This window comes from Podarcis vaucheri (genome assembly GCF_965113315.1).
Source record: "Podarcis vaucheri genome assembly, chromosome: 3".
NCBI lineage: Eukaryota > Metazoa > Chordata > Lepidosauria > Squamata > Lacertidae > Podarcis > Podarcis vaucheri.
This window is the reverse complement of record NC_138761.1, coordinates 110,867,701-110,939,789: the sequence shown is the minus strand read 5'-3', so window position 1 is coordinate 110,939,789 and position 72,089 is coordinate 110,867,701. Positions and strand designations below refer to the sequence as shown.

The 72,089-nt window shown below is 43.1% G+C and overlaps 1 long non-coding RNA gene across 1 annotated transcript; it reads left to right on the top strand.

The window, feature by feature from the left end:
* Nucleotides 1-43,743: 43,743 nt before the first annotated feature.
* LOC309528337 lies at nucleotides 43,744-55,609 on the top strand. The gene is made up of 3 exons (XR_014217678.1): nucleotides 43,744-43,884; nucleotides 44,964-45,042; nucleotides 55,462-55,609. It is a non-coding gene; the product is annotated as an uncharacterized lncRNA (long non-coding RNA).
* Nucleotides 55,610-72,089: the final 16,480 nt, after the last annotated feature.

The following is a 72,089-nucleotide window of genomic DNA, read 5'->3' as shown; positions in this document are numbered from 1 at the left end:
GGAAAATGGGGAGCAATAAGGGAGTGATCCAGGTAGAAAGGGCTGTGTGTGATTAGGTGAGCTGAAACAGCCTTGTGGGCGGATCTTGGAAGATCTGGAGAACCTAATTAGACCCACAAGTTGGAAGATCCCCACCAAAGCATTAAAGGTCCTTTCGGCTATATGTTTATTTTTATTTGACAATTTATATACTGCTTAATTACAGTGGTCTCTAAGCAGTATATACTGTAGGAGACTCGGTGCAATAGAACTAAGATGCCAAGAGTCCTATTTGCAAGCGCAGGGGCTGTTATTCTTTCCACTTGCAGAGTTCTCTAAAGGATGGATTGACTGTCTATTTAACTAACCAATCTTGTAGGTGGAGTGGTGGTTAAAAACATTGGGTTGTTAGTTTTGTTGCTCGTGATAAAATGAAAAAGAAAAAAGAAATGTGCTCATGGCCTTTCTGTGGCTCCAATTTAGAGGCAGAGCAGATGTTGGCCTCTTAAAAAAAACCAAACCAAAATGCCCATTAAAATCTCTGTGATTCATTATAACAAGATTATTTTCACTGCAGAGTGTTTGCTTCAGGAATGCATTAAATGGAGTAAGGGCTTTATAACAAGCACGATACATCAAGGGATTCACACTGACTTCTGTCAAAACAGGCAGAAGCCATTTTCCAAGAGGTGCACCAGGAATCGCTCTGCTTTACTTTTCCAGTTGGTTGGCGTGAGCCAATTCTCAGAGCTCTGCTTTCTGAAGACTTATCTAAGATACCCTATGCCATAGTGGTAGGCAATTCATATATAATAATACATGTATGGGCTATACCTCATGCTGATAGCAGTATTACTGGTGGGAAACTGAGGCACTGAGAAACTGTGTTCCATAGAAAGTCAATGGCAAATCAACAACTTACTTCACAATCATACACTTGTCTACTCTGAAGGCTCAGGCAGCAAATGTACAGAGAGGAGCATTCTTGAGTGTTGCCCATCAATTACCGAAATTTCCTTTACTGCACATACTCTCTTCCCAAGTCCAAGTATGGCAACTGTTAGAATGGTAAGTTTTGCCTGTTTGGGTTGGCCTTTGAAGCTTGGGTCAACAGAGAAATTTCAGTGAGGTTTATCTTTTTGTTGAAAAGGTCTGCTGGGAAACTTCTTTTTGCTTCTGTTACTCATCCTGAGCTTACAAATTGGTCCAGCTACAAAACCTGGACAAATGAATGTGTGTTATACAATCTGGGTCACAATCCATATAGCCTTTTACTTCCGTCTACCTCCCTATTTCCTTCCTTTGTGTCTCCTTTCTTGGTCACACAACTGACTCACCTATGATGAGCAGCACATTTTGAGCTTGAATTGAAAGCAAGTGGGTGGGCCTTGGGTACGCAGGTCGAGTGAATTGACCCTGAGTACAGTGACCGTACAGGGACACAGGTGGCGCTGTGAGTTAAACCACAGAGCCTAGGACGTGCCGATCAGAAGGTAGGCGGTTCGAATCGCCGTGACGGGGTGAGCTCCCGTTGCTCGGTCCCTGCTCCTGCCAACCTAGCAGTTCAAAAGCACGTAAAAGTGCAAGTAGATGAATAGGGTCCACTCCAGCGGGAAGGTAAACAGAGTTTCTGTGCGCTGCTCTGGTTCGCCAGAAGCAGCTTAGTCATGCTGGCCACATGACCTGGAAGCTGTACGCCGGCTGCCTCAGCCAATAAAGTGAGATGAGCGCCGCAACCCCAGAGTCGGCCACGACTGGACCTACTGGTCAGGGGTCTCTTTACCTTTTTACAATGATCGGCATGTGGTTGAAAGCAAGTTCTGAAGTGATAATGAAGTTTTGGATGCCAGCTTCCAGACACCAGGATTTGTTGCAAATTATGCCCTCTGTGGCTGCAATCCTAAATGCTTGCTCACCTGGGGGAAGTCCCATTGAACTCAGCAGGGTGTACTTCTCAGTAAAGGTGGTGCTGTGGTCTAAACCACTGAGCCTCTTGGGCTTGCCGATCAGAAGGTTGGCGGTTCGAATCCCCGCGATGGGGTGAGCTCCCGTTGTTCTGTCCCTGCTCCTGCCAACCTAGCAGTTTGAAAGCACACCAGTGCAAGTAGATAAATAGGTATCACTGTGGTGGGAAGGTAAACGCCATTTCCATCCACTCTGTTTTCCGCCACGGTGTCCCGCTGCGCTGGCCACAGGACCCGAAAAGCTATCTGTGGACAAACACCAGCTTCCTTGGCCTGAAAGCAAGATGAGCGCCACAACCCCACAGTTGCATTTGACTGGACTTAACTGTCCAGGGGTCCTTTACCTTTTTTTACTTCTCAGTACCTTGTATTGGGTTGCACTGTTAGACTGTGTGTCTGAGGAATAGCAAAGAAGGCACAAAATGCGAAACTTTAGTCTCTAAAGGAGAGACTGTTTGCAAGTAGTCAGTTCTTTCCAGAGTCCAGTTTGCTGCAGGGCAGTCAAGGAGCTGATCTAGAAATTGAAAATAATAGGGAGGGGAGGCAAGTGTTGATGAGGAGACCCCGCTTGGTTCTTTTTCTGAGAACTACAGGTAACCTTGCCGTGGCTTTCATCTTGCATGAGTCACTCTGTATGTAACAGGTTTTAAAAGCTGCAGAAATGCCGGGGAGAAGAAAAAAGATCCGAGAAAGGTTCGCTTTGCCACTCAGCAGGGGTGACCCATGTGGCAAATTGTTTGTTAAATTGAATCCTATATCCTCTTCTCTGGCAGAAGCAAAACAAGGAGAGCCACAATTACAACTTCATTCCCTGATTACATGGCTCAGCAGGATAAGTGCTCCACAATTTGCTGCTCTACGGCCAGTTCATCTTTAAACTGAAACTGTGTCTTAATTATATCCATTAATAGCCCGTTTTCAATCAAAACTCACTGCCTGTCGCTCAAGCGCCACTCGCCACGGGTTCCTGCCATGCTCTGCTGCTTAAATCCTTCCAACGAGATCCTTGTGTTTGTATTTATTAATGCACCAACTCAGCAAGTCCCCCCCACCCCCGCCTTTCCCCCAAAGGCCTCCATTTTAAGCCCAGAGGGCTGCACGTATCACTTAGCCGTTGTGCCAAGGTACTACAGCCAGCTGGGATTTATAGCTGCAGGTTATGCAGGCAAAATCCCTTTTATGGGTTCTGCACATTTTTAGCTATAGATAGATTTGTCTGTGGCAAAACAGGCCAAGGTTGATTTCTTCTTCTTTCCCCCTCCCCTTTTTAATTCCCTGCCAGTAAATGATGACACCAGCCATAAATTTCAGAAGTAACCTTGTGGGGGGGGGGGTTGTGGCACACCTCCGCTACTTCAGCTTAAAAGTAAAGCTGACACTAACTAACTAATGGAACAGAAGGAGCAGTCAGGTTTTAAGTCTTGCAAGATGAGGAGTCAAAAGCATGCAGGATTTCTAGAGTAGTTGTCACACTGGTCAGATACGCCCCCCAAGGGCTGTTAGGATCGTGGTTTTATCATTATCATGTCATGATGGGGTAGCTGTTTTTTTGCAAGTCGCAAAGGCCTTCTCAGTGCCTTCTCAGTAGCTATACCACTGTCATGGAACAGTCTCCCCAAGGAAGCTTGCTTGAGCTTCATCACTTCTTGCCTTATAGTTGGCGGATTTAATTATCTCCTCCCTGGCATGCCCTCCTCCCATACAATTTTACCTATAGAAACGATTTCCTTTCTTGCAAAGCGGAGGATGCTGAGCTCAGGTAGCAAATGAGAGAACTGGGCACAAAAAGTCTGTTGTGCTTGCATTGGGTCACAATTGCAGCAGCTGCAACTGGCATCCCCTTAAAGGACCGTTTTGTGACATCCCATGAGGTTATATTTTACAGGAAAAATAAAGTAGATCTGTACTTGCGTCCAGTAACGGTAAGTGCAGATTTTGAAGGATGGCTGTGTTTCAGGTGTCATCTCATTTCAGAAATTGCAAATTTGCCAGATTCAGCTGTAATTGTGAACTGAATGGAGTTTCCCCCTCATCCCTATCAGCTGCCTCCCAGCAGTGCCACTCACTATTCTCTGAATGCAGGTGAAGCCACCACCTTGCTGAAGCTAAGCAGGTCTGGACAGTGCCTGGCGCTGGGGAATAGCCCGGGAACTACATGTAATCCTGCCTTGGGCTCCCTGATGGAAGGCAGGCAAGCAGGCAGGATATGAATGCAATTAAAAATAAATAAAATAAGAAGTTGTCCAAACCAGGCTCTCTGAAATCATTGTCCAGGCCCATAAAACTATTATTTAAACTTTTACTTGCAGAACTCTTCAAGAACAGGACATAAGTATCAAAGATACAACCAACATATCCATACAATGTCTTGTCACAGGCTCAGCATCTTAGAAAATATGAAACAATCCAAAACAGACCTAGAAGCAGAGGTCTTTCTCTCTTTCTTTAACAGCATCCATTTCCCTGGAGCTGGTTCCCTTGAGAGCTTCATTTACATCTTCTGTTCCCTGAAATAAAAAAATTCCTTCCTGTAGCACCTTAAAGACCAACTAAGTTAGTTCTTGGTATAAGCTTTCGTGTGCATGCACACTTCTTCAGATACCTGAAAGACTATCAGCCACCACCCTTTCAAGATGGTGAATTTGCAACTCAATGCCATTGTCACCTGATTTAAGGTTACAACAGTTTAGAGTAACAGAAAACAGGTAATCATCAACCCATTTAGGAGCTTAAAGTCCCTTAGAAAAACTACTGTGGAAAAATCCCAATGTTAGCAATACACATTTAGCTATTTTCCATTTTAAGCCTTCATTAACACACATACATTTTCCATTTCTGTGTCAATTAAACCAAAATTATACTTAACAGGTTTAGCTCTAGATTGTTCTTTCACTGAAGCTATAATCTTTTGCATACCTTGTTCCTGATCCAGGATTCATAACAAAATGAAACAGTTGAGATGAACAGCTGCAGAGAGAGGGGAGGGGGGCAGATTGCTTAACATTTATGTGTATAATATGATATTTCTAGCTTCCCTTCAGTAGAAGTTAGGATGTAAGTTACAGTAAGTCACAGCATGTGTGCCAACTCTCAAAAGAACTGTGAGGGAACCTGTTTTTTAAAAATTACAAAGGACTGCTTTAACCTTGCCTTTCCACGCTCCCCCACCCAACAAGTACATTCAAAGGCTTTCCTAACCTAGCGAGAGGAACAAAAGACTCTGTTTGTAGCTGCTTTCCACGCCATTAAATTATGCTGTGGATCAATAACAGACAAATGACTTTGGTGGCCAGTGGTTAGTTGATGAGATTCTTCTTTTATTACCGTTCCAATTCATGTGCCTCAGCGCAAGGAGAAGTGAGAATGATTTAATTTCGTTCCTGGACAATCATTACTTAAATGTGTAAACCCCATTCGCCAAGTGTACTTTAGACAATGCACCACCAAGTTGGAACAGAGGAGAACTTCCGCATTCCTTTTCCAGTGACACAGAGCAATTTATAGCCTCTGTTCTAAACCCATAACAGTAAGCACTGCTCAAAGGTTTCGGAATTACAATAGCAGTTAAGAACCTAAGGCGGTAGCTAAGGATGGGGTTCACTGTAACAGATGGACTGACAGCCATTCTTCTTAAAACTATACATCATTGTAAATGATGCAGGAAAACAGCAAACGTTGCATTAAGTAATGGCAAGAGCAGTCCAAAGACTGTCCTGACCTCCTGCATGCTGACATTGTAACTTTGCTGGCTTCAGAAAAATTGTTCCTGAAGAACACAAGCAAACCCAAAGCCAACTTTCACACACAGTTCTGTTTTTTGTTTTTTTAAGAATTGCTGGTTGCACATTAATGATAACTTTGAACGGTTTTTTAGGGGGGAGGAACAAAGCAGAGTTAGTTCCTGAGGAGGTAGAGATATTTATATATTTATACCCTCCTTTTCCTCCTTAGGAAGGCTAAACATTGGGTACCCAAGTCATCTCCCATCCGGACACCAGCCGAATGCAAACCTGCTACACTTCAGCATAGTGATGGCATTGTTTGTCTTCAAACCATTTACACAGCATCTCTCCAGTGTTCAGAGTGTTTCACACACATTATCCCAGTCATCCTTGTTTGCCTAGAGGTGTGGGTAGGGGTTGTGTAGAAACTACTCTATTGTACAAAGGTAAAATTTACGTTCATTTACTCTGACCACTTTTGCCTCTGGCATGTGGCCCCTGACAGGTTACAAAGAAAGGAATATGGACCTTGAGCTTAAAAAATATGTCCTCCACTTCTGTTCTAAGGTTTAGCAGGCTGAAATGCCTTTCTGGGTCACCGTTGGACATAAGTGGCTTGGATGGGTGAGTGTTTCTCAGACTTGAGTCTCCTGCTGTTGTCGGACTACAGCTCCCATCATCCCTGACCACAGGTCTTCCTAGCCAGGGATGTTGGGAACAACAGCTGGAGACCCAAGTTTGAGAGACACTGTAGGCTAGTGGGCTCCTTCAAGCAAGCATGTCTTTTCAGTATCATGCATACCTCAACACACACCAAATGGGGACCCATATGGTGAAAACTGCACTACGGGCCTTCCTAAAACATAAGCAAGTTATGGATGGTAGTGGCTGCTACTCCCCATTGGTTGGGCCTCAACTAGTAATGTGGGAGTGAACATATTTCTATAAAAGCACAGGGTTGTCTTTCTAGTAAACACAGTCCAGCCACAGAAAAGTTGCCCCGATAGCTCTGTCACTTGATGCAGGAGGAAGGACTTGCTAATTTTGGCCCAGTCACAAACTAAAAGGCCCTATTCTTAAAGACACAACTCTTCTCACACACACACACCCTGAAAATCTGGATGGAGTATGCTCATGAGAATACTGAGATTTTTACAGACACACGCTAAGGATGACTGAGATAATGTATGTGAAACACTATACAATCTTCTAGAAAACACAAACCCACCTTCTCTCTCTCACTGCTGCATCCAGGGGGGTGGATTTGATACCGCTATAATTTCTGTTCACTGACATCTGCTTCTCTCTCTCTCTCCCTCCACCCCAGTAAGTAATTTTTTTTGTACAAGTTCCAAGCTGTATTTTGTTGACCAAATCACTTTGTCACCAGAAATACATGCACTCCTTTGATGAAATGCATTTAATTGACAGGATGTTTTAAAAGCACATGAATTCCAGTGGAGTAAATGATATTAGGTGGATTAGGCTGAGAATTTCATCAGAATTTGCTGCTGTAAGAAATGAGCTTCATTGATCATTTTTGTCAAAGCCAGGGGAAGCCATTTTATCAAGCAGACACATTTATTTAATAAACAAGACTTCAGAGTGCTGCAGCCCTTCCTAGCCAGCCCCTTCTGGACCACAGAGAAACCTGTTAAAATGCTATGTCGGACCACCCATAAGAGCTTTGCATTGCAGAGATGGAAACAGCAGCCTTGAATACATGATGGCTAGTAGTCTGCTAGAAATGGAATCCTAAGACACCCCCCAAAAAAAACAACAACCACAAAGATAGTCAACTGGAGTCTGCCTAACAGATGGTGCTCATGCCACTATTTAACCATAGAATGAAGGATGCTACAACTCTTTTAGAGAGAATTTAAATCAGGGATGAGCAACTTCTGGCCCTTTAGGTATGGTTGGGCTACAACCTTCACCACCTGTGATCACTGACTGTGATGTCTGGGGATGGTTGGAGTCAGGGTCTGACTGTCAGGAGCTCATCCTAAACTCGAGTGGGACCCTGGTAGAGACACATGCCTGACTGGCATGTTCTCTCCCTCCTGGTTGATCATTTAGGAGCTTCAAAAGCTTTCTTCAGCCCAAACATCACAGCGACCGATGCCAACAGACACCAGCACACTTAGGGATCCGCAGAGTGTTTGCACTTTGTGTAACAGACCTCAGCAACTCAGCATTTTGGCTAATCTACTTTATTTACATATAAACACACGGAGCACTGCAACATGGCTCCCTATCTCTCTAGCATCAGACAGCAAAGAGAAAGAACAAAGGACAATAGTCCGACTTCACGGAACACAGTAACACAAACATCCTGTCTCCATCACTTCCCACTTTGTGGAGTCAAAACATACACCGTGATGTGAAAGACAACAATCCCATGACTGCAATCACGGAGCAGGAATTCTAACACTGACAACATCTAGAGATCCACAGGTTCTCCTTTCCCCAGACTGCTGCCCAGTGTCCTACCACCAGGATCTAAGTCTTCTGTACCCTCCCTCTTCTGTACCCTCCCTGGGAGGCTCTTGGGTGGGCGGTTCCTATCACTCTTCCTCATCCACCCAGTCCCTGACATCTCCCAGCTGCCCATTGCTGATGATAGTGTCATTTCTGCTCACCACAACTCCTGCTGCCTGGTGGTAGAGCCAGCGTGGTGTAGTGGTTAAGAGCGGTGGACTTGTAATCTGGTGAACTGGGTTCGCGTCCCCGCTCCTCCACATGCAGCTGCTGGGTGACCTTGGGCTAGTCACACTTCTCTGAAGTCTCTCAGCCCCACTCACCTCACAGACTGTTTGTTGTGGGGGAGGAAGGGAAAAGGAGATTGTTAGCCACTTTGAGACTCCTTAGGGTAATGATAAAGCGGGATATCAAATCCAAACTACTCCTCCTCCTCCTCTTCTTCTTCTTCTTCTGCCTCCTGTTGATGGTAAGGCCCTGTGAAAGCCCATTAAGCATCTGGGGGGGGGGGGCAGACAGCAGATAGAACTTTGCCAGGGGAGGGCTTGGAACCAACCCTGCAAAAGGATATTATTACACCTAAAACTATATTCTTCTAATTGCTTCCCACCTCCTTGCTTTGCAATAGGCAACTTTCAAAGCTTTGAGGGAGCAACTCTAAGGTGGTGGAGGAACAAATTGCAGGTAGGAAATTTGATAGTGGTGTTTAATTTAGTCTTCTGCAAAGTCTATGGGCCCAAGGCCAGCTGATCCACTCTCTGGCATGGGCCAGTTGAGTCTGCAAATGGGACCACATCAATTTGCTTCTTTAGCAACATCAGCACAACCTCCTTTTATGTCATTGTAACTAAAGAAGCCCATTAGGGCTAAACTGCCCATATGAAACAAAAGTATTGATGAAAATGTACACTTCTGGAACAGCTAAAATATGCACTTAACCAACAAATAATATTTACACATTTAGATAGTGAATAAGAGGAACTATAAAAGTCCGCTATAAACAATCAATAAACCGGAGGCAATTACCAAGAACATAGCCAATTAGAAAACTGAGTGCTCCCAGAGTAGGTAAATCAATTGAACAGGAAGAAAAGCAGAGTGTGACTTGAACAGCAGAGTCTGTTCACAAGAAAGAAAAAGGCAGTGGTGGCAACCTCTGGGGCATTTTTGCCACAAGCCAAATCCCAAACATAAGAAATTGGCTCTCTAATGAGTCTAGGACACAAGTACTTGTCACCCCATCCCTTGTGGTGGTTTTGTCTCTAGTTTCCGGAGCCACTCAGAAGTCAGAAAACAGTGGGTCCTTGGACAGTCAAGTTACAGTGCAGTCGCCCCCCCCCCCCAACTAGAATTTAATCCAGTTTTCAATGCAGATACATTCCCCAAGTGACCATAGCCAAACACATAGACTCTTGCTTCTGTACAGGGAGGAGAGGGTACAACAGATTTTGCTGCTTGTGCCACTGACCAGCCAATTACAAAGCAGATCAAAGTGAAGAAATACATTGCAACCTATCATAATATCCCCACTCATATTTTTTATTTTTAGGATTAGGCATTTAGTTACTTAGTTATAACGTTTCATGCCTGCCTTTCACCTTAAGGTCCCAGGGCAGTGATACAATTTAAAAACCAAATAAAACTCCAGTTCCAAAAGTTCATTAATTAACAATCTCCAGCTAGGTCATAAAAACACTCGTGTGTGTGTGTGTGTGTGTGTGTGTGTGTGTGTTCAGCATAGGCTGAAAACTATAGGGCGAAGCGCTAACTAAACATACCTCTATAAGGATGGAATTCTATGGATTATAGAGCTACCAGAGAGAACAGTCTTTCCCAAGTTGCCATCCATTGAACCTCCAAGGACAGCAGAACTACAAAGAGAGTCTCTTCTGCCGATGTTTACGTGTTGGATCTTCGATTCTTCATGCAGACTTGGCTAGGTACAATTGGTCCACAAGCCTGCCGTCCCTAACAAAAATCCTGGTTACGCCCACGTTCCTGTGTAATCTAACCTCTTTCAACCTTAAAACACACACACACACACACAAACACATCCATAGGACTCAAGAGTATTTTCCTGAATAAAAACTGCAGTGCATCGCTAAAACACTCTACCAAGGGAAGTTTTCCAGCTCAGTTGTGGATTCACAGTTGTGGGTTTGCTGTGTAGTAGAACAGGTGTATCAAAATTAAATTGTGCTGTAGTAACGTTTGATTCAAAGAAGAAATATTTTAAAGTTTATTGGAGTATAAGAAATGTGAAATCTATTGAATATAACCCAGCAGTTTGAACTACAGAGATGTATAATAAGATTTAATTAATTTGATATCATGTATTTAAGTTATGGTTATATTTATGTCCTAATAGAATTTAAAGTGTCTGTTTTATGTGTGGTTGAGTCTCTGGGGCTTTGTACGATAGGGTTAGGTATTATTTATGTTCTAATTAGGTTTAATAGCCCTAACAATATAATATTTGTAAGGTTGATGAGATTTTTGTGATATATATATGGTGTTGGGGGTATGTATTATTAATAATTTGCGTAATATTTTATATAGAGAGAAGGAGACTTCATTTTTTAAGATCCATTCCTATCTGGGTTCAGGCCTGGCCATGGGACAGAGTTGGTCTTGGTTGCTTTGATGGATGACCTTTGCAGAGAGTGAGACAAGGGCAATGTGACTTTGCTCCTGCCTTTTGATCTCATCGGCATTTGATACTATTGACTATTGTATCCTCCTGGACTGTCTCTGGGAAATGGGAACTGAGGGCACTGTGTTACAGTTGTTCCAATCTAACCTTCATGACCAAGTCTAGAGAGTAGCATTGGGAGATTGCCTTTCAGACTCCTGGTGGCGATGTAGTCTAAACCACTGAGCCTCTTGGACTTGCCAATCAGAAGGTTGGCGGTTAAAATCCCCATGACGGAGTGAGCTCCCGTTGCTCTGTCCCAGCTCCTGCCAACCTAGCAGCTCAAAACCATACCAGTGCAAGTAGATAAATAGGTACCGCTGCTGCAGGAAGGTAAACAGCATTTCTGTGCACTCTGGCTTCCGTCATGGTGTCCCGTTGTGCCAGAAGTAGTTTAGTCATGCTGACCACATGTCTTGGAAAGATGTCTGTGGACAAACACCGTCTCCCTCGGCCTGAAAGCGAGATGAGGGCTGCAACCCCATAGCCGCCTTTGACTGGACTTAACCTTCCAGGGGTCCTTTACATTTACTTTTTACCATCGCACAGAGAATCCACAAACAGTGTGAATCCATCTTTGAGCTAGAAAACTTCCAAGATAATGAGTCACCAGCCCTTTACACTGTGTTGCAACAAGGTAGCAGTCTATTATTTAGTTTCTTTATTTCTTAAGATTTCTACACTGCTTCTCCTGCCAACCTAGCACTTCGAAAGCATGTCAAAGTGCAAGTAGATAAATAGGCACCACTCTGGTGGGAAGGTAAATGGCGTTTCCGTGCGCTGCTCTGGTTCACCAGAAGTGGCTTAGTCATGCTGGCCACATGACCCGGAAGCTGTACGCCGGCTCTCTTGGCCAATAAAGCGAGATGAGTGCCGCAACCCCAGAGTCGGTCACGACTGGACTTAATGGTCAGGGATCCCTTTACCTTTACCTATACACTGCTTGATTCCATTGGTTAGAGTGTGTTACTGATTACGCCAAGGTTGCAGGTTTGATTCCCCATATGGGACAGCTGTGTATTCCTGCATTACAGAGGGTTGAACTAGATGACTCTCAGGGTCCTTTCCAGCTGTATACCGGTAATTCTATTATTTTAAGACACCCCCCCCCCAAAAAAAAAGTGGTTTACAAAGAAATAAAACCGAGAAAAACTCACAACCGTACTTTAAAAACATATAAAGTTAAAATACTAAAACAGATTAACATCACCTCAGCTTTCTGAGCATAGGATAGGCTTGTCTAAACAAGAATGTTCTTAGCAGGTGCCAAAAGGAAGGTGAAAAATTATTATTATTATTATTATTTATTAAAGACAAGGAGTTCCAAAGTGCAGGAGCTGCCCCACTAAATGATTGAGTTTTTATAAATGTGGCATGGGCATTAGGTGGCATTTGTAGTAGCATCAATTTTGCTGATCAAAGCAGTCACGTGGGTAAGACAATCTCATAGATAAACTGTTCCCAAGTTAAGGGCTTTATATGCTAATAGGAATATGCTGAACTTGGCCTGGTAGCAAATCGGCAATCAGTGCAGATATCTCAGCACAGGTGTTAGATGCCGACAAAGCCTCACACCCGTCAGCAATTGTGCTGCTACATTCTGCACAAACTGCAGCTTCTGGACCAAGCCCAAGAGACGACACAAACACTGTAGAGTCTACTGCAGTAATCCAGTCTTGAAATAACCAACACGGGAACTGCTGTGGCAAGGCTTTCCTGCTCCAGGAATGTCCGTAGCTGTCAAACTAGCTGCAGTTGATAAAACGCTCTACTAGCCACTGAGGCTACCTGAACCTTCAGTGACAGAACTGGATCCAGAAGAACCCCCAAACTGTGAATGTGCTTCTTCAGGGGGAGCACAACCCTATCCAGAGGTCAAGTGACCAATTTTTCAGACACAAGAGCTATTCCCCCACAATGACTCTGTCTTGCATAGATTCAAGTTCAGCTTGTTTTTCCTTATCCATTTCACCACTGGGTCCAAGCAATGGCCCATCCAGATGTTATGGAGAAACAGAGGTGAGTGTCATCAGCATACTGACAGCACCTTGCCCCGAAACTCCTAATAACCACTCCCAACGGCTTCATGAAGATATTAAATAACAACCGAGATTAGATAGTCCCCTGTGGCACCCCACAGAATAAGGTTAAACGTAAAGGACTCCTGGATGGTTAAGTCCAGTCAAAGGTGACTATGGGGTTGTGGCGCTCATCTCGCTTTCAGCCCAAGGGAGCTGGCATTTGTCCTCTTACAGCTTTCCGGGTCATGTGGCCAGCATGACTAAACTGCTTCTGGTGCAACAGAACACTGTGACGGACGTCAGAGCGCATGGAAACACCATTTCCTATCTGTATGATAGGATAGGTCTATCAGTACAACCATCTCCAGGGCATTTGTGATCTCTGCTAGCTCACTGCCCCCAACCCCAGTCATTGATTTCCATGAATTGGAGGGTGCGTGTCAGGAAAATTAGGGTTCTAAAATGTGGCAGGAGCCTTCAAAATATAGGAATCTATTGGCTGCATAAACTCACCCTTCTCCTCCTGGGGAGCAGCAAGAATGATGGGGGCAGGCAGAGCTAACACACCTGTCTCCATGCCGCCTCCCACTTGTCTGTTGAGATGACATTGATTGTGAACACCTGAAGCAGACTTGAAATCAATGCCTGTTCAAAACCTAGGATTTGACAAAAGAATGTTAATTTTTCTTAATAGCCCAAAATTGCCAGCCGATGTCTCTTCATGGAAGCTGATTGTTTGGGAGGGAGGTGGTTCAGCTTTTGGAACGGGAAAGCCAGCAGTGCTTGAGGAAGGTGATGCATCCCATCTCCTCTAGTTAAAAGGGGGAGCAGGTGTATATGAAAGGGAAAAATAAGAAGTTTTGGGAGGGAGGTAGAGAAAGAGAGCTGTGATTTGAAGGCTGGAAGTGCCTTGTGGCGCAAGAGCACCTCTCTCTGGAGACGTGGTGTGAGGATCCAGATCCACTGACTTGTAGGATAGTGCCCATTGCTTGCCTCCACTCACTGCTCCATTTTTGTACTTGTAAATAAAATAAATATTACAAAAAGAGGAGCTGAATAAGTCTCTAGTTCAATCTCCTCCAAAGGAAACATAAACCTGGGTAGAATTTCTCACTATTCAGGGAAGTGATGGACGCATACACAGTGCTTTTTCAGCTGAGTGGTTGCTACTAAATATCTGAATCAAATTCAGTGGCCCTTTATGTTCTGGCTACAAACAACAACAACAACAACAACAACAACAACAACAACAACAACAACAGGAAAACGAGTTAGATAAAATCACCATAAGTTATTTTGGTCATTCGGAAACTTAATTTGAAATTAAGTCAGATTTAAGCTTGTTGATTTGTCTTTTTCTTACTGCATGGATGTTGGCTTAAAATATGGATATATCATCTGTATTTTATTTATATTATTCCTGTGACTTTGTCATGGCCTCTGGCTTGAACAAAAAGCTGATTGATTGATTGATTGATTGATCAATCAGAATCAAATTTGTTGTTGTTTTATTTTAAGTAACCATTCAGCCAGGTCCCCAGGAGGATGTTCAGGAGTTACAAGAGCATATGTCAAAATACCAACACTACAACCATAAAATCATCAAAAGAGAATAACCTTCCACAAATTGCAGCAATGCACAATTCCACAGGTAACAGAACAGCCAACTCTCATCGATTCCCAAGGACCAAAATGGAACAGATATATCTGCAGCTGACATTGAAAAGACATCGGTGATAGGACAAACACACCTCCAATGAAAGGGAGTTCTACAATGGAAGTGCCATAACTTTCACGTTTGAGTTGGTACTGGGGTAGTTATATGAGCTATTTTCCATAGCCTCACCCAGGGAAACTGCAATATTGTGACACGTTTGCCTAGTATGGCTAAACTTAACCTCTGTGAAATGACATCTTTGTGGCAACCATACCTATGAGACAACATATGAACAAAGCCCAATTCAACATACCAAGGTAAGTCCTTTCCTACTTAAAAAAACCAACCAATTAATCCATGAAGCAGAGCTGAAGGATAAGGAAATATTCATAAATCCAGAAGGGACTGTGGGAAATGAGTTTAGCAAAACAGAGGTGCCTCAAGAACTTAAGATGAGTCCTAGTGGATCAGGCCAATGGCCAAACTTGCCCAATATCCTGTTCTCACAGTGGCCAACCAGGCCAGGTGCCTGGAAGGAAGAAAGGTCCATCATACATTAAAGGGTAAGGCATGAAAGAGTCCAGAATCACTAGCCCATCTGATCTAGACTCTATCCCATTGATTTTCTTAATTACACTGGAACATACTTAAAAAATATGTGTGTTGGTCACATGTGATGACTACAATGTGGCTGATAGAGGATTGTGAATGGGAGAATCTCTGGCTGCCCCTGACCAAGAGCAGCTCAGATCTTAGTGAGGGATGGAGGAGTCAGAAAATCCTGGATCAGGGGAAGGAGAAGGTCGCAGGCTGTTTTGGGAGGAGACTTAAAGGAATCAGAGAAAAATAAGGGGCCAGGATGAGGAACATGAGAGAGGGGAAAGAACCGGGGCAGGAGAGAGGAACTGATAGAGAAGCAAAGGGAAATGTGCCAAAGTTACAGAGATCAGAAGGTCATACGTGCTGATTTAAAATAACTAGCCAAATCTTTGACTGCAGACCTCCAGTCAGATCTAATAGCGTAGAACAAGTGTGCCGAGCCAACTGAGTGTAATTTGAAATTCATCATATTCATGAAAATGATATGTAAATTATGTTAATTACATTCAGCTAAATTCCCTCAGTAGGTCACCCCTGAGACGTCAAGTATAGACTAAACATGTAATGGATTTTAACATATAATGATGTTGCCCATAATGTAGCAACACATAACAATTACGTGTAATGTTCATTGCGTATAAACTACAGTCATAATGTGCCAAGCTGATTGAGATTTCATCATCAAAACTCATCATGAAGGATAAACTTTCATAAGGTGTAATGAAGCCAATTAATTTTCATCTGCTGTGCAGTCTTTTGTAGAATGTACCCACTGTACAGTCCCCAAACTATTCATTTGTGTGCTTGTTTTCAAAAGCCTAGAAGAAATGTCCTACTATTCCAATGAAAAGCAAGACATTAATTTGCATGCTGCGTCTATAAATTGTTCAAAATGTTGATATTTAATGTAATGTTACAGCTTAAATAAATTGTGAATCCTTGGGTATTTGTTGTGTTGTGTTGTGTTGTGTTGAGAAAAAAAATGTCAGTCCTATTGGCCATGTGGATTCCATGCTATTTCAAAGCATTATTTGCAGTGATGCTCAACATGAAAGCCTCATTGACCCTGCAAAAAGCAGGTTAGTTGTTTTGTTTAGTCCCCGGGTAATTGCAAGTAATGAACTGGAGGGATTACACCGAAGGCTCACAGACCTTCCAGACAGAATATCCCACTCGCTTCCCCAATTTACTTGTATCTGCCAAGCACACCGTTAGGATGCTCTCTAGAGCCTGAAATGAAAACACTTAATCATCTGCAATATGGAGGCAGACAGAACATGGTGACATGTGCATAATGCAGAAGATGCATCTGAGCATCATTATTTTTCCTTTAAGAGGGACGGTTGGAGCACTTTAGAATTCATATTAACTTTGGGATTACTCTGTCCACTGCGTTGGGAGTCGGCGCAGGGAAACGAGGAACTGATTAATTGACACGCAGCTGTACCAGGGATATTTGTGGTGACAACTGATGACAAATGAAAGCCACAGTGATGAACAACAGATGTAGCCTGGAAGGGCAACATGATAAATGAGTGTCTTGATTTTTGATATCTCTTAAGAAAACATTGCATGGTGGTGGTGGGGAGAACGGCAACATTTTTTGAGTAGATGAGAAAGCTGATTAATTTAATTAGCTTTCATCCATGTCTTTGGAGATTATTTAGTAACGAGGAACAGAAAATCTTCCCAAGTCTTTGAGTGTTAATTACCTGTTGATTTGCTTTCAAAGACAAATATTTTACCCTTTGTGCAAGCTCGCACTCCATAAGAACTTTTTTTAAATTAAAAAAAAGACTTTCACAGCTACAGTACCTTCACAAACTGTCATTTAAAGATTTGTCTCATTAATTAATTAATTAAAAGCTCATTAATTAAACTTGGTTATTTTATAATGTAGATTAAAGAAAAAAAATCCTGCCACATTATCAGGTTAACTCTTAGCTCCCTGTTAATCCCTGAATCCTCACACGCCTGCTTAGAGGAATGGGTAGGCAAAAAATTAGTTCAGCTCACATTTTAATACAAAGCCTATGACATCTGCACTTCTTAAACCAACATAAGATCCAAAACACAGCTCACTTTTCAAATTCACACTTCTCTAATTTTTGTGATGCGGTTCCCCAACCAAAGAATGCAAGCATAGTCAAAAGACTTCAGGATTGCCTGCCCTCCTCTCCCAATTAACCTCCGTCTCTAGATGGGAGGTGGTGGGAGGGAGTGCAGAGGAAGAACTGGGGTGGGCTCAGGAGGAGGAAGGACTTAAGCAAGCAGAGCATGTGAAGAGCAGAAGGAGGAGCGGAGCCCTGCTGCCTCCACCACCTATAGCAACTCCTGGATGGTCTTTTGTTCTTCTCAAGAGAGCCACAGGAGATGAGGAACAAAAAGGGGGAGAAAAGGAAGTAGCAGCCTTTCACACAAGCAACTCCAAAACCATGTCTGACTTGGAGTGGCAAACACAGATTTTAGATTTATTGTTACCTGCTCTTTTGTGCAAACCTTGCTACACTGGAAAGGTTATACTTCTAAACAAATAAAAATCAAACAGGCGCAGGGTAAATGTGTGCCGTGTGATGCCCACAATCCAGATTTACGGATTCAGAGCACACTTTTGTGCAAGTATGGAATATTGGGAAACTTGCATTTCAAAAATAATTAAAAAAAGAATGGTGCAACTTATAAAAAATAATCCTGCACCCACAACGCACAGCAACACACAGTGTGAATACATTAAGTACTGCCCACTAGTGAGGACAGGAAACATCGAGAGAGATTTCAGAGGCAGAAAACTGATAGCACTTATGTGTGGACAAAGGTGCCCAAGCACACCTGCAGTGGAGACAGGTCTATCAGGGTAAATGGGGCACTACACTCCCAACCTCATTCTGTCCTCAGCCTGCGCCTATCTGCCTATCTTCTTCCTTACATCTAGTCCAAGGGGTGGCCCTGAGTGGCAGCTTCCTCCTCCCCAGTCTCAGTGTTGCCCTCAGCTGGAAGGATGGGGGCAAAGCTCAAATTTAATTGGCTCTGTCTGGCATTGGCTCTGGCACCACCTACTGTTGGCCTCCTTGCCTTCCACCCCACCAGCGTCCATAGGCACCAAACACCACTGCGCACAGGGAAAAAGCAACCCATGGACACATGAATAAAGGTAAAGGAACCCCTGACCATTAGGTCCAGTCGCAAATGACTCTGGGGTTGCGGCGCTCATCTCGCTTTACTGGCATTCTGTGACCAGCATGACCAAGCTGCTTCTGGTGAACCAGAGCAGTGCACAGAAACACCGTTTACCTTCCCGCCTGAGCGGTACCTATTTATCTACGTGCACTTCGTGCTTTCTAGCTGCTAGGTTGGCAGGGAGTACACATGAACACCCTGACGTGAAAATAGCCTTCCCAAGCTCCCATGCACTTTTGAAACACACAAACAGAAAGAGGAAAGCAAAGCACAGTCCCTTTGATTTTAATATGTGAGTGGTCACTGCTGAATATTTGTGGGAAAGGCAGCGCTCTGACATCACAAAAAAGTTCATTGAAGCCAGAAGACTTTGGGTTCTTTTGGGTTTCAGACTTGCAGCAGAGTTTATGACAGCACCCTTGAAAAGAGAGAGGAAGGCCCTTTAAGCACTAATACTGTTTTACGGTAGAGATACAAAAAGCAGGAATGGTTTTTCCATTAGGACGACATTTCTCAACTGCGACTGAGAGAGCAGCCTGCTGCCACCAACTATTTTGGGAGATCATGCAAATGCTCTAGGGACCTCCGTTCTCTCTAATCTCAGCCTCTCAAACATAAGCAATCTCCATGTTTTCTAGTGTCACATTTTCCAGCCATAAATTGTTCCCATGGAGAGGCCACATTATGATGACTACTTCTTTCAACAGGTGGACATGGTAAAATAATAATACTCCTGATCTCCCTCTCCACTTTTTCATAAACCTCTATATGATGCCACCAGACAAGATTGTACAGAACTGTGGAGGAGGAAGGGAGTAGAATCTGCCATTGCCGATTGCCAGATAACAACAAAACCAGCAATGGAAGAGGCAGAGCCTCATGGCGAGGCAGGGTTGCGATGAGGGGTCTTCCCCTTCATCTTGTGTGTGTCAAAATGTCAGAGGACCCTCCTTTGTGGGAGGAAGGAGTACCAGGGAGGGGGTGTGCAGATCCACCCATCCTTGGGGGAGAATCTTGGGATGGAGGGGGAAGATAACAATGTGGATGACACCAGATCACTTCCAGCAGCAGTACATCTGAGTGATAGATGGGTGGAAATTTGCTCCGATATTTTATGTGTCTCTGTTGGCGAGTGGTTTTGTTGCATCCTGGTGTTGCTGAAGTACATTTTTAGCAGAGTGGGAGGAGTGATTGATGATAGTAGTTTGGGGATGAAGAGGGAGATACTGGTTGGGTGGTGTGTTTGCGCTTATCAGTGGGTGTGGGAGTAGAATTGGATGAGTGATATTGGGTGAGCCGCAGATACTGTACAAATTGTTTAGATGTAAGACAGGATTTGGGTGTGACGTGCATGTGTTTGTTGGGCGAGTGTTGTTATTGAGCCAGGATATCCCTTGGAGAGAAGGAGGCTGGAAGGGAAGGGACCCTTTTTGTTTTTTCAAAATGTGCTGATATGTTTTTGCTTTCATATTGTTTCATATTGCATTGTAGTTTTGTATTATATTTAGTTTCTTTCAGTTTCTCGGATATGTCTCAGCAGGAGTTATTTTGTGAACCACTGCTATCACATCTGTGCCACACATTTAAAGCACCCTTATATCACTTTAATCTGACACTGTTTCCCCCCTCCCCAAGAATCCTGGGAACTGTAGTTTGCTCAGGATTGCTTAGCGTCATCAGGAGTACCTTAAGCTATAGTTCCCAGATTGTATGAGGGAAGCCATGACTACTAAAGAGGTGTAAAGGTAAAGGGACCCCTGACCATTAGGTCCAGTCGTGGTCGACTCTGGGGTTAAGGCACTCATCTCGCTTTACTGGCCGTGGGAGCCGGCGTACAGCTTCCAGGTCATGTGGCCAGCATGACTAAGCTGCTTCAGGCGAACCACGGAAACGCCGTTTACCTTCCCGCCAGAGCAGTACCTATTAATCTACTTGCACTTTGAGGTGCTTTCGAACTGCTGGGTTGGCAGGAGCAGGGACCGTGCAACAGGAGCTCACCCCGTCATGGGGATTCGAACCGCCGATCTTCTGATCAGCAAGCCCAAGAGGCTCAGTGTTTAGACCACCGCACCACCTTTACTGAGAAGTACACCCTGCTGAGTTCAATGGGACTTGCCCCCAGGGGAGCAAGCATTTAGGATTGGAGCCACAGAGGGCATGATTTGCAGTGAATCCTGGTGTCTGGAAGCTGGCATCCAAAACTTCACTACCACTTCAGAAGTTGCTTTCAGCCACATGATAGTCACTGTACTCAGGGTCAATTCACTCGACCTGCGTACCCAAGGCCCACCCACTTGCTTTCAATTCAAGCTCAAAATGTGCTTCTCATCATAGGTGAGTCAGTTGTGTGACCAAGAAAGGAGACACAAAGGAAGGAAATAGAGAGGTAGACGGAAGTAAAAGGCTATATGGATTGTGACCCAGATTGCATAACACACATTCATTTGTCCAGGTTTTGTAGCTGGACCAATTTGTAAGCTCAGGATGAGTTCGGAAGTGTTTGAATTTTTCTCCTTGCTGAACTGGGCGTGTCCCTACCCCCTTCTCTTCAGATAAAGGGAGACAGGGAACTGAGGGCACAACCATTGCTTTTGCGCTAATAGCCCAGAGCCAAGGAAAAGGCTTCCCAATTAGAAGACAAGACAGAAGTCGCTTAAGCAAAATCATCTCAGGGCTAGCCATCCCAGAAAGGGGGCATTTGAAGACATGCCCTTTGCACAGCCACGTGGAGATCTCAGCATGCAAAAAAGGAGTCACATTTATTCTTCCTTTTGCATTCTGGGCACACGGCATCTCGTGGCATTTGCAGTAATTAGCGTGTTGTTACCTTGTCAGCACTCAGGCTCTGCTTGCCAAATTGTCTTTCCTGAACTTACCCTAACCCTGCACGACGCTCAGCAATGCATAGGAAAGCAGCGTTTCAAGTGTGGTAGGTGAACTCTCCTGCCCTTGCACTCCCTCGGCGACATGCCTACAGTTATGTTAACTCTGGTGTCAGTGGTTTATTAAGGTTTTCTTTTAACTGTAACTGCAGCAATAAATAATTGAAATAAGGGAGAGACGACTTAATTGTGGTATTATTGTAACCATATATTTTGCGAACCTGCTTTGAGTGCAGTAATAGCAGGAAAAGACTACATAAATAAACCGAACCTGACTAATTCAAGCAGTCCAGAAAAGAATCCCACACACCAATAAATCTGTGCACAGTATTGCTTCATATATTAACTATAGAATGCAATAACATATATCCTTTACAGCTCCCCGCCCTTGAGCAGTTGCCCCATGTATGTTTACTTGGTCTTAGAACGAAGCTCCACTGTGTTCAGTGGGCTTACTCCATACAGTAAGGGTGTTTAGGATCACAGCTCAAGTGTGTCCAACTCAAAAGGCATAACAGTCCTATTGGACAAACATACAGATTGCACTTTGATGACAATCAAAGAGCAGCTAGGCAAACTGGCTTTTCTGTTTCAAATAAGTTTTTTTCTTATAAGGGTAGCTGTTTTGGGGGCATAAAATCAAGACACATGTTTTTCCTCCAGGGCTACAGAAATGGATGGTGTGATATCAAAGTCGCAGCAGAATTCTGACTTTGCATTTTACAAATTGTTGGGTTCTATTCTGGGAAACTTCAGGTTGGAGGGTGGGCCATGAATTAAATTAATAATAATAATAACAGCAGCCCATGTAACATCTAGGAGTTTGTGTTACAGAGCTCAGAATGTGGATTCAATTCAACCTTGAGAGGTCGGTCGGTGCAAAGCTTCTGTAGATGATCTTCGGACTCAGGTGGGACCATGGAGAAACATGGTCCCTGAGAGAAGGATAGACAGCCTGTGGTCCTTCAGATGTTGGTCTTCAATTCCCATCATCCCTAACCATTGGCCAATGCTGGCTAGAGCCGACATCCATTGAACAACATCTGGAGGGTCACATGTTCCCCACAGCTGCCTTAAGGAATCTGGGCTTCAAACTGTGTCGGCAAGGCTTTAGCCTTCAAAATCTGCACTTTAATATTACAGAGATTCAGTAACATTATTTCAGTGTTCCGTCATCCTCTAAACCAGACCCTGCGATGTTGCCCCCGAAACTTCTCACTACTCTGGGAAGTGGAGAGTGCGTATAACAATATTTTTGCCATTGGAGACACTGCCCATATGTTTTCAGACTTTCCTTGGCAACAATGACGGCTCTGTGGCAGCAGCTAGCAGTTTCTCTGTTAGGTTACATTCGCACCCTCTCTTTTCTCCATTGCACCCTTTCATGTTTCGCTCTCAAGAGCTTTGCTTTTTGTCCCCACTCCCAGCAAAGCATGCTTTATGGTTTTGTGCGTTTCAGCTCAGTGACACTTTGTAAGATTTCAGCCATCTCCTGTTAATGCTGGAAAACTGAGGGGAAGGATTTAGCTGAAGAAGCAGCAGCTGATTTAGAATCATAGAATCATAGAATCATAGAATCATAGAGTTGGAAGAGACCACAAGGGCCATCGAGTCCAACCCCCTGCCAAGCAGGAAACACCATCAGAGCACTCCTGACATATGGTTGTCAAGCCTCTGCTTAAAGACCTCCAAAGTAGGAGACTCCACCACACTCCTGGGCAGCAAATTCCACTGTCGAACAGCTCTTACTGTCAGGAAGTTCTTCCTAATGTTTAGGTGGAATCTTCTTTCTTGTAGTTTGGATCCATTGCTCCGTGTCCACTTCTCCGGAGCAGCAGAAAACAACCTTTCTCCCTCCTCTATGTGACATCCTTTTATATATTTGAACATGGCTATCATATCACCCCTTAACCTCCTCTTCTCCAGGCTAAACATGCCCAGCTCCCTTAGCCGTTCCTCATAAGGCATCGTTTCCAGGCCTTTGACCATTTTGGTTGCCCTCCTCTGGACACGTTCCAGTTTGTCAGTGTCCTTCTTGAACTGTGGTGCCCAGAACTGGACACAGTACTCCAGGTGTGGTCTGACCAGAGCAGAATACAGTGGCACTATTACTTCCCTTGATCTAGATGCTATACTCCTATTGATGCAGCCCAGAATTGCATTGGCTTTTTTAGCTGCCGCGTCACACTGTTGGCTCATGTCAAGTTTGTGGTCAACCAAGACTCCTAGATCCTTTTCACATTTGTGAATAGGCATCTGTGTGCTCCTTTGAGGCTGCAAGTCCCACTGAAATCATTGGGTTACCATACCCTCCAACGTTTCCCCCATGAAAATAGAGACATCCTGTTTAAGAAGAAGAAGAAGAATACCCCACCCATCTGACTGGGTTGCCTCAGCCACTCTGGGTGCATTGCAACATATATAAAAACAAAATAAAACATTAAACTTTTTTTAAAAAAAACTTCGCTATACATAGCTGCCCAGATATCTTCTAAAGGTTGCATAGCTACTTATCTGAAAGGCCTTCTTTTTCTTGTCAATCATTTGTTCAATCTCACTGTCATTCTCATGAAAGCAGTCCTGGTTCTTCAACAAAAGAGGTTGAAAGAGGCAAATCTTTAAAAATGTAGTATAAACACTGACAGCTGGGAAACACTGGCCTGCGAGTGCTCCAGGAGAATAGCCTTTACCAAAGGTGTCATGGGCTTTGAAGACACTCGAACTCAGGACGCAAGGGAGAAATGTGTTAAGTGGAAGGCACGCTTGGCAAATGCACACCGTGATCAATTCCCACCTGGAAACTTATGCCCTGACCGTGGAAGGGCATGTGAATCCAGAATTGGCCTCCACAGTCACTTATGGACTCATTGTTGAAACCATGTTTATGGAAGACAATCTTACTCGGCTACCAGTGATCGCCAAAGAAGAAGAAGATAGTTACTTATTTCCTTCGTTTGGGGGTCACATAACTTCATACCCTCCAACATTTCTCCAATGAAATGGTGATGTCTTAAGGAATGGGTGGACATTCTGAGATCAAATCAGAAACCAGAACGGCTTTTGTAAATCCAGGACTGTCTCTGGAAAATAGGGACACTTGGAGGGTCTGCGATTTACTTCTGAGTAGACATGTGTCAGAGGAGCCACTGGCAAACATCTCTGTGAGGTCGGAAAAGAGCAAGAAGTTTGCAGAGTCAGGCAGCAACTCCCATCCCCATTCAATTTCAATCTGATAGTAAAAACTAGTCAATAGATGAATAGCAAATGCAAAATCATTTTAAAAGGCAAAAACACAACCAGTGATAGGGCTGGAACATTGCAAACTAGAGATCACACCTTTATCTTTAAAAGTATATAATAGAAGAAAATATTGCTGCTGCTACAGTTTCTGTTCCATCCTCCATAGGTCAGTACATTTCCAGGCACAATTCAAAGTGTTTGTGCTGACCTTTAAAGCCCTAAACGGCCTTGGCCCAGTATACCTGAAGGAGTGTCTCCACCCCCATCGCTCAGCCCAGACACTGAGGTCCAGCTCCGAGGGCCTTCTGGCAGTTCCCTCACGGCAAGAAGTGAGGTTACAGGGCCTTCTCAGTGGTGGCACCCGCCCTGTGGAACGCCCGCCCATCAGATGTCAAGGAAATAAACAACTATCTGACTTTTAGAAGACATCTGAAGGCAGCGCTGTTTAGGAAAGTTTTTAATGTTTGATGTTTTAGCGTGTTTTTAATACCCTGTTGGAAGCCGCCCAGAGTGGCTGGGGAGGCCCAGCCAGATGGGCAGGGTACAAGTAATAAGTTGTTGTTGTTGTTGTTGTTGTTGTTGTTGTTGTCGTCGTCGTCGTCATCATCATCATCATCATCATTATCTCACTCAACCTTTTCTCCAGTTAATTGAAGCTAGGGGTAGGTAAATTTGCCAATTTCAAATTTTTCGAGGTTCTCATTTTTCTCCTATTCAGTTCGGTTCCACATCATTACTCTGTGATTATGGGTTTTTTTTAAAAAAAATCCTAATTTAAAAACCACATTCATATGATTGTTTCCTAATATGCACATATATGTATGCATTTTCATTAATATATTCTATTTTTGTATGTTGTTTTCTGGTTGATGTGAAAGAACAGAGTTTCCCCTCAGTGTCTAGATCTGAAGCCTTGTAGGGATTTAACACTTTGAATTTGTGGTTGTAAATGGAGCTGAAGGCTGTGCAGCTCTTTAATCAGCAGCAAAATGTGTCCCCATTCCTGGTTCCAACAGCTTTGTGATAGTCCCATCTCATATACCTCAAAGTCATGTCTTTTAGTTGCAAATTTGGACAATAAAGCCATGAGTTGCAAGCAAAGCTGCTTTTGATATTGATAAACTTCCATTAAAACTTTTTATTTAAGAATCCGTGGCTAGACAGTGTGTTGAGGCTCTGTGCCCCATTTTCAATTCTTAATTAAAATTAGAGGACAAATACTCAGCAAACCAGCAGGTTTTTTAAAAAAATTAAGAGTTAGAGCTTTGTGGCGATAGAAGATTGATCTCATAATTGTGCCTCATTCTGGAATATTCCAGCCTTGAAAACAGAACGTTTTTCTCTTTTCCAAGTTTTGATGGACTTTTTAATTTGCATCACATTTTGCATATTAAATATATACAACTGCAGAAATTTAAAGTAGCTATTAGTTATCTTGCATTATTTTTATTTATTTAAATTGTGTGGAGTTGCAGGAAATTGCTGGAGTGTCTGAAAACAATTGTTTAATGGGAAGAGAAATGCAAATACAACATCTTAACACTAGATTTTTTAAGTTATTATAGACTGCTAAAGTACATATTATCAACACCACATGTCAAAATATAACAAGTCAACTATCTATAAATCACCACTTTTATATTGGCTTCTCACAATGCACTTTTTTTTTAAGTTCGGGGAAACATGTAATTTATCACTTCTTACTTTGCCGTCTGTGAATTTTGATTATTAGCATTGGAAATTACATCTCATTAGAGTGCAATGTGTTTAGTGATATCAGCCCTGATCTATTCTTACCCATAACATTAAAACCTGCAAAGTCTAAATATGAATTAGAGTTATGGGGGGAGATGACTGAGGAATCGCTTTTTTTATGCACACACAGTTCCCTTCTAGTGCAAGAGTGGATATGTCACAATGGGGAAATGCCCGAAAGAAATCTCATATCTCCCTCCCTCTGGATGCGAACTTTTGCAAATTTCCAACCAGAGCCCTGGAATGGAGAGTGAGGGTTGGATGAGGAAATAGAAAAAGCATTAGTCTCCTGTTTGGGCAATGACCAGCATGCTCTGTTCACATCCACATCATGCCTTTAAAGCATGTTACTTCACTCAAATAATCCTGTGAAGTGTGTTCTCCCTCATGGAGAGCACGGGTTGCGGGCAGGGCTGACAAGACACCTCACTGTTGCTAGGCAAATGGTTTGGCCGTCCTTTAAGCAGGGACGGGCTGTTACTGGGGAAATCTAGATGTTGCCATTTGTTGATTTACAGCCCTATTTGTTAAATACAATGCTCGCAGCGAGGAACTTCCTCTTTTTGCTGCTTACTTCGGATCACCCGCCCTCCCTTCCCTAGTTTTAGGCTGTTTGCTTGACCTTGCTATGCCTGTCATGGGGTCGTCTGCTTTGGGGCAGGGGCCTGGTAGGAATTTTGTCCATTTGGCTGATTGGCTGTTGCCATTTGGTTTTTGCCTACTGCGTAGCAAATCATCACAACTTGTAAGGTTTGCGGTTAGGCATTGGTCTTGGAATTGGTTGGTGGAGGGGTATGGGTTCGGCTGTGCCTGCCCCTCCAAAATGCTGCTGCTGGTGCTTCAAGGGTTTTCCATTAAAGGAACCCAGGGGCTCCCCATGCTTTTGTCCGAAACCCCCTGGCAAGGGGCTAGGGCTACGCAAGCCCCTGGGGGCATTCTGGGGAGAGGTGAGGCATGGTTCCCAGTCCCGTCTCTCTCCCCAGGTGACTTACCCTTGCTGACTTCGCGGGGGGTGCGAATGTCAGAGCTGTCCCCGTGCGGGGTCAGTTAGTGCTACCAATGCCTAAGCAACCACTCACATTGCTGTATTTGAATAAAGTTGTGGCCAAAATTATGCCAAAAACCTTAAACAAAAATTAAGTGTCAATTGTGTTTTTCTTTGGGGGGGGGGGTGTCTTGGGGACCTCGACGCGCAACTGTTGCTTGGGAAGGGTGCTGGGAATAGTAGCTCTGTGCTGGGTAAACTACAATTCCCAGAATTCTTTGTGGGAAGCCATGTGCTTTAAATTTAAGGTGTCAGAAGAAATCTCAGTTCATGCCCCAAGGAACCCCTCATCGTGCACAATGCAGCACCTACACCCCAAAAAGCAACATATTAAACAACTATAATTGTTTTACAGTTTTCCAAAATGTCTACAGCTCCTGCTGTAAAAAGGATGTGCAGTTCATCCCCCTCGCAGCTACTTACTCACATTATTTCCAGATCCTGTTCAATCTCCTTTAGAAACTACTCAAATATGAAAACCAACAGATCGCGAAGAGCGCTTTGCTTAGGCAATGTGATTAAAACTTAAGCAAATGCTTTAAGAGCGGTGTTGAAAAACACCCATACAATCAGCTTTTCACCAGACTCAAAACGAATACCATCTGTTCAATTCCAGTTGAGTTTTATTCTCATGATTTGGTGTACATTTCAAGGTCCATGTCTGTTTTTCTGCAACTGACTCTCCTCCCATATATAAAAATACCCTCTTTACATTGCAAGGCCGCAACCATTTTTTAAATAGGAGCCAATATCAATTTTGGGAGATTCTAAGCAGGGAAACCTTAGCCCTCCACCAGCCTCACCATTGGTGCTGCTCTCTACTAGTGAAGAGAACATAGGCAGCGTGGCGATGGTACAATTGTGTTCTAAATCTTGTTTCACTGATGGAAGCTATGGATGCTTAGAATGTGGGCATTAAAGTGCTGTAGAGCTGATTAATAATAGCCATATCCTTTTCCATCTTTCTTTTTGAACCGTACCAACAAAATCACACCGTCCTCAAAGAAGAGCTCTTCATTTGTCACAGAGTGTCTAATTGCTGCACTCAAGCAATACATAATTCATTCAAATTCATTAAGGGCCCCAAGTTCCCAAGGAGAGGAAATGTTGTTGTATTAAGTGTTGCTCCTTCTGACTGATCGTCAGTGGTACTCAGAGAAACGTGCTGCGCTGCCGGGGTCAGAAGCATAGCTGTCAACTTTTCCCTTTTCTTGCGAGGAATCCTATTCGGAATAAGGGAATTTCCCTTTAAAAAAGGAAAACGTTGACAGCTATGGTCAGAAGAAGGAGAAGAGTTTGGATTTGATTTCCCGCTTTATCACTACCCTAAGGAGTCTCAAAGCGGGTAACATTCTCCTTTCCCTTCCCCCCCCCCACAACAAACACTCTGTGAGGTGAGTGGGGCTGAGAGACTTCAGAGAAGTGTGACTAACCCAAGGTCACCCAGCAGCTGCATGTAGAGGAGTGGGGAATCGAACCCAGTTCACCAGATTACGAGTCCACCACTCTTAACCACTACACCACACTGGCTCAGGGGATGCTGAGGCCATCTGCCAAAGTTACGGCTTTACAAAGGGGAATTATTATTATTATTATTATTATTATTATTATTATTATTATTATTATTATTATACCTTCCAGCTAGGAAGGAAACTGTATCCCTAGCCAGTCATCCTTGAAAAGGGGAAGGTGGGATGAAAGTGAAGGATGAAAACCTGTCACCAAATTAGTGCTTCATTGGAGCTCTAGGGATATTAGTGGCACTGGTGTAACTGTGACTGGGCACTATGGCAGGCATTCAACACGAACAAAATTTGTCATACTTCATTTACCACTCTTGGACAGATTTGCCCTGTCCTTGAGTGATGGGAACTGGTTCTAGATGTGATATTAAAACACATAATAAACCTGGAAAGGGGGTGCAGTGTGATAGTGGCAGCTTGAATTTTGCAAGGCTTGCCAGACAAAGTATTCATATTTATACAGTGGTACCTTGGGTTACATACGCTTCAGGTTACATACGCTTCAGGTTACATACGCTTCAGGTTACAGATTCCGCTAACCCAGAAATACTGCTTCAGGTTAAGAACTTTGCTTCAGGATAAGAACAGAAATCGTGCTCCGGTGGCGCGGCAGCAGCAGGAGGCCCCATTAGCTAAAGTGGTGCTTCAGGTTAAGAACAGTTTCAGGTTAAGTATGGACCTCCAGAACGAATTAAGTACTTAACCCGAGGTACCACTGTACATATCTGGAGCCAGTACATATGTTTAAAGGTCTGTAAGCCCTTTAAAGTGCTTTTTTTCTTAATTGAAATGTGAAGGTATAAATTAGTGAAACAGAAACCTGCATGGCAAAAGTCATGCAGAAAATTGAAAAAGAAATGCCTTTTAAAAGTATGCCTCAGATCCTCATGGCACACCTGATGATTATGTCACATGATAACATATTTCGGATGCTGCTGTTTTGCAAAGTCGAGTCAATTACAGGTTCCTTAAGGGATCTTTGACAGACAATAAAACACATATTGAGGGGAAAGACTTTGAAGGAACAAAATAAACGTCTAATGTAAAACCTCCCCAAACAATTGATGAAACACCCTCCTACACAAAGAAACAATCCCAAAGAAACAATCCCACAAGACCTTCACCCAGACAACCCACATACAGTATCATGTCCCTTGTTCCAGCCATAGGGAGGAACAGCAGCATCTGGTCCATGATGAAGCAATGTCAGCTACATCACCCTGCATCCAGGCTCTCTGCATCATTTAGACCTGCTAAACTAGGCTGGGCTGGATGCCTCCATTGCCGCTACCTGTGATAATTAGGGTTCCTCCTGGTCCCATAATCTGGGCAATTGAGCCCCAGCTGGGCCTCCCTCAAGGACAGGAGTGCTCCTGCGAGAACCTATGGCCTTAAAGGAAGGGTTGATTGTGCAAGGCCAATCCTATACCTCCTTGATCCGCTTTTCCACTACAGCTGATACCACAGAATACAGTAGGAAGTAATTGCAGTACAGAGGCTCGGATTGTTGAATTCTGCATATGCCAAATCTCTATCACACTCTTGAATCATAGAATCATAGAATCGTAGAGTTGGAAGAGACCACAAGGGCCATCGAGTCCAACCCCCTGCCAAGCAGGAAACACCATCAGAGCACTCCTGACATATGGTTGTCAAGCCTCTGCTTAAAGACCTCCAAAGTAGGAGACTCCACCACACTCCTTGGCAGCAAATTCCACTGTCGAACAGCTCTTACTGTCAGGAAGTTCTTCCTAATGTTTAGGTGGAATCTTCTTTCTTGTAGTTTGGATCCATTGCTCCGTGTCCGCTTCTCTGGAGCAGCAGAAAACAACCTTTCTCCCTCCTCTATATGACATCCTTTTATATATTTGAACATGGCTATCATATCACCCCTTAACCTCCTCTTCTCCAGGCTAAACATGCCCAGCTCCCTTAGCCGTTCCTCATAAGGCATCGTTTCCAGGCCTTTGACCATTTTGGTTGCCCTCCTCTGGACACGTTCCAGTTTGTCAGTGTCCTTCTTGAACTGCGGTGCCCAGAACTGGACACAGTACTCCAGGTGAGGTCTGACCAGAGCAGAATACAGTGGCACTATTACTTCCCTTGATCTAGATGCTATACTCCTATTGAAGATAATTCTAGAAATATTTCACACATTTGCATGTAAAAGGATAAAAGGGGAAATATTGGCACGGATCCAAAGCTCCCATTGTGCAAATGAGAAATAGTTCCTTTTGGGAACAGGGGCAAACAACCTACACAAACCTGGCCCTAAAGAGTGACAGAGACGGCTTTACAGGTAATGCAGGGAGGCAGAAAATCAGGTGAGGGGTGGTTGTTTTTTCCTGGATCCCACAAACTTTGCCTTTAAGGTCAATGTCACAATTAAGAGTGCTGAAACAATACTAAAGCATACAGATAATATTGGAAATGGCAGCGCTAGGTGTTAAATATCCTAGGAATATGCTGAGTGAGTCAATCCTTTGGAAGTTTTCAGTTTACATGAGTAGGAAATCTATCAAAACTTCTTGCTGACAGCAATGAAATTTCAACAGCAGCTAGTTTTTCGGCTGCAGTAACCTGAAGGATGGTGGGGCAGGCAGGGGGAGGGAGTCTCCCTACATAAACTTCGAGGAGCACTGTAAAAATTGTATTGAGAGAGAAACGATTGTGATCTAACACTCCACATCCAGATCACATTGTAATTAAAACCTGTGAGGGTCATTTCATCAGCAGTAAAGGCCATCTCTAGCTCGAAGCGTTTTTGATCTCTTTAATGGCAAGCTAGAAGATTATCAAGTTTAATTTATTTCAGGAGTGTGAATGGGAGTGATTTCATGTGTAGAGAGAATAAGAGGGAAATGAGCAAAATGTCAGATGTATGCCACCTCCTCAAATGTACTTCTTTTTTTGAAATGGCAACCATTTCCCATAACACTTAACTCTTCCAAAGATTGAGAGAGAGAAAAGTAACCTTGAAATTTACAGATTGTTCTCTTTTGAAAGAAAATTATATGAAAATGATGTATAGATGGTATATTACACCAGTACAGATAGCAAAAATGTACAAAACCAGGTCAAACACATGTTGGAAATGTAAAGAAAAAGATGGGACCTTTTATCATATGTGGTGGGAATGTAGAGAAATGAAAATTTTTTGGGGAATGATATACAATGAACTGAAAAAAATGTTTAAAATGGCATTTATTTTTAAAAAAACCAAAAGGGAGTGTAGGACAAGACCTGCCAAAGAAAATAAAGAACTTATTTATGTATGCTACAACAGCGGCAAGAGTCTTGATAGCACAAGGATGGAAGAATGAAGAAATCCCGATGAAAGAACAGTGGCAAGAGAAACTGATGAACTATGCAGAACCGGCTAAATTAACATACAAATTGCGAGACAAGGACAATTTTGACTTCAAGTAAGAATAGGGCCTTTTTACAAATTACTTAAAAAGAAAACAAAAAGAATTGGACTCTTTGGCAGGTTTTGAATAAACATTTACAAATTTATTAATTGAATATATGATAGATAAAACAAAGATATGTACAATTTTATAATGTACAAAGATATGCAGAGAATAACATGTGTTGAGAAATCAGAGAAAGGGGGTGAGGGAAGTCTTTTGGGGGGGAGGGTGGGCTGAGTAGGGGGGAAGGGGAAAAACAATGTATGCAATAATATGATTGATAATTGATTATGTTGAAATTGCTTAATAAAAATTTATTTAAGAGAGAGAGAGAGAGAGAGAGAGAGAGAGAGAGAGAGAGAGAGAGTTTGTTCCCAGAAAACTGAAGTCATGGGTAACAGAAGTGGAGGAACAATTTAAAGGTCATCTCTTAGACATATCAAGCATTAAATTGCAAAATGCAGAGTGTTTCATGAACATTTCCTTGCTTTTTTAAAATATCTCATAATAACAACAGGAACATCAGCACAGATGCAATGTTGAATAATTGTTTTGATTGGAAATGATTATTTTAATGACAAGAAGTATTCAGGTCCGATAGTTCTGGGTGATTATGTCAAAAAGGGATCAGTTTGAAGTCATAAAACCTCGAAATCTTCCATAAATTGGTGCGGCAAAGCATAAAGTTGCTTACCATGCTTATTTTGGTATTAAACTTGGTGACCAGGATAAAGCTTGTGTGCCACACATGGTGTGCAAGGCATGTACCGAGACTCTACGTGGGTGGACCAATGGCAAGAGGAGTCTGAACTTTGGAATTCCCATGGTTTGGAGGGAGCCGACAAACCATGTCACTGACTGCTACTTCTGCGCTGTTGATGTGACAGGGATCAACAGAAAGAACCGGAGCAGCCTCAAGTATCCTGATCTTCAATCAGCATGTGATGAAATTCCAGTGCCTATCTTCGGAGAACTTCCTGACATTAGTGACGAAGATGCCTCCAGTGTTGAAGGACATGAAGAAGAAGTGGTTCTTGAAGATGATGCTCCACATCCATTTTCCCAAAAGGAGTTGAATGATCTAGTTCGCGACCTCAGCTTGTCAAAGGACTCTGCCGAACTGTTGGCATCCAGATTGAAGGAAAAAAACCTCCTCTCTGACAGTGCTCGCATCAGCTTCTTCCACAACAGGCATCAAGAGTACCTCCGTTTTTTCTCGGAAGAGAAGGACTTGGTGTACTGTGCAGATATTGCGCAGCTTCTGCTCAAGCTTGGAGTGCCACAGTACGAACCCAAAGATTGGAGACTGTTCATTGACAGCAGCAAGCGATCACTGAAATGTGTTTTGCTACACAACGGCAACCAGTTTGCCTCTATACCCCTGGCTCACTCGAGTACACTGAAGGAGAACTATGAAGCGGTGAAGTATGTGCTGGAGAAAATTGGTTATGATCAGCATAAGTGGTTTATTTGTGCTGACCTGAAGATGGTGAACTTTTTGTTGGGACAACAGTCTGGCTTCACCAAGTACCCATGTTTTCTGTGCATGTGGGATAGTAGGGACCGTGCTCAGCATCACACGAAGAAGGACTGGCCTGTGTGGGAGGAACTGGTGCCTTGCAAAGAAAGGAACGTCATCAACGACCCTCTGGTGGACAGAGACAGAATACTCTTCCCACCACTGCACATCAAGCTCGGCTTAATCAAGCAGTTCACCAAGGCTCTGGACAAGGATGGTGACTGCTTCACTTACTTGTGCCAGGCTTTTCCAGGATTGACCATGGAGAAGTTGAAAGCTGGCATCTTTGATGGTCCTCAGATCCGTCAGCTCATCAGAGATCCAGAGTTCGGAAACTCAATGAACGAAGTGGAACTGGAAGCGTGGAAGGCATTTGTTCTGGTAGTGAAGAACTTTCTGGGCAACAATAAGGCCAGAAACTACGCAGAACTTGTCAACAACATGCTGACTGCTTTCAGAAACCTGGGCTGCAACATGAGCGTCAAGATGCACTACCTATTTTCACATATGGACCGGTTTCCTGAGAACCTGGGTTCAATGAGTGACGAGCAGGGGGAGAGATTCCATCAGAACATGAAAGAGATGGAGACCAGGTATCAGGGTCACTGGGACGCAATCATGATGGCTGACTACTGTTGGACTCTGAAGAGAGACCTCCCTGCCGCTGAGCATTCCAGGAGTTCCAAGAAACGGAAGTTCAAGCCCTGAAGTTTGAAAAATGGTGAAGCAACATGCAATTTATGTGTACTTACCTTTATCAATGCCCACCATTCAGTTTACAGTAATCGATGTTTCTATCAGGTAATCAATATATGTTGTTGGAAAAACATTTTTTTCTCTTAAAAACATATTTAGGATGATATGTGTTGACAAAAATCAGCTGATAATGCCACAAAAATGTAATCGATTTTGTCACAAGATCTGATTCTTTTTTCAAATCGACATAGCACAAAAACCTGACCTGATGGAGAGAAACAGATGCCATTTCCTGATTCAGCAGTGCAAAAATACCCTAAATCAATTGTAGAAATCTAGACAACATTCAAAAAGTAAAAAATTGTTGCCCAGTGTAGGATATTGTCCCCATATGCCTTCATCTGCACATTTAACCATCCAACAATGCTGTATGTGGAATCTACATTGGGAACTGGTCCTGTGTGAGCACCAGGGCTGTCTCCAATAGTCTTCCACAGATTAGTTAGTTCTTCAATGTTTGCTTGTTTTCTTAAAGTAGCATTCTGCTTTCCCTTTGTCTCTTAATTGCTATTCTTAATAAAATCTTTCTTTCATATGCCACTGAGGTTTGGAATGCGTTTGTGAAAAGTTCAAGGGATTGTTGTCATGGGAACATAGGAGTGAGGCTCAGTCTAGCTCGTTTTTTGCATCCTCATGTTAATGCTTCAGGTTTTCCACCTAGGAGAGCCATATCTTAAAATAAAATAAAAAACTAGTACCTGAGTAGAACTAGGTGACTGAGCCTCGCAAAGTTAAGCAGTGGAGCCCAGCAGGGTCCAGGGGCAGGGCCCAGCAGTAAAGAGGTAAAGTCCATACTCTCCAATTTCTCTCTGATGAAAAAAGGGGTAATGATAATAATAATAATAATAATAATAATAATAATAATAATAATAATAATAATAATAATATCCTGCCCATCTGACTGGGTTGCCTCAGCCACTGGGCATCTTCCAACCTGTATAGAAACATAATAAAACATTTTTTAAAACTTCTCTATACAGGGCTGCCTTCAGGTGTCTTCTAAAGGTTGTATAGTTACTTATCTCCTTGGCTAGGGGGTTGCATAACTCCATACCCTCCAACATTTATCCAGTGAAAATAGGGAGGTCCTAAGGGAAAGTGGTATATTCCGATATCAAATCAAAAGCTGGGGCTGTTTCTGTAAATCCGGGACTGGAAAAATAGGGACACTTGGAGGTCTGACAGTTCAGCAGACAAGAGGAGAGCCTAATCAGAAAGGACAAAGCCCCCGTAATAAAAGGGGAAATCAGTCTTTCCTATCCAGCAGAGAATGCCCAGGATCTCCACAAAAATTAATTATCAATATTTATATACCGCTTGGTTTTAATCAAGCCTCAAAATGGTTTCAAATGGCCAGGCTATTTTGTTTTCCAGCCATTTGGCAACCCGATCGCACCAGCCTTGAAACTGCCATTCCTTTGGACCCAGTCTGATTCTTTTGATAGGTCCGCACCAGAGTAATTTGTTGGAGGCCTCAGATGAGTGAAGAAACAAAACAAAAAACAAAAAAAGCAGTTGAATTAGACTTAATTTCCTGGGAATGGAAAGCAGTTCTTATGGATGTGTAACACCGAAACGGTTTCTATTCATTCCCTCAGGCACAATGAATGAAGGTATGAATTGATTTTGACTACACAACCTAGGGAGCCAAGGCTTCAGTATGAATCTTGCAAAGTAAGACAAATGGTGTTCTGTCCTGCATAGAATTGCATTCTTTGAACTTGGTACTGCTTACTTTGAGAATCATACCAGGCATGTCATACAATTAAAAGTCTCTTTGGGAAATCCAGTAGCCCCTGATCAGCAAAAGGAAGAGAGATTTCTTTCTTTCTTTCTTTCTGACATTGTTTTCTTCAAATTCACAGGGCTAGCTCACACTTTGTGATTTGTTAATTTACTATGGTTTTTTTTTATTATTATTATTATTATTATTATTATTACTATTATTATTATTATTATTATTATTATTATTTTAAAAAACTTTTCCCCAAAACAAAATCATTTTCTTTATTCAAACCACACATTGTGACTGAAGCACATGGAATTATAATTGAAGGAAAAGATCTTTTATTCCACTGTTCCCAAAATAGCTGTGCAATTAATATACAAACTGGAAGACAGGAGGGACTTTTGAAGGGGGGGATCTTTCTTTTCTTTTTCGCTGCGCTCCCCCTGTGCTACTCTACTGTGTTAATATTTTGCTTCTTAAGCATGCATCAAAATATACTGTTCACATTTCAGTGATTCACCATTCCAGCTGTTAGCCTATCTAGTGCCATCTTCCCCGTTGCTGCTGCTGGTGCCATTTGCTTCTCTTTTGTTTCAAAATTATTTTTTTGCTAAAGATTTTCTGGGTTTTCAAAAGTACCCACCTTGTCTCTTTTTTCATGTTGTACAGTCTTTTCTACAGATCAGTTACATTTGTTATGAGACGTTAGTGTTGAGTAAAGTATAAAGTCAGGAAAAAGGGGAGGGGAGAGGATGGGTGGTGGGGAAATTTATATTTTTTACAGTGTACAGTGGTACCTCGGGTTAAGTACTTAATTCGTTCCAGAGGTCCGTTCTTAACCTGAAACTGTTCTTAACCTGAAGCACCACTTTAGCTAATGGGGCCTCCTGCTGCTGCCACACAATTTCTGTTCTCATCCTGAAGCAAAGTTATTAATCTGAAGCACTATTTCTGGGTTAGCAGAGTCTGTAACCTGAAGCGTATGTAACCTGAAGCATATGTAACCTGAGGTACCACTGTACGTGTGGGGTTTTGTGTTAACGTCAACTGGATAGGTTCTCTTTCTATCCGCTTGTTGCATTTGTATCGGTGTGTATTGAAGGTGTGTGATCTCACCTTCTTCATGAGAGAATTGGCTAACTAGTCTTTTCCCTAATACTAATGCTGCTGGTTTTCTATAGTCCTATGCAGGCATTGTTGGGATGCTGCCGGGGAGACGGGGGCGTTTGGCAGGCCCCAGCTGTCTCCAGCCACCGGCCGGCAGCCGGGCAAACTCCGGTTCTCAGAAGAGCATCAATTAGCAACTCAAGCCTCAGAAACCTTCAGAAGCTGAGCACACGTCTCCACCCCCATCGTTCTACCCGGACACTGAGGTCCAGCTCCAAGGGCCTTCTGATGGTTCCCTCACTGCGAGAAGCCAAGTTACAGGGAACCAGGCAGAGGGCCTTCTCGGTAGTGGCACCCGCCCTGTGGAACACCCTCCCAGCAGATATCAAAGAGAACAACAACTACCAGTCTTTTAGAAAACATCTGAAGGTAGCCCTGTTTAGGGAAGCTTTTAATATTTGATGTATTGCAGTATTTTAATATTTTTTTGGAAGCTGCCCAGAGTGGCTGGGGAAGCCCAGCCAGATATGCGGGGTATAAATAATAAATTATTATTATTATTATTATTATTATTATTATTATTATTATTATTATTATCAGCAGCAGAGTGAATAACTTCTCGCAACGGAAGAGGCGGACAGAGACATGTGTAAGCATTATTTACAGGCGTTTATTCAGCATAGTTCAGGAACAAAGGAAAAAAACATGTCTGCTTCCCTTCGTGTCCAAGCAAAACAGCCGTATAGCAAAAGCAATATACAAACGGAAGTTCCCAGCAAGCTGTGCTGGAATGTAAACAGGCATGTGACACACAACAGTCATGCCTGTTCCTTTTAAGGTGGAAAGGAACTATATCCTAACAGGCATTACTCCTTGAGGAGAAACCCGTAACTGCTGCCTTGCAGGACACCTTTGGGAGAAGAAAAGGCTAAGGAGTAAATCAAATCCAGAGCGGAGTCCCTAAAATGTTGCCGGTGCCAAATATATTGCTCTGCTTACCTTTGGAGCACATCTGCAAGGCCGAGAGCGAGGTCTTCTCATCTGGGCAGCCCAGGACATCCATACACACTGCCCAGATTTGAGCCCCAGAGAGGTCACTTTGGTGCTGCTAATGCGACAAGAACAACACAGGAGGCAGCACTTACAAGTTACCGGTCTCTGTGATTCTCTACCAATTTGTTTTTGTTTGGTTTTTTTAAATGATATTTATTAAGGTTTCAAAGAAAAGAATTACAGGAATTAAAAAAAGAAGAAAGACAAAAAGAAAAAGAAAAGAAAAAATACAAAATACAAAAAAAGATAAAAATATAAAAAACACTTTAAAAAATACATCAGTCTTTCCGTACCTTACATTCATTTCCTTGTTTCCCTGACCTCCTCACGCCTCCCTTTTTTGTATTCCAATTCAGTTAGTTAATTCAGCAATTTCTTTCCCTCTTTGTTTTTATCTTAGTCCTTTAACATAATATATTATAACTTTGGATTCTCACCTGTTAACAATCCATTTTTACATACACCTTTATAACATTGCTGCTTAAACCACTTAACTTCATTCTGACATCATTCTAACAGTCATTAATTTTGCAGTATTTCTGTAAATAGTCTTTAAATTTCTTCCAGTCTTCTTCCACCGATTCTTCTCCCTGGTCTCGGATTCTGCCAGTCATTTCCGCCAATTCCATGTAGTCCATCACCTTCATCTGCCATTCTTCCAGGGTGGGTAGATCTTGTGTCTTCCAATACTTTGCAATAAGTATTCTTGCTGCTGTTGTGGCAGATTCTCTACCAATTTGACTCCAACCCCGGAGGTGCCCTCCACTGTCTCTTGAGACAGATGGGTGCCAATGGTTTAGGCATTCAGATCCAATGAAGAGCAAACACATTTGGGTGCATAGAAAGAATGAGCACACTAGCTCCCCACAGCCAAAGGGAGAGATGTGGGGAAAACCTATAACATCCCCAGTAAGAACTTAGTGGCATGGAAAGTTGAGAGACTGACTGAAGGAAAAATGACAGCTGGTTGAGAAATGGGAATAGAATGGGCGGCTGGAACAGGAGGATAAAGGCACAGGACAGATCCAGTCCATCTGTTTAAAGCTCATGTCATCCTCCAAAGAACCCTGGGAACTGTAGCTCTCTCCCCCCCCCCCCACTCAGAGCTACAATTCCCAAGACCCCGAACAGAAGCGCTGCAACATTTTGCTGCAGGTCTCACTTGTTCTCCCTCGTTCTGAAGTTCAAAGGTGAGAGTAGATCCTGACGTAGCAAAAATAGCACCATCCACGAGCAAAACAAAGGTATCAGTGGTGATGGGATGCTGGCTGACTGTTGGGGAGGAATGGAAAACTAGGTGGGAGGAGCAATTGATTAATTCTTTCTGACATATGCCACGTGGATCACCATTGCAGCTCTAATTAGCTGTGGGAGGAAAGAGACAATGCATGAAGCCACTTGATCACCTAGTTGGTTGTATTAATGGTGCAGAAAACATTGAATACTTCTGCGCATCATGCAAGTCCATCTTCATGGGGAAGTTCTAATGCCTTTAAATATGAAACAACAAGAATTTTTTTTCTTCTCCACCCTTAAAAAAATAAAATAAAAGGTTTGCCAGCATAATGAGTAGAAGTTTCTAAAGTTAGTTCAGCATCTGTGTGTCTGTGACAAATGACTCACAGAACTGAGTTAGCATGTTCATTTGAAATGTCCCCCAATTTGCTTAAGTAGTACAGTGGCACCTCAGGTTACATACGCTTCAGGTTACATACGCTTCAGGTTACAGACTCCGCTAACCCAGAAATAGTGCTTCAGGTTAAGAACTTTGCTTCAGGATGAGAACAGAAATCGCGCTCTGGCAGTGGGGTGGCAGCGGGAGGCCCCATTAGCTAAAGTGGTGCTTCAGGTTAAGAACAGTTTCAGCTTAAGTGCGGACCTCCGGAACGAATTAAGTACTTAACCCAAGGTACCACTGTATGACTAAATTGGATTGTGCAGATCCAAGCATTAATCCAATAAATGCATCCTTTTTGACAGGTAGAAAACGTTTGATTTTTAGGAAATCAGACTGAGGGCACACCTGGAATATTTATTTTCTTGGCCTGGGTATCACTGCACAGTTATCCATAAACAAATCAATAGGCTTCTATAGCTCAGGTCTAATCTCTGTGGTTGAGGTGGGATGGAAGTTTACTCAATTTTTGCTGTAGCAATCTCATTTGTAAGGCTTGTTCTTAATGTGCAACAGTTCATAAAGATGTACAGACAACAATCCTAAGTGCACAGAACCAGAAACAAAGGTAGGCATTTGTCATCATTAAGCGACAGGTAGCCTATGGATGTGAAACACTCATGTAAGATAAATAGGGAGGGTGAAAGAGCCTGGATGTTCATTTGCATGCTCCTCAGCTCAATCTTCTCATTGAGAGAAACTCTGTTATACACATGTGTTTTTAACCCAAAGCAGCCTGGACATAATGTGTCTAAGCAGGAAAGAACTGGAGATTCAGAGGCTGTTTAAACTCGGTAAAGATAAAGGATCCCTGGATGGTTAAATCCAGTCAAAGGCGACTATGGGGAGTGGCACTCATCTTGCTTCAGGCTGAGGGTGTCAACGTTTGTCCACAGACAGCTTTCCGGGTCATGTGGCCAGCATGACTAAACCACTTCTGACCCAATGGAACACCGTGATGGGAACCAGAGCGCACGGAAACGCTGTTTACCTTCCCGCCACAGCGGTACCTATTTATCTACTTGCACTGGTGTGCTTTCGAACTGCTAGGTTGGCCGGAGCTGGAACAGAGCAACGGGAGCTCACCCCGCCACAGGGATTCGAATTGCCACCTTCCAATCAGCAAGCCCAAGCTCAGTGGTTTAAACCATAGCACTGACTTTGCATGGTGAGGTTTTCACATCCCTAAGTCAGATTTCACCATAATCAAGGTGTTTTGAGTCCTGGCTCACTCTGTGGACTCGAGTGCCCCAAAATGCTGCTTTTTGCCATTTCATATCAAACAACTGTTGCATTTGAAAGAGGAAAGAAGCAAACTGACTAGAGAAACGCCTTCACTGAGCGGGGATGGCATCTTTTGTTTTGACATGCAGATCTAAGTTTTAACTACAGTATTATTATTTCCCCTGGGCACTCCAATTATGGTGATTTGATGGAAGGACTGGGGAAAAAAGTCAGGCATTTAGAAGAGCAGTAGACTATTGGCATCTTCCCAAATTGCTTTCCATTTCCTAATAAACAATTAAAGATCAATACTCTAATCAAGCTGTGTTCATTTCATTGCTTACTTTTCTTCTTTCTGGTATGTGTTAGTTTGGTTCACTGGGTGGAATTCAATGTCACAATACAGTGGTACCTTGGGTTAAGAACTTAATTCGTTCCGGAGGTCTGTTCTTAACCTGAAACTGTTCTTAACCTGAAGCACCACTTTAGCTAATGGGGCCTCCCGCGGCTGCCAGGCCACCGGAGCACGATTTCTGTTTTCATCCTGAAGCAAAGTTCTTAACCCGAGGTACTATTTCTGGGTTAGCAGAGTCTGTAACCTGAAGCGTATGTAACCTGAAGTGTATGTGAAATATACTCGGAGTCGAGAGTGGATTTCATGCTCTTTATTCAGCTCATAGTGGTGAGGAGGAATGGAAGTTCCCCCATACATTATATACATTATTTACACAATGGGCCCCACGTGATTGGCTAATTCCAGGATTCTTCTGTAAGGTTGCGGATTCAGTTCCACCTGGAGCTGGATTGGGTGCCTCCTGTGGACCAATCAGACTGCTGCATTCTGGGTCCTATTGTTCTAGACCAATCAGACTGCTGCATTTTGGATCCTATTCAACTCAGTACATAACAGTATGTAACCCAAGGTACCACTGTATGGTGAATGGCCCATCACTGCATGAATTATTTCCCCTTCTCCTCCTTGCCAAGCACTGCTCTTGGGGTCTCCTGAAGCCCCTTACCCAAGCCATGGGGGGGGAGAGTGCTGAGGGGCATGGGGGGGAAGCCCCATTGCGCTAGCAGAAGTCCTATGTGAATTCTGCCCTGAGTTTGCTAGGAAAAATTATTGTAGTTCCAGGACACAAAAGTCACCATTCTAATGAAAGCGGTTGGCAATGTGTAGGCAACATAAAATAGTTTCTCTTTCCTTCATCTTTCCTTCATCCTCCAAGCAGGCAAAATCAGCTTGAGGTTACAGTGGCCAGTCTCTCCTTCAGGAAGGCAGGATCAATATCGAGGTATGTAGTCAGCCTTTGCAGGCTAGGGACAGTGGAGCTGCAGGAGCGGGCAGGGTGTGATATACTTACCATAAACACAGGACAATCACTTGAGAATTAAACAGGCCACAACTTTATTGATTACAGGTGTCAGCAGGTTTAGGCTGCTGGCTGATTTGGCAGGGTTAACCAAGGTTAAGAATCACCCTATGACATACATCAAATTGGGGCAACCCACCATATCACCATTTTGGGGGTGCCATGGTCCCTTTTTTAAAAAAGGTTTTCCATGCTTTATTAAGTTTCATACATAACAAAAACAAACTTATATAAACCAAAAACAATCTTGTGTAAGTAACCTTATGTAAATATACAAATAAAAATTGATTCAATCTTATACAGTCTCTTTCGTTCAACATTCTTATTAATGTATGATAGACTTCCCATCAACTCCTGGTGCATTAAAAATTTCTAATATTGAATGTACATATGATTATTACCTTCGCCTTTTCATATTTTCTAATACATTCTTACAACGTATTGTACCCATTTTCCTTATTTCTTTGTTATTGTTTCATACAGAGGTCATTCTAATAATAATAATAATAATAATAATAATAATAATAATAATAATAATAATTTATTTATTTATAACCTGCCCATCTGGCAAAAGCACCTTCCCAGGATCCCATCAAGGGATACTCTGATCCTTTGGAGTGGGTTGGGAGAGGATCTATTCCTCGTCCAATTAGACTAAGGATCCAACACATTGCCTTATCCGCCATAAGTTGTCACAATTGCTATGAGGTGGGCAAAACCCCCAGACAGGCCCAGTCAGTCTGAAGGCAAATTTCTCCCTGGCTCTGGCTACTGTGACTGAAAATTTCCACAGCAAGGTCCTCTACAGGGCAGCCCGCAAACACACAGAGTAGGGAACAATGGGTGATGGAATCCGACCCAAGATTTCCCTCTTTTTCACTCCCAAGCCATGCCCCTGAGCTCACCCACGATTGGCTGCAACCATGGGTGAGCCCCAGTGCTCAGTGTGACCAGAGGAGGGAGTGAAATCATCCCCCGGCCACACCAAAGCCAAGATGCTGCCCTGACCTGCCATTGCCTTGCTGGACCACGACCGATGCTCCCAGCCAGCTGGCAGTAAGTGGGCTTTCTCCTGCAAATTGACATCAGCATGAGGTCACAATGGCTGGCTGATGTCTTCCATACAGCATCACCATGAGGTCACAGTGGCCAGCATCTCCTTAAAGCTGGAGAGATCAGCATGGGGTCACAATGGCCAGTCTCATATTCCCTCTCAAAGACTGACGCAGGAAGGAAGCAGCATGTCTGGGGCTTGGGGTTTTGTTGTTTTAAAACAGAGAAAGGCTTTTCTTTTGTGGTAAGGTCCTATGCTTTCCTCTTTATCCCTCCAACAAAGTAGGTATCCACCACCCTCAAAAACTGGCTTTGGTTTTGCCATTAATATACAGATAAGCAGAAATCAGAGAAAATTGACTGAAATGACATTTTTATCTGCCAATACACAGAATTCAGAGTACATACTGCTCTACTCCCTTTCCTCTCACTAGAAGTGAAATAACTGTGTTTGTAAGTTTGAATTTTTGAGGCCCATGCCTGGCAGCTGGGTCTGTGAGCTATCCTGCCATTTTAATTACCCAGGGTACCCACAATGTAGAATTGTGTGAAATTTCAACGGTGGACTCATAGCAACCTGCCACAGGTCACAGTGCGGTTTAGGCCCACACTGCTGTTATCAGGGACCAAATGACATTTTGCTAGGAGGTCCTGCAAGCCAGAGCTGAACCTCTATTTGGCTATCATAACATTATTTGCAGGAAAGCCAGTCAATTTTTAACAGATATCGCTAACAGAATTATCTGTTTTGCATTTCCTGCACCTGTTTTTTTATCCAGTCAATCTGAAGAGATGTGATATTCTTCTGGCTCACTGTGCCTATCAATCAACCACTGTGACTCTCTCCCACCACCACCCCTTTCAGGGGTACAGATTTAATTTCATTTCCAAAGCAAAAACCTCTCCCCTAGCAACTTTGGTAAGGATGCATACAGAGGGCTTACAGAAACGAACAACATGCATAGCTATGGAAAGGGGAGTGCAATGTTATCCATTCAAAACGCCTGTGTAAAAATATGTGAGGAAAATCTAATCGGCTCCATGGAAATCGGCCACTCTTAATTATTATGCTCAGTTGAAACTCTTTTCTCTCTCCCCTACCCCCCTTTTATGTTGGGTTGTGTATATTACCTCTCAATGTTTCCTGACAGCTCTCTGTGATTTGTTATCAGCTCTGTTGTTTAAAAAATAGTAAGCGGGGAAAACAGACTTTCAGCTATGATTTGACAGAATCCAACACTTAAAAAAATAATCATCAGCTCCTTCCAGCTGGAGGAAACATCCTCTTTAGTTACAATCTGCTCCAATTATATTTTTATCTAGGTAGTAGTCAGAGTTTAGGCTAACTTGGAGGAGGTGAGGAACAGTGAGACTTTGTAAGTCACTTAACTCTGTTACGCAGGTAATTCTGCTGCTGCTGTTGCTTTTTTTTCATTTGTCAGCTCCCTTAGGAGGTATCCTATAAGGTCCCTGAGGCTAACCTGGTGGATATGAGGAAGGAGCAAGGAAATCTCTCTCTTTGTCCGTCTGATATGGATGTCTTGTGACATAAACTACTAGTAATAGGGAAATAGCTACCTAAAGTCCTTTCATGATACAGCTTTACATATATATGTGTATATAAAAGACAAAGAAAAACCTCGCTCCATTTCTGTGCAAATTCTTTAATCTTCCCTGGAACCCTGGTGGATTCTTAAATGGAATTAGATCGTAAGACAAAATGGCTTTCAGGAGACTATCTCTTGGCCTCTCGTCCACAGTGCTATAAAAAGAACAGCAGCGCTCTCTCGAACGCAACTTTCTCAGAGGTGTGCTTTCAAGAGTGTCAGCCGAGGCAAATCCATGTCATAAATGCAGTGGTATTGTTTCTCTCTCTCTCTCTCTCTCTCTCTCTCTCTCTCTCTCTCCCCCCCCCCCAATATTTATGGAGAAGGGATGAGAGAAATCATTTCTCCCCCTTCTCCTGTCAAATTGGAGCTGTTTTCATTACCACTCAAATGTGAGAAATCGATAGGAAAGGGGAAGGGGAGATAAGGGCAATAACCATTAGTGAGATGGGTAGAGAAATTCGCACTTGAGATGCGAAATGCAGGCAGAGCTTTGTTTTCTTTCTTCCTCTCTTATAGCAAAAGGTCTGCCCCTCCCCCCCCCTTTGGTGAAATTGCATTTTTAAACTTTTTACTACTGAGGGGTGACATAGCTTTTTATTGTTATTTACCAATACAGTGGTACCTCGGGTTACAGACACTTCAGGTTACAGATGCTCCAGGTTACAGACTTTGCTAACCCAGAAATAGTACCTCGGGTTAAGAACTTTGCTTCAGGATGAGAACAGAAATTGTGTTCTGGCGGCGCTGCGGCAGCGGGAGGCCTCATTAGCTAAAGTGGTGCTTCAGTTTAAGAACAGTTTCAGGTTAAGAACGGACCTCCGGAACGAATTAAGTACTTAACCCAAGGTACCACTGTACTTTTAAGGAAAGACTCTTGTGTCTTTATTCTTTTAAGAGGAATAAAAGGGGACACCAGCAATAATCCAGCTGGGCAAACCAGATTGGATTACTTAACTAAAGAGATTCAAACGAATCTGCAAACTAGCTTCCTGCTATATTGAGGGGAAGCTGCTCTGCTACATCACTCACTAGCGTGAGTGAAGGAAGGATAATACTTATTCAGTATATCCTTTCCTACTATCCTTAACATTCCCACAGCCACATGACCTGGAAAGCTGTCTGTGGACAAACGCTGGCTCCCTTGGCCTGAAAAGTGAGATTAGCACTGCACCCCATAGTTGCCTTTGACTGGACTCAACCGTCAAAGGGTCGTTTACCTTTTTACCTTAATGCATACATTGTTGTTGTTGTTGTTCACAGAGCAAAATCAGGACTTATCAAGTCAAAGGACAAAAGATCCAAGCATCAGGGTCATACACTGTTGCACATACCTCATTTGTTTGTTTTTGGTATTTGGAAATTGCACTGTGGCAGTCCTTGCAATATAAATTCATAATCTGAGCTGCTTCACTGCTGAAGCATCAGCTCCCTTAAAGTTCCTAGCTTCAATGCAGAGCTGACCTAAAGTGGAGAAAGGGATGTTCTCCTTCATTTCCCCACACAATTTTGCTCAGTGAACCACCCCATCAGCTGATACTGCTCTCAGAATGCAGTTCATTCCTTTAGATTCACAATGGCCAACTATGAGGCTCTATTGCACTTTTAAAAATCCCAGCTGTGGCAAGCAAGTGGCTATTTTTGGGTCAAGACATTTGCTTTAAAGTATTTGTAATCCGCCCTTCAACCTGCAGTTCCCAGGGTGTAGATACAGAGGCATCAAAAACAGTTAGATGTATGCAGCATAGAGCAAAATACAATAATGAAAATCCACCATAAAACTGCAGGTCCATAAAAACAAATCTGCAGCAATGTAAAGTCATTCTGATTTCCACCGGAGAAAAACACCATGCAGTGCTAGCAGTTGTTCCAGCTCATTTGTCGAGTCGAGAAAGGCTACTGGAGCTTTTCCTAGGAAATGGGCCTCTGGTTATAGACGAGTGCCAACCCTGTTCCATCAATATGCCTTGGTGCACGAAATTTTCCCGGGTCAGGAGATGATCCACGTTATGGATCACAAATCCCACCAGCCACCACTGGTGACCATGTAACTGGTCACTCGGCCGAAGCAAAGGGCAACATTTTCATATTCTGCCATTGCACTGTTTTGAACGTAAAACTATTTCATCCCAATAAGGGATTGCTTTCAATAAGTAACTATGATATGAAAATACATATACACTATTATTTTGAACAAATTTCATGGATAGGCTCTACCTTGTAACAGCGTGAGAGAAATCAATAGGATTTAGCCAAGCTAACTGTGCACATAATTGCAGCCTTCGTTTCGGGAGCGAGACATGAAATGCTGAGCTGCCAGGCTCTCCTCCGTCTTTCAATGAAATATTCAGTTGGGCCTCAATGAGCTTATCAAGCTACAAAAGAATTTTATTGTTGTTTACCGAGTCAGACTGTCCATTTTTGTTTGTTTAGATGCCTCCAGCTGTGTTAGATTGTCCTGAAAAGTACCTCGTTCACTTATCAGTTGATCTAAACCACCAGATATGCATGCCATAAATCCAGCTCACTCTATGGAGCTGCTCTTTTGCCATTTGCAATCAGAATATCATCGTGTAAATTAGATTATGCTTTCTCTGCATGGTTTGGAGTTGTTCTAACCGTGCGGTAGCCAAACTCATCTGTGGAAAACAGAGACGGGCTCATGCTTTTCAGACGTGGGCAGGGCATACTCGGATATAAGACACAGATTCGAGAATAGCTGAGAAACTTCCAGAAGCCCTACCAGATGCACATCTGAGGCATATCTTATACAACATCTTTACCCATTACAAAATTATTCTCCTAATTGCCAGTCATATCTCTGTGCTTGCTTAAAGAATACATGAAAACTACCCGTTCCTTATGACTCACAATGTACATTAGCTGTTTTCCCACATCACATGAGGTACATGGGCTATGACCCTAAATGCACCTGCCTGGGAGTTAGCCACATTGAACCCACAAGGACTTAATACAAAGCAGAAATTTGTATGGACCAATATGGAAATTCATAGGAACCAATGTGGAAACCAATAGGTGCTTCTGGGGACTGACTCACACCCACTCAATGCTAGAGAAGGGGTAGAAATTCATCCCAGTATGCATTTAAAGGTGAACTTTAAATGCTCACACATTTTGAAACAATATGCAGACCAAAACACACTTGTCCTCCAAAATTGCATCTCTCTGAATTTTGCAATGCAGCTCTCCGCCTAAGTAATGTTTGCAAAAACCCATATAACAAGGTAAAGCATGCATATAGATCCATATATTACTGAAAATAACGTTCCAAAATGGGAGGACATATTAGTGAGGGCCATTTAAAGACCAAGTTGTGTTGCTTCATGTAAAGCCATCTTAAGCTGTTATGCAATTAAGAGACTAGGTAAGAGCCTGTGTCATGTTTGGCTTCCTCACACTGTATACAGAGTGAGAAGGACACTGGTCCTCTGGATTAAGTGAGGGAAGGGCTTAAGGACTTACCTCACAAGTATGCGCAATATTTCACAACTGTTTTATCTCTCTTTTTAAACTAGCTAATAACACAGCTCAGGGGTTGCCAATCCTTTGGGGCTAGTGGGCAAATTTGCAACTTGGAAAGTGCTGTGGGTACCAGTGGCGGGGGGGAAACTGCTGCATATCCTCCAAATCTTGGGTCCCAAAACCGGGACATGCATATTCCTACCTGTTCTCCCACGTAAGTCATATGACCCACAAGAGATCACAGAGCCCCAAAGATATGATTTTTTTCAGGGCCATGCTCGCACAGCCAGTGTGGTGTAGTGGTTAAGAGCGATAGACTCGTAATCTGGGGAACTGGGTTCGCATCCCCGCTCCTCCACATGCAGCTGCTGGGTGACCTTGGGCCAGTCACTCTTCTCTGAAGTCTCTAAGCCCCACTCACCCCACAGAGTGTTTGTTGTGGGGGAGGAAGGGAAATTAGAATGTTAGCCGCTTTGAGACTCCTTCGGGTAGTGATAAAGCGGGATATCAAATCCAAACTACTACTACTACTACTACTACTACTACTACTACAGCACCCAAAACCATGCATTTTGGGGCGTCACACTTTTTTTCTGGGCAAGATCTCAGTGTGAATTGTAAAAAAAGCCCCCAAGCTTTTCTTTTGGGAATTATAGGGACAGAACTACCCAAACAGTATAGAAATTTATTCATGTATACAACTACAGTGGCAAAAGAAGAATGGATACAAAAACGTATGGAATATGCAGAAATGGCGAAACTTACTGGAAAAATAAGAAATCAAGATAACAAACTTTTTATAAAAGAATGGAAATGGTTTATTGAATATTTACAAATAAACTGTAAACAGATAAGAACATTGGCAGGATTGTTGTAATAACCTGCATTTTTATAAGAGTATATAGTTAAAGTAAATGAATAAATGAGCAAATTAAGTTAATTTGGATATGCAGAAAGTATTGAGAATAAATTTAAGAAACCACAGAAAGAGGGGGAAGGAAGTCAAGTTTTGAAATGTTAAAAGGATTGTAAAATTATTGAAATGTATAAAATTGAAAATAATAATAATAATAATAATAATAATAATAATAATAATAGATCTCAGTATGAAATTTCAAGAGAGCACAGCACCCAAAATGGCTGCTGTGTTCTCAAATGAGAAAACAAGACATCTCATTCTTTTCCAGGACTCTTGCAGGGTATGCTGCTGTGGGAGTGTGGTACATCACAAGTTGACTGTCATGGGGGAAGGGTGGCATAACATGACACAAAATGGCTGCCACAAATAAAAGAGATTGGATCACAAAAAGGTGTGAGCATTCCCCCATTAGACAAATTGGGTCCTCCCTTAAAGAGGGCACATATTGCGGTGAGACCTGGACAACCGACACACTGAGTTGTGGGTGGGTTCAAGTGGTAAGCCACAACACTCAATTGGTAGGTCCCTCGAAGCTGTGTGCAATCTGGCCAATAGGATGCAGTCCAAACGGTTTGAGGGACCTATTTATGCCCATGCACGTGACCCAGAGCTTCATCTTTCAGTGCGTGCATTCGGAACACCCGCCCACCTCTCCCTACTTTTAGAGCTTGTTGTGCTTGACATTGCTATGGCACCGTGTGTCATCTGTCGTTGGGACAGGGGCACAGCAGGAATTTCCCCCACTTGGCTGATTGGCTGTTGCCATTTGGATTTTGCCTGCCACGTAGCAAATCGTCACAACTTGTAAGGTTGCGAATAGGCTCTGGTTCAGGTGATAGGGATGGGAGAACGCTCTCGCCATCCCTATGTGAAGGGTATTCCGTTAAAGGAATCCAGGGACTCAACGGTTTGGTCAACCCCTGTGAGGGGATTGTGCCCATGCCTGAGTCCAGGGGGACATTTGGGTGGCGGAGTCAGCCCATGCCCAGCTTTCCACTTATCCAGGTGTTCACCCTTGGCTGACCTATGCTGGTGCCCTGGGTCAGCGCTACCTGCATGGCAGGGAGCTAGTCAAACAGAGCCTATGCAACCAGTCACTTTCTGTAATCAATAAAGTTGTGGCCTAAATTCTGCCAAAAAGCAAACCTAAAACTTGAGTCAAGTGTGAATTTATTTAGGGGGGAGGTTTCTGGGTCTGAACACTCAAACACACCAGAAGGCAATCGCATCAGCTATCGCTGCACTTGCTCACAGAAGGGAACACTTTGCACTTTCTGTTCAGATTGGGAGGGTAGATCCTGGCGTGCAATTAAATGTGTCTGAGTTCACATGTTCAATATATAGACATTGAGGCAGTACAAATAGGAACTGAACAGGATGAGCAAACAATCTTTGCATTGTGTTTGAGGAAATATATTTGAGGGGATTTATTTCTCAGGCACTGGAGGAGGGACACATAATTATAGACAGGAGTAGCAACCAATGTGCAGACTTTGGCTTGATATTCTTGTTTCCTAGTAATACCCGTCTCTCCCCCCCCCCCCATTTCACCAAGACTGAACAAGGAATTTCCTAGGGAAAGGGAACAAATTTGCACTTTCTGGAACAATATGCCAACCAAAATACAGCTGCCTTTTAAAATGTGATTTTCTTCAGATTCTGCAGTGCAGTTTTCCAACCTAAGATTTTTTATTTTTAAGGTGAACTGGAGGCAGTTGGAGGATGGATGGTGGCTAACAGATTGAGGTTGAATCCTGACAAGACAGAAGTAATGTTTTGGGGGGACAGGAGGCCGGGAAGGTGTGGAGGATTCCCTGGTCCTGAATGGGGTAACTGTGCCCCTGAAGAACCAGGTGCACAGCCTGGGAGTCATTTTGGACTCACAGCTGTCCATGGAGGCACAGGTCAAATCTGTTTCCAGGGCAGCGGTTTACCAGCTCCATCTGGTACGCTGGCTGAGACCCTATCTGCCTGCGGACTGCCTCGCTAGAGTGGTGCATGCTCTGGTTATCTCCCGCTTGGACTACTGCAATGCGCTCTACGTGGGGTTACCTTTGAAGGTGACGCGGAAACTACAACTAATCCAGAATGCGGCAGGTAGACTGGTGACTGGGAGCGGCCGCCAAGACCATATAACACCGGTCTTGAAAGACCTACATTGGCTCCCAATACGTTTCCAAGCACAATTCAAAGTGTTGGTGCTGACCTTTAAAGCCCTAAAAGGCCTCGGTCTGAAGGAGCGTCTCCCCCCCCCCATCGTTCTACCCAGTCACTGAGGTCCAACGACGAGGGCCTTCTGGCGGTTCCCTCACTGCGAGAAGCCAAGTTACAGGGAACCAGGCAGAGGGCCTTCTCGGTAGTGGCGCCCTCCCTGTGGAATGCCCTCCCACCAGATGTCAAAGAGAACAACAACTACCAGACTTTTAGAAGTCCCTGTTTAGGGAGGCTTTTAATGTTTGATGTAGTACAGTATTTTAATATTTTTTGGGGGGAAGCCGCCCAGAGTGGCTGGGGAAGCCCAGCCAGATGGGCAGGGTATAAATAATAAATTATTATTATTATTATTATAAATGTGGTGAATTGGAAAGGTTATTGGAAAAATGAGAAACAGGGAGAAGCTGAAATTAACTGATCTGCCCATCCCTAACAAGAAGGCAAGAAATGTCAGTACCTTACTGGATCAAACTGAGGTGCCTTTGGTTTTAGCACGCTGTTTCGAATGATGTTCCTCACCCACCAAGATGCCTGTGGGATGTCCAGACAAAGGGCAATAAAGCTAATGGCCTTCATCAAAGCACAAATGGGGAATGTAAGTAATTTGTACACAGTAAATTACATCTATATAAATACCCCGACCGACATTCTAAAATTCTTTTAAAGCCAGATCTTGGATATCCCCTCTATTCCCATCTTGTTTGCGAAATATGAAAATAATAAGATGTGTTTTCCTGGAAGCAAGGCTGTATTAGTATTTGTGAACGGCTCTCCATTCTCTGCTGCGGTCTGTCTAATAGCCTTTCCAGATCTGCGCTACAGGCCTTTTAAGAATGTAATCTCTATAATCTATATCAATTTATTTTAATTTAGCACATTTGTTCCTTGTTTGTAGTAATGGATCATCTGTTGCTTGGTGTTTTGACTCATGTTGGAATATGAATACAAATAAGAACAGGAATAAAACCCCAGAGCCTTGATCATCGGAGGCCCTGGAAAAGCTGACCTCATCCAGCCAGGACAGCAACAGCAATGTTGTGTTTAATTATCCTGCTGACAAAAAGTGAGGCTTCATTACCTCTGCTGAGCAATAGACAACTCAGACAAATTTTATAGCATCCTCTAAATGGCCTGAGACTCCAAACTGTCTTTGTTAATACCTGTGATTCTCTGTTACTTAATTTCCCTCGTTGTTGTTGTTGTTTTCTCTGCCACATCTTCAGTTTACACTTTCTAAACATTTTGGTGACTCCACAGAAACCCAGGATTTTTTTTAATATAACATTTTTATTAGTTTTTAGCATATTAATTATCATTCATACAACAAAACTTCTCATCTTATGCAACATTTTTTTGGACTTCCGTCAACACCTCTGATGATTTTCCGTTCTTATCACTTATTATGCATTTCTTAATTTCATATTACCTTTAATTATATTGACAAACCATCCTAATTGTCTTTTTTGCAATATTTCAAATAATTCACCTTACAAAACTTCTTGCAAACCTACTAGTGTAATCTGATCCTCACAATTACTTTTCAAATAGTCCGTAAATTTACTCCAGTTTTCTGAGAATCTCTGGTCCCGCAGGTTTCAAATTCTTACTGTTAGTTTGTCTAATTCTGCATAGCCCATCAGTTTCATCCTCCATTCTTCTTTTGTCGGTAATTCTTCTTGCTTCCAATTTTGTGCCAATAAGAAACCCAGGATTAAATTGTAAACCACAGAGCCGGGCCCCTCTCTTTGCCACCATCACAGAGGCACATTTCTTGGGGGAAGTCCTGAGAGAATCTGAACAAACACCATCACTGATGCTGTAAATGTGGGTACCAGGTTGAGAGCTGCAACTGGATGACCTCACAGCTTCTTCCAGTTCAATGTCTCTTTCAATAGAACCAGGACTCCTTTTCTTGAATCACTATGGCACACAGTTTCTAATGGCTGTGTTTTGCCAAGATTCATGTCTCCCTCCTCATATGAACTGTCCTGGATCCTGAGATCATCATCTAAGGCTCTTCTTCGTGTGCCTCATCCACAAGAGGTCCGGAGGATAGCAACACAAGAATAGGCCTTTTCGGTGGTTGCTCCCCATTTCTGGAATGCTCTCCCCAGGGAGACTCACCCGGCGCCTCCATTACATATCTTTAGGCACCAGGCAAAAACATCTCTCTTCTCCCAGGCCTTTGGCTAATCAAACAATCTATGGTCTTCTAAACTGTGGCGGGGGGTGGCATTGTTTTGGTTTGTCATTATGGTTTTTTAAAATTATTATTACAAACCATCCTGTGATCCTTGGATGAAGGGCAATATGGAAATTTAAGAAATAATAAATAATGCCACATAAATAGGATGGCCACATGTCCTACTTTGGTGAGTGTTATGTACTGAGTTGAATAGGATCCAAACTGCAGCAGTCTGATTGGTCCTAGAACAATAGGATTCAGAATGCAGCAGTCTGATTGGTCCTAGAACAATGCAGCAGTATGACTGGTTGGCAGGAACCACCCAATCATGCTCCAGATATAAGTGAATCCACAACCTGATTGGCTTACAGTAGAATTCCAGAATTAACCAATCATGTGCAGCCCATTGTGTAAATAATGTATATAAAGCAGATACTTTGAGGGGACTTTCATTCATTCCTCCTCACCACTATGAGCTGAATAAAGAGCATGAAATCACTTTGCGACTCTGAGTATATTTCAGTGAGGGTGGGCCTCTAATTGAAGAGTGTCTGGCCCAATTTCAGTTTAACGGCAAATAACATTTGTTTTACTAAATAAAGAAGAAGGGAAAGCCAGGGAGGAGGTGGGCAGTTTTGAGGTGCTCTTCAACATATAGAACATAGACAGAAAACTGAGCAGACACATAGATTACCTGGCCACAGTCTTCCTCACTATGCAGAGATGTGCTGGGTTTCTATTTAAATTATAGTAATTATTGCCAAATTTGCATCTTTATATATAGATTAGCATATGCAAAACTTACGTAAATCTATAATACCTGGTCTGTTTTTCTGTGATGCAATGGCCCAGTTCATAGAGCCTGAGACTCATAATCTCAGGGTTGTGGGTTTGAGCCAAGAATTCCTGCATCGCAGGGTTTGTGCTAGATGTCTCTCGTGGTCGCTTCCAACTCCACAGTTCTATGATTCTTTTGTTGCTCTTTTTTGATGCACAAGAAAGCAGCCACCCAAGAGATAAACTAGGAAGACATATAGATAAATCTGAAACATTATTACAGCAGACTCCTGCAGGGTGGTCTAGCAGAGGGCTATAGGCTCATTAGGCTGGTGCTTCCTGGCACTTTCAGCACAGTTTTCAGAAAAGGATGTCATACATGTTGACTTCCCTCAAAGAAGTTCCTAGATGCATAAAATGAGACAAGGAAGGAGTGCAAAACACAGTTTATGCATCGATGTCTGTGTTCAAACCATTTATCAATAATAAGCAACAAGCTATTGGCTTTGTTCCAGGAAAGAAAGGAGGATGGGAAATCAGTTTTAAGTTTAAACAAGCACAGGAGTAAAATAAGCCCCTTTTAACAAATTATTTTAATCTCTGTTGCTATGACTAATGTGGCTTTTCCTTGCACAGAGGGAGCAGAGAGAGAGGAGATGGTGACTTCTGTAAGAGAGGAGACAGATGCAGTCCGCCTGCAGCCACACACATTTGCTCAACAGGCCACCGCTGCTGCCATAATTCTTCCAGGAGGGAGCCAATAAAAAAATCATATAAAATTTTATTATGTTTGTGACACTAGTTATTATATCCAGCAGTCAGAATGCTTACCCAGAGGCAGGGCCTTTCCTGGTCCTTAGTGCAGAGTAAATTGCAGGACTGTCAAGAGGAAAAGTGAAACACTAAAACAATGGGAGGAAAGTCTGAATTCATTCTGGAGCATTTAGAATATTACACGGCAATATAAAGCCTGAATGCAGCAGTGAACACACAGAGCAAGGCAGCTAATAAAAAGGAATTGCAGGCAAATGAACCAGCAAAGCCCAGACAGGACTTTCAAGGTTTGAAGTAAAAGGAGAATTGTCAACAAAACTAAGCTTTGTCTTTTTTAAAAGGTAATTCAAAATTGCTACCTACCAGTACCTTGTCATGACCTCTGAGATGATGGGTCTGGGAAAAGAAAAGACTCTATCACTGCACATTCTATCCTGCACTACTTTTTGATTCACAGTGATATTCTTTGCCCATTTTACTCCATCTCCTCTCTCTGCATCCTCATGTTCTCTTCCTTTTATGGACTTTGATGTGCTTTTCCTCAAGTCCTGCCCCATGACCACCTACCGTATTTTTCGCTCCATAAGACACACCTGACTATAAGACGCACCAAGTTTTTAGAGGAAAACAAGAAAAAAATATTCTGAACGAAACAGTGGATGTATGATTTTTGTGGTTCACGCTGTGGCCACAGACATGTGATCTGATGGTGAATTTGGGGTGACCCAATGCAAAAATCCTGAGGATCCATGCGGATCTGTGCTTTTGTAACCACATTTTTGCACCATTGCAGCCCCAGGAAACAGTGGGTGTGTGATTTTTTTGGTGCAGGCTGTAGCCATGGACATGCTATGTGATCTGATGGTGAATTTGGGGTGACCCAATGTAAAAATCCTGAGGATCCATGGGCTTTTACCTCCCCCCCTCTCAGGCAGCCTCCACTAGCGTCCCTTATCTCTCTTCCAATCCCACCGATCAGCTGTTTCCTTTCAGCACTCCCTTCCTTCTTGTTTGCCTTAGTGTCTTTTCCTTAGCTGGAGCAGTTTTTTGCTCCTCCTTTTCTTCTAATTTCTCTCCTTATTGCTTTAGTCTTCCTGTTTCCCCCCTTTGCAAGTTTGCTGTCTTTACCTCCCCCCTCCCAGGCAGCCTCCTTTATCTCTAGTGTCCCTTATCTCTCTCCCTCATCGGCAAACGATCAGCGGCTTTGTTTCAACACCCACTTCCCTCTTTCAAAAAAAAAATAAAGCACGATCTGCTTTTTGCCCCTAGGCAATTCAGCTCCAGGGACCACGCATTCACTCCATAAGACACACAGACATTTCCCCTTACTTTTTAGGAAGAAAAAAGTGTGTCTTATGGAGCAAAAAATACGGTACTTTTGCCGTAGAACATGACAATCTCTCTACACACATGTAGATCTCCAGCATACTCTGCAAATACCCTGGAAAAAACAGGGTATCCTGTTTTCTTGCGCAAGAACACAGTGGCCATTTTGGGTGCCATGATCTCGCATGACTTTGCTCTGAGAGTTTGCCCCCCCAATAGCTTTTTTCAGAGCCGTGATCTTCTGTAGCCCCCTAAAACAAACAAATGCATGTCTTTGGGGTTCTGTGATCTCACACGTCACTTGGCTCACATGGGAGCATAGGCAGGAAGACGCATGTCCCAATTTGGGGACTCAAGAGCAGGGTTGCCATACATCCGGATTTTCCCAGACATATCCAGAATACTGCAGTTGGCAGCAGTGTCTGAGCGGAAATCGGGAAAATCCAGACGTAATGCAGCCTATGTCAGCAATGCTGTTTTTGCTGTTCTTTTTTCAAAAAAAGAGCTAAAAAATGGCTCAACAATTTTGGGCAGAACTAAAAAAAGAAAAAGCTCAACAACTTTGCTTAAAAATAAAATTAAAAAAGCTCAACTGACAAGCTGAAGGTAATGCACACACAGAGAAACTTTACTAAGGCTAAACAGTGCAATCATGGCCACGTGTACCTATCAGAAGTCCATCCTATTGAATGGACTTACTCCCAGTGGGATGAGGATTGGAGGTAGGATTGAAGCCTAAATTTGCTAACTGTAAAAAAAATCCCTCGTTACTCATTAACTTTTTATTTTTCAATAATGTGGTGCTTCAGGTTAAGAACAGTTTCAGGTTAAGAACGGACCTCCGGAACGAATTAAGTACTTAACCCGAGGTACCACTGTATATGATATTACAGATATTCAAAATAACTACAAGCGCTAGATGACATTGTATACACTTGAGCTTTGCATGGAAAAATATCACACATCCAATGTGCCGCCTGCATTTTTATCACTTATCTGATGACACAGTTTCCAGTTTCCTGTGCTGTGCCGGTGTGTGTGTGTGTGTGTGTGTGTGTGTGCCTGTTGCGCATGCACACACAAAATCTGCCAACTGAGGGTAACAACTCATGCATCTAATGAAGTGGGTTCTCTAGCTCACAAAAGCTTATGCCACAGAACATCTGCTCGTTTTTAAGGTGCCACGCAGGTTCTTGGCTGTTGTTGCTGCTGAGGCCGTATAACATGACTATCACTCTGGTTTTAGGAATATGCATTCAGATTTAGTTCATATATCACTTAAATATATGTCAGTAACTAAAACGAAATATAGAGCAAATGAAATTAAGCTCCAGTATTCCTTCCCAGCTGCCTGTCATGAAGTTAGGGAGCAAAATTGCCTAGCAATTTAAACCAAAGGTGGGGAGGGGCAAGAATAGCAGCGATTGGCATCCCTGCTGGTAGAATGTAAGCCGCTGCAAATGCATCCTTCATCCCTGTGATGCATACAGAAAAACCCTGCCTCTGTTCTTTGATTGATGGCTCTGCAGCTTAGCAACACCCAGTTCAGTCACTCGAGGGGAAAGCATCCTTAAGGGGAAGGCATACTATAAAAGTAGAGGGGCAACCAGTGTTTTGTGAACTTATCTCTGTTGTCAGTTCTGCATGTGGGATGCCTGGCAGATGTTTCCCTGCCGTGTTTGCTTCCCAGATCAGACCCCTGCTCACTTTACCTATGGTTTATTCTTCCCTCATTAGATTTACCTACTACTGGTGAGGTGCGGTTGAAGCGTGGCAGATGAATGCTGAAGAAAAGGACTTTTCACTGGGTGCAACCCAGAAAAAGGGGCTGTTATGAGCTGTATGTATGAGCTGTTATGAGCTATGGTTTTCCCAGTAGTGATGTATGGAAGTGAGAGCTGGACCATAAAGAAGGCTGGTGGCCGAAGAATTGATGCTTTTGAATTATGGTGCTGGAGGAGACTCTTGAGAGTCCCGTGGACTGCAAGAAGATCAGACCTATCCATTCTGAAGGAAATCAGCCCTGAGTGCTTACTGGAAGGACAGATTGTGAAGCTGAGGCTCCAAGACTTTGGCCACCTCATGAGAAGAGAAGACTCCCTGGAAAAGAACCTGGTGTTGGGAAAGATGGAGGGCACAAGGAGAAGGGGACGACAGAGGACGAGATGTTTGGACAGTGTTCTCGAAGCTACCAGCATGAGGTTGACCAAACTGTGGGAGGCAGTGGAAGACAGGAGTGCCTGGCGTGCTGTGGTCCATGGAGTCATGAAGAGTCGGACACAACTAAACCACTAAACAACAACATGATCTGTATGGCTGCAGCTACATCTGTGTCCATCGTTCAGCCCAGACACTGAGGTCCAGCTCCAAGGGCCTTCTGGTGGTTCCCTCACTGCGAGAAGTGAGGTTACAGGGAACCAGACAGAGGGCCTTCTCAGTGGTGGCACCTGCCCTGTGGAAAGCCATCCCATCAGATGTCAAGGAAATAAACAACTATGTGACTTTTAGAGCGCATCCGAAGGCAGCCCTGTTTAGGGAAGTTTTTAATGTTTGATGTTTATTGTGTTTTTAATTTTATCGCGTTTTTTAATATTCTATTGGGAGCTGCCCAGAGTGGCTGGGGAAACCCAGCCAGATGGGCGGGGTATAAATAATAAATAATTATTGTGAATATATACCCAGCACACAAGCATTGCTTTTTCATGCGGAGCCATTAGAAATCTGTGTATACCTTTAAACTTTATGCCGAATAAAGAACCCATCACACCAGGAAGTGGGGAAAAGATTGGTTCGTTATGAAGAAATGAGAGAGACAGTGTATGCGGTTGGTCATTTGGACAGCAAGGTTTACAAGTATGTGGGTAGCAAAAAATCGTTCAGTACATACACACACCTTAGTGCCATAGAGTAACATAATTCACCACTACCTCAAACTGAAGGTAGCAATGTGCCAGAGTATACTCACATGAAAAGGAAGAAAAATAGGAATGGGGTATACCTGACCTTGTAGCAAGTGGAGCGCAAAGTCAGGGATCTGAGATCTGTGCCATGTACGAAAGTTATGTTCTCCCTTTCAAAGTTGTATGCCAGCAAGGAAACAGTCTCTCATCTGCTCCTTTGGTCTGTGGTCCTGTGAACTATAGGGTTGATCCTGAAGGTTGTTGAGGAGAGGGGATTCTGTTGGAGCTGAGAGCTAACTAATTGAAAACCTGGGGTTTAAGTATATTTTGACTCTTAGCTTCTATGGAGAAGGGAGGGTTTCCTTAGTGAGTAAATAACATGATACCAAAACTCTAGGCCTGCCGTTTGTGGCTTCTGGTGTATTATTGTGTTTTATGAGGTAAGTTTGAAGTGAAGAGGACACAACCTCAATTTTGAGAAGACCACATCTTTACCTTTACAGTTCGGGGATCATAAATTTACCTTAAAAAAGATTTTCATTGTCTATGTGAAGTCTGGTTCCTGCTTACAGGAGGATAATAACTAAATCTTTCTGGCAAATAGAGGGATTAGTGCTCAGATATTTTCTGCAACTATTGGGGGAAGGATGTTGAAGGCGGTATATTTAATCTCATGTAAGTGAAAGCGCATCTGTATTTTGGAATTGTTAAATTGTGCAAACAGGGTGTCAACGTATCAAAGTGACTCGGTGGAAAATAATCATACCACGGACAAAATTTCCTAGGGACTCATGCCACTGCCTGCCCTTCTTCTACTCACCTGAAGCCTGTCAGTTTGTTTCTCAAAATGTGCCCAGCTCTGACTGGAAGCAGCTGCCCTTTTTAATCTGAGGCACTGCTAACATCCCGATGCCCACCTCTACCACGGCTACCTCTCTTGGTGCCAGTCTCTCTCTTTCAGGCAGGCAATGTCAGCACAAAGTCACTGTGGCCAGTTTGTCTCCTTTACACTAGCAGCATCCGCATGAGGTCATAATGGTCTCTCTCTCTCTCTTTCAGGCAAGCTGCATCAGCAGATGTCAGCAGGTAGCATCAGAATGAGATCACAATGGCCATTGCCCAGCCTGTCCTTCCTTCAGGCAGGCAGACCCAGCATGACATCGCAATGGCCAGTCTCTATCCTATAGGAAGGTAGCATCAGCAGAGTCTCCCTATTTTCCAGGGATGGTCCCAGATTTACAGAAGCTGTCCCAGTTTCTGATCTGATCCTGGAATGTCCTGCTTTTCCTTAGGAGGTCTCTATTTTCATCAGAGAAATATTGGAGGCTATAGCGTTATCTTCGCAGAAGGTTGGCTTATTGCTCAATATCCAAAAAACCAAAGTGCTGCACCAACAAGCACAAAACAACCCCTCTGCAGCACCACAAATCCAAATCCAAATTCCAAAGTTACACAAATGGTGTAACATTGGGAAATGTCAACCACTTTCCCTACCTATGCAGTTATCTTTCCACAAGGGCCAACACTGCACTGATGTCAAAATCCAGCATCTCCTGAGCTCTGTGAGCACAACTTTCTCCCGACTGAAGTGCAGATTGTTTGAGGACTGGGACATTCTCAGGGAAATCAAAATGCTTGTTTACAAAGCTGTTGTAATACCAACTTTACTGAATGCTTGTGAAACATGGACCACTTATAAACACCATCTCCAATTCCTCGAAAGTGTCCATCAATGGTGTCTCCAAAAAATTTTACATATCACTTGGGAAGACAGGTGAACAAATGCCAGTTTACTGGAAGAAGCAAAGATCACCAACGTTGAAGCAATGATTCTTTAACATCAGCTTCATTGGACTGGTCATGTTGTGCAGGTGCCTGATTATAGTCTTCCAAAGCAACTATTCTAGTCCAAACTTAAGAATGGAAAGTGAAATACCGGTGGAGAACGAAAGAGGTTTAAAGATTCTCTGAAGGCAAATCTTTAAAAATGTGGTATAAGCACTGATAACTGGGAAATACTGACCTGTGAGTGCTCCAATTGGAGAGCAGCCTAAAGGTATCATGGACTTTGCAGAAGCACAAACTCAGGGTGAAAAGGAGAAACGAGCTAAGAGGAAGGCACATTTGGCAAACCCTCACCATGATCAACTCCCACCCAGAAACCTATGTCCCCACTGTGGAAGGACATGTGGATCCAGAACTGGCCTCCACAATCACTTATGGACTCACTGTTAAGACCGTATTCATGGAAGACAATCTTACTCAGATATGAGTTATTGCCAAAGAAGATCCGACCCCCCTGAACCATCTGAAGGCAGGCCGGTATAGGGAAGGTTTTTTAAATGTTTACTGTTTTATTATTATTACGTTTTTATATATGTTGGAAGCCACAGAGTGACTAGGGCAACCCAGTCAGATGGGATCAATAGCAGCATTGCTGTTGTTGTTGTTGTTGAATAGGACATCCCTATTTTTATTGGAGAAATGTTGGAGGGTATGTATCATTAGGAAGTTGTCTGGTTAAAGGTCAAACTACGGTATTTATCCTACTCTGAATGGAGATTTTTTTCCCCATCACCTGCTCACTGGTCCCTTTTATCTTGAGAGACCAAGGGTTGAATTGTGGACCTTCTGCACACAAAGCACGTGTGCAGATTCTGAGCTATGCCCCCTCCCCAGCAGTATGTTGCTTCTCTTCGTTATCATCATTTACAGGGACTGAACTTATACAGCTACTCCAAGGTTAATGCTGCCGCTCTCGTTGCTCTGATGCATCAGTCGAGGAGTAAACTAAATGTGTGCTCAAGCCCACAGATCCCCCAGCGAGAGCACCGGGATCGTCATTCCCTTTCAAGCAGAGTTGCTTTTGTTCCTTTCCTGCTTGGTTGGCAGAAGGATCATTACAGATGTCAGAATATAAGAGACGGAAGAAGCTGCAGATTAAAGGAGCGCTCTGTTCAGAGTCCCAGAGCTGACTTCTCTTTGCTTAGACATGAGGTCAGCACTGTTTCAGAGCCAATTTCTCCCCTCAAACGCAGCTCAAGGAGCCTGTGAATGTTAGAAACACTTCCCCCAAATGAGATGTCTCTGATGCTAGCCTAGGAATGAAGTCCAAACTCACATTAAAGCCGATGTCGTCCATTGGCCTGATCCATTACTCATTTAAATCAAGTGGAAAGATTAATTTCAGGCTATATAACATGACGCTACCAGTGCCCTTTTCAGATGGCAGCAAGGAAAGAAGGGAAAAAAGAGATCTGGGCATATTCAGCAAATTAATAGTGAAGTCTATGTATTCAGGGGCTTCTTTTGAAAAAGATGGTTTTGCTGCATGTCAGAGCAGTTATTCTGAATCCAAATGTAAGCATATTCTGTGATTATGGGGCTACCTTTTCTGGCAAAAGTTTACAAAATGCTGACTGTTTAGAAGATGACTTCAAGAATATGGCTGCATACCCACAGCATTTTATTCAAGAATCAATTTGTTGTTGTTGTTTAGTCGTTTAGTCGTGTCCGACTCTTCGTGACCCCATGGACCAGAGCACGCCAGGCACTTCTGTCTTCCACTGCCTCCCGCAGTTTGATCAAACTCATGCTGGTAGCTTCAAGAACACCATCCAACCATCTCATTCTCTGTCGTCCCCTTCTCCTTGTGCCCTCCATCTTTCCCAACATCAGGGTCTTTTCCAGGGAGTCTTCTCTTCTCATGAGGTGGCCAAAGTATTGGAGCCTCAGCTTCACGATCTGTCCTTCCAGTGAGCGCTCAGGGCTGATTTCCTTCAGAATGGAGAGGTTTGATCTTCTTGCAGTCCATGTTATTCTCAAGAGTCTCCTCCAGCACCATAATTCAAAAGCATCAATTCTTCGGCGATCAGCCTTCTTTATGGTCCAGCTCTCACTTCCATACATCACTACTGGGAAAACCATGGCTTTTACTATACGGACAAGAATCAATAGAAACTGCAATTTGGGTTTTTCTACATAGTCTGCGCACAGTCTTGATCTACTGCATTATTATTATTATTATTATTATTATTATTATTATTATTATTATGCAACTCAAAGGTGCTTGTTGAGAAATTGGCTCCATTCTGAAAACAAAAGCTCATTGCAGATGTAGGCAATGGGAGACAGCATCCACACCTGCCCAATGATGTTGTGATGTTGTACCTAGATCACAATCAACACCTCCTTCTTCATTCACCAGGTAGTAAAGGGTAGAGATATCTCAATTGAGGGGAGGGTGTTCAAAAGTCTATCAAGCAACCACACCCACCTTTGTGAGTGGCACTTATTCACGTAAGCGGCACAGGAACAGATCTGGGCACTACTGCATGCTTCCTTAAATTGTCAAACTGAGAATAATTAAGTACCAATAACAGCAAGAGGTTCATATGTCAAAGTGGCAGGAAGCAGAAGGAAGCCTTGCATAACATAAAATGGAGACAAGTAGCAAAAGAAAAGCCATTCATATGCCACCCCAAAAATGTGGGGACATAGAAGCAAAATGTGGTGATAGGTGACAAAATGGTATTCGATTCAAGGTAGGTCATCATACATTAATCACAAAGCAGAGTGACATGCAAGGTGTGTGTGAGAGAGAGGGCAGGCGGAGAGATCTGACAGGAACATTCCATGAATATTTCTAAAAAAGACTAAAGAAATGCTTGAAAGTGTGTTGTCAAAGATAAATTTAGGACAACTTTGAAAATGGGAATAAAGGGATTTAAGATACACATAGCCCAGCTATTAAAATGTGGAGAAATAGCACAAGCAAAGAAGAAAAGATGTGTACAGATCCCTGTTTGAAATTTGCATTCTGCTCTGTTTAAAAAACACACAGAGAGAGAGCAGAACAGGGAAAGCAGATTTATTACAGGAAAGAGAAAAACAAAGAAAACCTGGTGAACAGATGTGTGTTGATCGAACAGGCATGAGAAAGAAAAATGTAGAACCCTGCAGTGTGAAAGAGTTTGAAACAAACATCATTAAGCATCACCTTAACACTGAAATCTGCTTTGGTCAAAATACTAAAAACAGCAAGCAGAAGGATGGAAAGAACTGGAAAAAACAACCTAAAAAAAAGTGTGACTGCTGGTTTCAAAGAAAAGGGGGCGGGGAAACAAGTGCATGTGAATCATAACATAATTGCTTTTAAATTCTGTAAATGTTTGTGTGAATTAAGTTTTCAGAAATAGAAGGAAATACTTAGGTAAAATGGGGGGAAGCAAATGAACAAAAGTTCATGTAATAATAATAATAATAATAATAATAATAATAATAATAATAATAATTTATTTATACCCCACCCATCTGACTGGGTTTCCCCAGCCACTCTGGGTGGCCCCTAACAGAATATTAAAAACACAATAAAACATCAAACATTAAAAACTTCCCTAAACAGGACTGCCTTCGGAAGTCTTCTAAAAGTCAGATAGTTGTTTGTTTCCTTGACATCTAATGGGAGGGCGTTCCACAGGGTGGGTGCCACTACTGAGAAGGCCCTCTGCCTGGTTCCTGTAACCTCACTTCTCGCAATGAGGGAACCTCAGTGTCCGGGCAGAACGATGGGGGTGGAGACACGCAAGGCAAGAAGTCTCAGAGCCTGGGGATTGGTGGTGGGATGACAATGAGTGGTCAGAGGGAGAAGAGACAGCATGTGAGTTATTACTGACCCGCACCCCTGAAAGTTTACCTTTGTCTTTTCGCCTGTATCCCTGGGATGAAGACAGGAGGCACACTCATGGATAAACCATGGCCCATGGTCTTATTCATTGACATGTCTCATCTGCAATAATCATAACTAGGTAAAAAGCCAAACCCCCCCTACTCCAACTCAGTGGAGAGTATACTTGCAAATCATTATTCCCCACCTTTGAGGGACTATTCCACATTGGCTTAAAGCATCAGATAACCAGCCAACTAACTGATAATCTTTAGGGCCCAAAAGATGAGCAGAGCCTAATGAGTCAGCACGGAAATGTCTTACTCCCTTGGGCTGGTAATTCCTGAGAGGTTGTTTTGGATAAATCTTCCTTCATTACTCCAAAGGCGCAGGGAGCTTTCAGTAAGAATATGGCCCCATCTGTATTATAAATGCAAAGCAGTTTTATATCTAAAACAGTATAAGTCATAACTTTCCCCAAAGAATCCTGGGAACTGTAGTTTGTTAAGGGTGCTGCTGTAATCTTTAGTGCAGCCCTTAGATGCATTCTCAGTGTTATGTACTGAAGTTCTCACCCTGGGCCAGCAGGGGGATACTGTAGATAGTTTTCACTCAGGCCCACATATGCAAATAAGGGATTGAAAGTGACGTTCAGTGATTGGATAGTTACAGAAAGTTGTTACAATTGCGTTGTACTGGAGCTCTATATAAGCAGGCTGGCTGAACCCTTCAATTCAGTTCTTTTCTGGCCTGTGAATAAACAAGAGCTGTTTGAAGAATCGCTGTGTCGTCTGATATGTTCACCCACAACTTAACACTCAGCTATTTTGATCTTTTTGATTTTTTCTCCCCTGTGTACAGTGGTGCCCCGCAAGACGAATGCCTCGCAAGACGAAAAACCCGCTAGACGAAAGGGTTTTCCATTTCTCGATGCGCTTCGCAAGACGAATTTCCCTATGGGCTTGCTTCGCAACACGAAAACGTCTTGCGAGTCTTGTGGTTTTTTTTGCTCCCCCCCTTTTTCTAAGCCGCTAAGCCGCTAATCCTTTAATAGCCGCTAAACCGCTAATAGGGTTGCTTCGCAAGACGAAAAAACCGCTAGATGAAGAGACTCGCGGAACGGATTATTTTCGTCTTGCGAGGCACCACTGTAACATGTTGGTGTGGATTTTCATGCTTTTTGTGGTGTGCACTGCAGTGTGGCATTATCTTGCCCAGGGTGAATGTGGAACCAGCAGAGATTGTGTACCCCATGCAAATGTCTTCCAGGTTCCCGCACAAGGGCTTCACTGGAGAAATCATTTTCCTAGGCTGCATCCTCCTTCCTTGGTTATGAGCTAAAACCAGACGGAGAGAGGGCTGCCTGCTGCCATATGGACCCTGCTTAATGGAGACCAAAGTAATGACTAGGTTTAATAAAAGGCAAAGAAAAAAATGCAAATTGCTGGTCAAAAGATGTTTGTCTGCAGTTTTGCAAAAATAGGCTCTTGCTGAGATATAAAGCTTTGTTTTGAAGACGAGGCAGAAGGTGCAAATTGGAACTTCTGCAACTGATGAGAAAAGATTTTGGAGACTATTTGCTCATCATCTTTGCAATTCTCGAGAGTGGAATTGGCAGCCTCAAGTGAGCTGCTTTACAAGAGTTGCAAGATTATTAGCAGCTCTGATTATACCCATTCCAATTAATGGCTGAGTTTCCACTGGGTTAATCTTAAAGGTTTTTATCTATGAAGTTCAGTAAGCTGATAAATCACAATGAAAACATTCATACTGAGCTGGTCCAATAATTGTTTGTGATTCTCCACCAGATACTGATCCCAAAGAAATGCTAATGGAAAAGCAGAGTGGTTTATATTTGATAAATCCAAGTTTGGCCAAGTTTGCTGATGACATCAAATTGTTCAGGATAGTAAAAAAATAAAAATACATTATGAGGACTTCTTCAAATCAAATCCTGCAGTGGACATTCCACCTGGTCATTCTATAACTTCATTATGTCTCAGTGTTAAAGGGATGGAACTTGAATTTGCTTATAGTTTCCATCCCTCCCCATTCACTTTTCCTGATGTGTCATGTCTTTTAGACTACAATCCAGTGTGCACCTTGGGTGCTATGGCAGAAAGGCAGTTTTAAATCAGCAAATCAGTGAAGAAATGAAGGCAAGGTCAAATCAGTAAATCAATGAGGAAATAAACAAGTTCAGAATGTTTTCTTAAATAGTAGCCTTGAATAACCTCGTTGCCCTTCCATGAGAAATCTTCAGAATAAAAAAAAAAAGCCAGCCCTGTAGTACTCACTTCTAATCTTTTGAAAATGTCATTTGCTGTTGAAAGGTATTTTCCTTTGCAGCTCTTTATCCTCATTGTCATTGGTGCATATCATCAAGTGACAGAAGAAGCAAGCTGAAGGAATAGATAAATGTCATCTATCTATCTGTCTATCTATCTTATCTATCTATAGCTCAAGGTGGCATAGATGGTTATCTTTCTCGCCATTTTATCCTCACAACAACCCCATGAGGTGGGTTAGGCTCAGAGACTGCGACTGGGCAAAGGTCACCCATTGAGTTCCATGAAGTCTATGGGGATTTTAAATGCCACAAAGTAGATTCTGGTGCTTAAATAGAACCAGCTAACAAACATATCAAGGGAGCCTGTAGAATTAAAATGGCAGGCTTAACCGTTTTGCCATAAATTCTACCTTCTAACTGAATTTATCATTTAAAAAATAATAATGTCCTATTAAGAACTCAAAATTGTGCTGTCTCTTGGTATAAAATAATGGATATATGCACATTTATGGTATTAGTTATTATATTACGGGGTGCCCAAAGCTCTACTCTGGCAGTGAGAGAAGGAAGGAATGGATTTAGTGCACTAACCAGGGGGGAAAATCTCCTACCTTTTCGTCTAATTTATGCACCTTCTTCATTTTATAAGCCACTCACATATCCAGTATGTGAATGGGCTTCGGGCTGCCAGGCCCATTTTTCGATAAATTGCCTCCCAGCTAGAGTTCTTCACAGTGTCTAAAACAGTTTTCTCCATTAATCTTCTCCTCTTTGCTAATGGAATTTCTACAAAGGGACTAATTTAAAGAAGCAGTTTGGAAGCCTTGGGTAATTTTTAAGATTTCAGGGGCTTCTGAAGTCTATTGGCATTGCTTGCTGAAACAAATGCCATACACTTCCACACTTCTCACAACATGGGATTTTGACAAACTGTTAAGAAACATATATCTGAGACAGCTGAGTGAAGTCATTTGTGGCTGAAAGAGCAATGGAAGTACTGTCAGGGCTTTCATCTTGGGACTGCCTGCCTAGGCTATGGAGAAAGTAACTGCAAAGGACCAAACTACCTTTTTAAAGGTGGCTTTGATGAGTGATGCAGTAGGCATCTGCAGAAGGTTCAGATCTCTACTCTTAAGAGGGCATATGTATGGATCATTTGATCTTTACATCTTTAGGCCAAAACAAAAATGCATTGTTCTTTTTTTAATATTCTTTAAATTTAATTTTTGACTACCTTCATATCCTTGCATGTGCTTCTTGAATCTCTCTGTTGTTGCTTGACTTATTGGTGTCTACAATAAAGCTGCCTATTGTCTCTGATTCTGAGAAACTGGGAGTCAGACATATTGTTGAGACCAAAGGCTGGGTACCAGAGCAAAACAAAAGGGTCATGGTCTTTCCATGCTTGAGAGTTAAAAAGACGCTGGGGAGCAGATTGCTTTCAAATCATCTTCCACTATTTTCATCACTGGCTATTGCATTTATAGGATGAAGCTGCAATGTGTTTCCCCCGAAAAACTTGTGTGAAGTCCCAGCTTGTTTCTTCTGAGTTTTTAATAAGTTCAATGGACTATAGGTAATCAGCTCTTGTTGAAGGAGAAAGCAGATTGTTTCAAAGAGCCATACATTATTGTTCTGGTGATAGATGGGATCAGACTAAAAGAGAAGTGTTTGCTGGCACAATTGTGTGTGCATAAGGGGCAGGCTCTGTTTGCATATAATTAGAACTTCAAACAAACCCAGTGTATTTTCTAGGTGGCTTCTCTCCAACCAAAATAAACAAAAGGGAGGTTATTTCCATGCTTTCCATCAAAGGAACTGAAAACATTTCATGGGACTACATGCATTTAGTGTGAATCTATCTATCTATATACCAGTATGTTGTTGGCATCCATCTATTTCTAGAGACAATGGAGTGTGCCTCTAGGGGTGAAGTCACACTGCTGGAGAAGCACAGCACTTACTGTGGCTGCAGAGACCAGGAACTTGTAACTTGAGAGCCAGTGTGGTGTAGTGGTTAAGAGCAGTGGACTCGTAATCTGGTGAACCGGGTTTGATTCCCCGTTCCTCCACGTGCAGCTGCTGGGTGACCTTGGGCCAGTCACACTTCTCTGAAGTCTCTCATCCCCACTCACCTCACAGAGTGTTTGTTGTGGGGGAGGAAGGGAAAGGAGAATGTTAGCCGCTTTGAGACTCCTGAAGGGGAGTGAAAGGCGGGATATCAAATCCAAACTCTCTCTCTCTCTCTCTCTCTCTCTCACACACACACACACACACACACACACACACACACTGCTGTCTCCCATGTTGTTTTTGCTGTGTTAGTAGCTCCTAAGTGCACAAATCTGGGCAGTGTGTATGGAGGTCCTGGGCTGCCCAAATGACAAGACCTCTTGGCCTTGGTGGTGTGATCCAAAGGAAAGCGGAGCAGTACATTTAGCTTGGCCGCAGGAGTTGCTGGAAGGAGGCGCACAAGACACCATCCAGCCATCTTAGGCAGAAGGCATGGATTTTCCCTCAGGGTTTAGTTCCAAAGCCTCTCCTATGACTGAGAATAGCTGCAAGGCAGAGGAGCTAGTTTTCCTTCTCTTAGATGAGCTACCCTCCCAGGTAGACAAGCCCCATCTGCCCCTCATTTCCCTCTATAGCATGTGCAGTAACTGCCTTCTTGAATGTTGGACCCACTATTGGTCTTGTCCACTCAATCTGCCAGAGCCTGCCTTCTCAAACAGGGGAATTTCCTAACCCACTGAAGGTTTGAGATCCATTGGCTACTCCCATCTAGTTTAGCTGGCCAGTTGAAGCTGTTCCCTGGGGTGTGGCTGCTGTTGCATGTTGACAGCTTCTAGGAGCCACAGGTGAGAGCTGAGTGCAGGACAAACTAGCCTAGAAGGAGCATGACGTTTCCTCCACCTGAAGTACCAGCCCTTCCTTAACACCCCATACATCTATGTATCTGTGCCCAGTTGTATCCCCACCCCAACTGTAAGCTCCTTGATCCAGGGGAAGCTTCCATCAGCACGATGGAGAAGACAGCATGGGAAGTGGCGCAGGGTTTTATCATTGTTTTCTTACATGGTAGCCACTTCAGTCAGTTTCAGCAAAAATAACCAGTCCTGTGACACCTCCAAAGCTTACCAGTGGGTTTCTCTTTAAGGCACGGCCCAGGATACCTGATGGAGCATTTCCACCCCCATCGTTCTGCCTGGACACTGAGGTCCAGCACTGAGGTCCTTCTTGTGGTTCCCTCATTGCGAGAAGTGAGGTTACAGGGAACCAGGCAGAGGGCCTTCTCGGTAGTGGTGCCCGCCCTGTGGAACGCCCTCCCATCAGATGTCAAGGAAATAAACAAGTATCTGAGTTTTAGAAGACAGCTGAAGGCAGCCCTGTTTAGGGAAGTTTTTAATCTGGCTGTTTGTTGTCAGCCGTGACTCCCGCTAATTGATTTGCGAACCTCAATTAGCGATTTATGGCCGCCCGGCACACTTCCGCTCGCAGCTCTCCGTCACGGCTCAGCAGAGTTTCGCACAGCGGTGTAAAACTGTCACGCAGCTTGGCTCAGCTTCTAGACAAACACACAGAGTCCAGTTTGTCTATTTACAGCCGTTTATTTCAACATATCTTCAGATAAACCAGGACTGCTTGCAGCCATTATAGGACTGCTCTTTTCCCCTCACAGCATAGAGTGAGAATGGCAAAACTCCTCCCAAGCTCCTCCCAAGCTTCCAAAACTGACGTCAGAATGGTGTGGCATCATGGGAAAAACTTAACCTGTTAAGTTCCAAGCCCAACACCCCCCTTTGCCGCCCATTCTGACAAGACCCTTTTGAGTTCAACACCTTACCCTTTGCCTTGTGCCCCTTCCCGGCATCTTTTCCAGGCACCTGTTGAACCCCTTCAACACTTCCAGACTCACACTGTGCGAATTTTGCCCACGCACTTGTTGCTTGGTACCTTTCAGGTGGAATGCCCTTTGTTGCGCGACTTGACCTTCTGGGCACAAACTCAGACGTTACCTCTGACTCACTGCCACCAGGAAATGTGTCCTCAGCATCACGGGATTCCCCCTCTGACTTAAAACGTTTTCGAATCCTCTCCATTACACTCACAGGAGAACTGGGCTCACTTTTGGGTGTTCTCTTAACATCTTGTGGAGAAACTACCGATACCTCCTCCTGTTCCTGACCTTGGTCAGTTACCTGATCGTCATCATCGGACTCAGCCTCTCCTTCCTCCCCCTCAGAATCTTCCTGTTCTGAATCAGAGAGACACTCTGAAAGAACATCACACTTGACAGCAGCTTATGACT